Here is a 72,089-nt window from a genome sequence, read left to right on the forward strand (position 1 = left end):
TCACACCAGTCTCTGGGCCAGAGGAGCTTACACTCTAATGTCCCCTCCCCCACAGTCCCATCAGTCTCTGGACCAGAGGAGCTTACACTCTAATGTCCCCTCCCCCACAGTCACACACTATTATACATGTATATAGCTCTGACATATACCGCAGCGCTGTACAGGAAACACTGAGCCAATCACATCAGTCGAATTCTTTATTAGGGAGGACTGAAGTAATTTCCTGCCCTACTACTAGAGTCTGGGAATGGTGGTGCACTTGTCAACCAATGAGCGCATTAAGGGGGGCCTCCGCCATGGCATCACCAAAGGGCCACACATAATGCACAGTATATATCATTCCAGAGAGGGCTGTCAGAGACTGCAGGCGAACCAGAGACACGATGGTCAGAGAGTGAGGCCATATTTCAGGATTGGTTGTAGACTGGAGACCACTGGGCCACCGAAGACAGTGAAAGACTGGGGACAAGGTGTGCGATCCCCGCAGAGATCGGTGCTGGTAACCCATTACAAATCAGTGCAGCTGCTGCAGACTGCTGGGGTCCAAGACCAGCATAGCAAGCACCGAAAAGATGCACATGGTGCAGGTTGGGCCCCGGGGCTCCATACCGAACACACACTGGCACACAACTGTCACCAGCGCTCATTGGGGCTCATTTACACTTCAGCCTTCAAATCCAGCACAGGGTGAGCTCTGGGTCCATATGTGTGTACAGGACAGTCAACGGGTCCAAAAGTGTGTACGGGACAAGCGCTGGGCCCATCGGTGTGCACGGGAGCTGAACTGTGCACAGAACAAACAGGTCCAAAAAGGCGTACAGGTGTTGTAGTGTGCACATGACAAATGACGGGTCAGGAAGTGTGCACATGACAAATGACGGGTCTAGAAGTGTGCACATGACAAATGACGGGTCTAGAAGTGTGCACATGACAAATGACGGGTCAGGAAGTGTGCACATGACAAATGACGGGTCTAGAAGTGTGCACATGACAAATGTTGGGTCACGAAGTGTGCACATGACAAATGACGGGTCTAGAAGTGTGCACATGACAAATGACGGGTCCAGAAGTGTGCACATGACAAATGACGGGTCCAGAAGTGTGCACATAACAAATGTTGGGTCCAGAAGTGTGCACATGATAAATGTTAGGTCCAGAAGTGTGCACATGACAAATGACGGGTCTAAAAGTGTGCACATGACAGATGACGGGTCTAGAAGTGTGCACATGACAAATGTTGGGTCCAGAAGTGTGCACATGACAGATGACAGGTCTAGAAGTGTGCACATGACAAATGTTGGGTCTACAAGTGTGCACATGACAAATGTTGGGTCCAGAAGTGTGCACATGACAAATGTTGGGTCCAGAAGTGTGCACATGACAAATGACGGGTCTAGAAGTGTGCACATGACAAATGTTGGGTCCAGAAGTGTGCACATGACAAATGTTGGGTCCAGAAGTGTGTACATGACAAATGACGGGTCCAGAAGTGTGTACATGACAAATGACGGGTCCAAAAGTGTGTACATGACAAATGTTGGGTCCAGAAGTGTGTACATGACAAATGTTGGGTCCAGAAGTGTGTACATGACAAATGACGGGTCCAAAAGTGTGTACATGACAAATGTTGGGTCCAGAAGTGTGTACATGACAAATGACGGGTCCAAAAGTGTGTACATTGCTGACGTGTGTACAGGACAAATGCTTCATTAAGACGTGTGTCTGCTGCAGAGACGTGTGCAGGAAAAACATGGGCTCTACAAATGTGTACGCAGCTGATGTTTGTAGAGGGCAAACACAGGATCTGGAAGTGTGTTTGGAGGAAACGCCGAGACTAGAAATCATGGACATACTCAGATCCAAGGTTTGCACAGAGCAATGCCTGGGCTGGAGTTGTGTGCAAAGCACCATCTACACGTATGAACAAAGATGGATCTGAGAGAGCACACAGAGCTGAGAGAGCTCACGGATCTGAGAGAGCACACGGAACTGAGAGAACTCACGGAACTGAGAGAGCTCACGGATCTGAGAGAGCACACGGAGCTGAGAGAGCTCACGGATCTGAGAGAGCACATGGAACTGAGAGAGCTCACGGAACTGAGAGAGCACACGGAACTGAGAGAACTCACGGAACTGAGAGAGCTCACGGATCTGAGAGAGCACACGGAGCTGAGAGAGCTCACGGATCTGAGAGAGCTCACGGAACTGAGAGAGCACACGGAACTGAGAGAGCACACGGAACTGAGAGAGCACACGGAACTGAGAGAGCTCACGGAACTGAGAGAGCACACGGATCTGAGAGAGCACACGGAACTGAGAGAGCACACGGATCTGAGAGAGCACACGGAACTGAGAGAGCACACGGAACTGAGAGAGCACACGGATCTGAGAGAGCACACGGAACTGAGAGACACACGGATCTGAGAGAGCACACGGATCTGAGAGAGCACACGGAACTGAGAGAGCACACGGAGCTGAGAGAGCACACGGAACTGAGAGAGCTCACGGAACTGAGAGAGCACACGGAACTGAGAGAGCACACAGAGCTGAAGTGCATACAAATGTAAATGTACAACCACGCTTAGCGTGTGCTCCTTCCCCCGCCAAGTTCCCTCCATTCACTGGATCTATTGTATACCATGACCGCCCTATACACCCCTTATCACTGGGCGTGCTCACTGACACGCCATAGTCATTTATCAGGCCCCTCCCATTCAGTGTGCATTAACCCTTCACTATTGAACCCCCAATCACTGCATATACACTCTTTACTGTGCCCCCCCCCACCAATCAAAATGCATTAAACCTTTATTGTGCTTCACCAAGTCAATGCAGCTTAACCCTTTACTATGCCTCTCTCATTAAATACACATGAACTCTTTCTTGTGCCACCCCCAGTCACTTCACATTAACCCTCTACCATACCCCTCCTATTCAATATGCATTAACCCCTGGGTCCGGGGAGAGCGGATATAGTGAATGCGGGGTCTGGGGAGAGCGGATATAGTGAATGCGGGGTCTGGGGAGAGCGGATATAGTGAATGCGGGGTCTGGGGAGAGCGGATATAGTGAATGCGGGGTCCGGGGGGAGAGGATATAGTGAATGCGGGGTCCGGGGAGAGCGGATATAGTGAATGCGGGGTCCTGGGAGATTGGGTATAGTGAATGCGGGGTCCGGGGAGAGCGGATATAGTGAATGCGGGGTCCGGGGAGAACGGATATAGTGAATGCAGGGTCCGGGGAGAGCGGATATAGTGAGTGCGGGGTCCGGGGAGAGCGGATATAGTGAATGCGGGGTCCGGGGAGAGCGGATATAGTGAATGCGGGGTCCGGGGAGAACGGATATAGTGAATGCGGGGTCCGGGGAGAGCGGATATAGTGAGTGCGGGGTCCGGGGAGAGCGGATATAGTGAATGCGGGGTCCGGGGAGAGCGGATATAGTGAATGCGGGGTCCGGGGGGAGAGCGGATATAGTGAATGCGGGGTCCGGGGAGACCGGATATAGTGAATGCGGGGTCCGGGGAGAGCGGATATAGTGAATGCGGGGTCCGGGGAGAGCGGACATAGTGAATGCGGGGTCAGGGGAGAGCGGATATAGTGAATGCGGGGTCCGGGGAGAGCGGATATAGTGAATGCGGGGTCCGGGGAGAGCGGACATAGTGAATGCGGGGTCAGGGGAGAGCGGATATAGTGAATGCGGGGTCCGGGGAGAGCGGATATAGTGAATGCGGGGTCCGGGGAGAGCGGATATAGTGAATGCGGGGTCCGGGGGGAGAGCGGATATAGTGAGTGCGGGGTCCGGGGAGAGCGGATATAGTGAATGCGGGGTCCCGGGAGAGCGGATATAGTGAATGCCGGGTCCGGGGAGAGCGGAATCTCAAGAATATTGTATCATGTGTAGCCAGCCTTAGTTACCTGCTAAAATTGTACTCAAGTCGTGGAGAGCTTGGTGTTAGGCGACCCACCCCAGGGGGTGCTTTTCAAGTATATTGTTTTTCAATATACCCCCCCCAGGACCACGCCCTCATGGTCTCCACCCTTTTATTCCCTGTACATTATGTACTGCTATCCAATCAGGCGGGCTCTTGCACTACATAGTTGATGGTAAATCTAAAGGAAATTGGATGGAAAATTGTATAGTGTATGCCCAGCCGTAGGCTAAGAAACGATGAAACATTGATCCCATGCATGCAGCCTTTTTCCAAAAATCGGATCTTACAAAAATCTAGGGGGCCTGAAAGGACAGAAAGAGAAGCTACGCCCCCAGAGACTGACAGAAAGCAGCCACTGGGACCTGACGTTCCTCCACACCTTTGTCCAGGCTCCTGGCCGCCGCCCGTCCTCCTCAAGATCCCGAATCTTCCCAACCTCACCCAGAATGTTGTGCACCACCACCTCCACAGGAAGGACTGACACCATACATTCCACGTGTAGTAGTGGACTACCGAGCTAACTAGAAAAAGTGTCTGAAAATCAAAGTCCCGGGGAGTCTGAAAGGCTCCGTAAGACCACTCCGCGTAACTCAAGCGGGAAAGGAAAGGGATCCCCAGAGCCCCACCCACCCGCTTGTAGACTTCTATATTGAAGGGGCACTGAAGCAAGAAATGCTTATTCGTCTCCTTCACCCCACCTTAAATTGTAAGCTCCTCGGGGGCGGGGACTGATGTGAACGTATAATATATATGTAAAGCGCTGCTTTACCGCCACCTTGACAGGAAGGACTTTTTCATGAATGGAAACCTGACACCATGCATTCCACGTGTAGTAATGGACTACCGAGCTAACTAGAAAAAGTGTCTGAAAATCAAAATCCCAGGGAGTCTGAAAGGCTCCGTAAGACCACTCCGCGTAACTCAAGCGGGAAAGGAAAGGGATCCCCAGAGCCCCACCCACCCGCTTCTAGACTTCTATATTGAAGGGGCACTGAAGCAAGAAATGGTCATTCGTCTCCTCCACCCCACCTTAGATTGTACACTCCTCGGGGGCGGGGACTAATGTGAACGTATAATATATATGTAAAGTATGTCTGCGTAAATTGATGGCGCTATAAAAGTACCTGTAAAAATTTAAAAAATAAATTTCACACCTATATGAAGGGGCGTCCTAGGGTTGGTGTCACCCGGTGCAATAACACTTGGTGACACCCCCTCCGACAATCCCCGCAGGATGGATCGGATGTGCGGATTGAGCATAATAGATCGATCCATTTTCCTCCCCAATCCGCAGATTCCATCCATCCTGCAGGGATCGTTGGCTTGCTTTACAACTTACCTTTTCGTGGAGCGGGTCCGGTGTCACCCCATGAGGTAGCTGTCACCTGGTGCGGCGCGCACCCCCCGCACCTGCCTATATGTATACCTCGGTGATTTTTACATGCAGCCACAATAGGATCTCAACCCCCATCGTGATTCACAGTTGTTGCCGGACCATAGCAGCTTGTCTTCTAAATGATTCTCCTGTAATTGACATTGTAGCAAAATACATATCGACATATGGACCTGATAAAGGGCTCGTTCACACGGACGTTCCGATCGGGCTCATTTTTTAGCAGGACCCGAACGGAACCTCCATTCTCCTCTTCGGAATGGCGGGTATAACATTTAATTTTTTCTTTCCGGATAAAGGTTTTACATAATAAATAAAAAGCTGATCATTGAAAAATTAAATAAAAATAAATAAATAAATAAATAAAATAAAATAAATAAAATTTAATAAAAAATTAAATAAAAAGCTGATAAATAAATAAAAAGCTGAGCACCCCTGTCAGCGGCGACCGGTTCGTCTCAACGCTCTAACTGCTGCATTGTTTTGTTGAAAAACAAACTTGTTGACTGGATCACCAGGTGAAAATAAAGGAAAGAAAGTCTAGAAAAGAAGACTAATGCGGCCGCCGCCAATAATTATTGCTGCAATGTAATCAATGTTTGATCTCGGGTTCAGTACCGCTTTAAGTGATATTCCCCATAGTGACAGAAAGGTACGCGCCTGCAGCTTCCGTCAGATGTGTCTCAGGACAAGGCCGGCACCTCCGCAAATGCCTCTGAATATTATACGGTAATGAAACCGGATTATTCCTTGTAGGACGGGAAGTTTTAGGCGTATTAAAATGTTTGCTGTGTGTTCACTGTCACCAAAATGGAGGCCATATGTCATCCAGCAAAACATCATGAAAACCCCTAAAATAATAATAATAATAAAAGTACTACTACAAATAATAATAATTATAATAATAACCATAATTAAATATTAATAATAGTGAAGATAATGATAATATTAATAGTACTACTACTACAAATAATATTAAGCATAATTAAATATAAATAATAATAATATTAACATAATGATGATAATAATAATAGTACTACTAAAAATAATAATAAAAATAATAATAACCATAATTAAATATCAATAATAATAATAATAATCACATAATATTGATGATAATAATAGTACTGCTACCACTAAAAATAATAATAATCATAATTAAATATAAATAATAATATTAACATAATAATGATGATAATAATAATAGTACTACTAAAAATAATAATAACCATAATTAAATATCAATAATAATAATAATAATAATAATTACATAATATTGATGATAATAATAGTACTGCTACCACTACAAATAATAATAATCATAATTAAATATAATTAATAATAATAATAATAATAATAATAATATTAACATATTATTGATGATAATAATAGTACTACTACAAATAAAAATAATAATAATAAAAATAACAACCATAATTAAATATCAATAATAATAATAATATAATAATTACATAATAATGATGATAATAATAGTACTGCTACCACTACAAATAATAATAATCATAATAATCATAATTAAATATAAATATTAATAGTGATTATAATAATAGTACTACTACTACAAATAATAATAATAATACTAATAACAATAATTAAATAATAATAATAATAATAGTGATGATAATAATAATAGTACTACTACTACAAATAATAATAATCATAATAATAACCATAATTAAATAAAAAAAAAAATAATAATAATAATAGTGATGATAATAATAATAGTATTACTACTACAAATAATAATAATAAAAATCATAATAATAACCATAATTAAATTAAAATAATAATAATAAAAATAAAAGTACTACTACTACTACAAATAATAATAATAATAATAATAATAATAACCATAATTAAATATTAATAATAGTGAAGATAATGATAATAATAATAGTACTACTACTACAAATATTATTACTATTATTATACAGGATTTATATAGCACCAACAGTTTGCTCAGCGCTGTACATTACAATGGGAGACAATACACGAGACAGTACAGTAACAATACAATGTGATACACGAGGGGTTCGAGGGCCCTGCTCCTTGGAGCTTACAATCTAGGAGGGAGGGGATAGTGGTACAGGAGGAGGGAGGGGATGGTGGTACAGGAGGAGGGAGGGGATAGTGGTACAGGAGGAGGGAGGGGATAGTGGTACAGGAGGAGGGAGGGGATAGTGGTACAGGAGGAAATAGCTGGAGGGGATGGAGTGGTAGGAAAAGTGGAGAAGATCGGCAATTAGGTGAAGGCGGGGTAGGCTTCCCTGAAGAGGTGGGTTTTCAGGGTGCGCCTAAAGGTGGGGAGGGTAGGTGACATAGGGTAGGGTAGGACGGTCATAATAATAACCATAATTAAATAAAAATAATAATAATTGCATAATAATAATAAAAGTACTACTACTAAAAATAATAATAATCATAATAATAATAATAATTAAATATAAATAATAATAACATAATAATGTTGATAATAATAATAGTACTACTAAAAATAATAATAAAAATAATAATAACCATAATTAAATATAATAATAATATTAATAATATGATGATGATAATATCATAATTAAATATAAACTATGATAATAATAATAATAATAACATAATAATAATGATAATACTAGTACTACTACAAATAATAATATTAATAATAATAATCATAATCAAATATAAATAATAATAAAAGTGATGATGATAATAATAATAATAGTACTACTACTACAAAGAATAATAATCATAACCATAATTACATATAAATAATAATGATGATAATAATAATAGTAATACTACAAATAATAATAATCATACTAATACCATAATTAAATATAAATCATAATAATAATAATAACATAATGATGATAATAATACTACCACTACTACTAATAATTACCTTGACAGAAAAGATCAGGGCAGCGATCCCAAGTGGAAAGCAGCAACAGATCATGTTGCAGATGGACCATATCAGGTAGTCCTTGTACTGGGGCTGACGGGCGGCCGGTTCCGGCTGTATATTGACCATGGTGGACGCGGACTGGTAGGAGTTTTTGGTGTCGCCCTCCATTTCCAGGACCTCTTTCTCTGTCTGAGTTTCTTTGTCCTCCTCTGGCTGAGTGTCTATTCAGGATGAAGTGTTGGAGAGCTCCAGTGTAAGACAGGAGGGCGGAGTCTATGGGATTCAGGAATGTTCTGCTTGACACAGATATTCTTGCAGCTCACAGGGGCTGATTGTATGAACAGGGCGCTCTTCCCTCGCAGACCCTCTATGGACCCCTTGGGCATCGGCCAAGTACCTTTTTTTTTCCCCGGCTAAATACATTCCAGGTGCATCAAATTAAAAGGCGCACAAAGTCTTACGGTTCTACTTAGGAAGCAGTGGCAGCCTGGGCAGAAAAACCCTGCGGGGTCCGGGGAGAGCGGATATAGTGAATGCGGGGTCCGGGGAGAGCGGATATAGTGAATGCGGGGTCCGGGGAGAGCGGATATAGTGAATGCGGGGTCCGGGGAGAGCGGATATAGTGAATGCGGGGTCCGGGGAGAGCGGATATAGTGAATGCGGGGTCCGGGGAGAGCGGATATAGTGAATGCGGGGTCCGGGGAGAGCGGATATAGTGAATGCGGGGTCCGGGGAGAGCGGATATAGTGAATGCGGGGTCCGGGGAGAGCGGATATAGTGAATGCGGGGTCCGGGGAGAGCGGATATAGTGAATGCGGGGTCCGGGGAGAGCGGATATAGTGAATGCGGGGTCCGGGGAGAGCGGATATAGTGAATGCGGGGTCCGGGGAGAGCGGATATAGCGAATGCGGGGTCCGGGGAGAGCGGATATAGCGAATGCGGGGTCCGGGGAGAGCGGATATAGCGAATGCGGGGTCCGGGGAGAGCGGATATAGCGAATGCGGGGTCCTGAGAGAGCGGATATAGTGAATTCGGGGTCCGGGGAGAGCGGATATAGTGAATGCGGGGTCCGGGGAGAGCGGATATAGTGAATGCGGGGTCCTGAGAGAGCGGATATAGTGAATTCGGGGTCCGGGGAGAGCGGATATAGTGAATGCGGGGTCCGGGGAGAGCGGATATCGTGAATGCGGGGTCCGGGGAGAGCGGATATAGTAAATGCGGGGTCCGGGGAGAGCGGATATAGTGAATGCGGGGTCCGGGGAGAGCGGATATAGTGAATGCGGGGTCCGGGGAGAGCGGATATAGCGAATGCGGGGTCCGGGGAGACCGGATATAGCGAATGCGGGGTCCGGGGAGAGCGGATATAGTGAATGCGGGGTCCGGGGAGACCGGATATAGTGAATGCGGGGTTCGGGGAGACCGGATATAGTGAATGCGGGCTCCGGGGAGACCGGATATAGTGAATGTGGGGTCTGGGGTTTAGTTTGTTTTTTAGCAGAAAGTAAATAAAATTTTTTTTCAAAATTTTCAGTTTTTTGTTGTATATTTAATAAAAAAAAACCCAATGGTGATCAAATACCACCAAAAGAAAGCTGTACTTGTGTGAAAAAAATGATGTAAATTTTATTTGAGTACAGTGTTGCATGACCACACAATTACCAGTTAAAAATGGCCTGGTCATGAAGGGGTTAGGAGCTGAAGGAGCTGAAGTGGTTAAAGTGATACTTAAAGGTAAAATTTTTTGGTTTAAAATAAAAAAGAGGTAATACTGACCTGCTCTGTGCAACTCTTCTGGCAGTCCCCCGCTGGCGCTGTCAGCTTCTCCTTCCTCCGTGTGCAAGCTAACATGCGCGCTCCCAAGCCGAGCTGTGTGCATCCATAGACACACACAGCACCGGTAAACCACGCCCAGGGGCAGACTGACCATTCGAGTACTTGGGCGCTGCCCGAGGGCCCGGGGTCAGTAGGGGGCCCCATGAGATGCCCCTGGTACCTTTTTCATAGGCTTTTTTGGGTGTGTGCAAGGACACAGGGGCCCCATGATCCCCTATTGCCCGGGGGCCCCATGAGTTGTCAGTCCGCCCCTGATCACGCCCCGCTCCCTCTTCACATGAGTTACATTGAGAGCGACAAGAGCCTAAGGTGGGGATGTGCTGCCATGGGTGCTCAGAATAAGCCCCTCTTTTACACGTGTAAGGCACTAATTCGTTCAAATTTCCAGAAATGACTGAGGCTTTTCGCAACTGAAATGTTTAAATATAAATTAAAAAAATAAAAAAATCGATGTAAAATAGGAAAAATTTCCTTGAGAGCAGGAAATGATGTCTCCGCGGTGAACCGCCAGCATGGATTTGTCCTTTTAAATTTTAATGAAGACATTTTTGCATGAAAGGTGTGGATCCTTAGAGGGCAGTTTAATGCATTTCGATTGTAAGAAATGTTTGCTGCCCGTTCCTTTGTCCTGCCGGAGCGAAGTACAGATTCATTCTCAGTCCTTCTGAAATATTACAGACATCCTGCAGGGCGGGTCTCGCTGTATCAAGGAAATTGTATTAGCGTCAGAGAGAAAAAAAAAAAAATCTGGGCTCTCGTTGTTATTGTTCGCTGTAAATAATGAGCACTTTCCTGTGAAAGCCTTTTAACCTTCTACAGCTTCACCGGCATCAGAAATGACAGCATCCAGAGAGGGCAGCTGAGGTTACCCATCGGGAACATTCGGTTACCCAGCAGAGATGACATCAATGGATTAACATTATCGAAATATGAAAAATGGAAAATGTCGTTCGTGTTTGGCATCTTGTGTGTGCTACGATTTGTAAAAACTGAAAAAAAAAATATAAAAAAATTTAAATTGTGTTATTATATATATATATATGTGTGTGTATGTATGTATATGTGTGTGTGTGTATGTATGTATATGTGTGTGTGTATATATATATGTGTGTGTATGTGTGTGTGTGTATATATATATATAGATAGATAGTTGCAAGAAAAAGTATGTGGACCCCTTGGGATTCCGTGGAGTTTTGCATGAATTGGGCATAAAATGTGCTCTGAACGTCATCTAAGTCACAACAATAGAAGAACACAGTCTGCTGAACATAATACTACACAAACATTAGATGTTGCCATGGTTTAATTGCACATAACATGTAAACATTCACAGTGCTGGGAGGAAAAAGTATGTGAACCTTTGGACTTAATAACTGGTTGACCCTCCTTTGGCAGCAATAACCTCAACCAAACGTTTCCTGTAGTTGCAGATCAGACCTGCACAACGATCTGGAGTCATTTTGGACCACTCCTCTTCACAAAACTGTTTCAGTGTAGCAATATTCTTGGGATGTCTGGTGTGAATCGCCCTCTTAAGGTCATGCCACAGCATTTCAATGGGGTTGAGGTCAGGACTCTGACTGGGCCACTCCAGAAGGCGTATTCTGTGCTGTTGCAGCCATTGTTTTGTTGAATGACTTGTATGCTTTGGGTCATTGTCCTGTTGCATCACCCATCCTCTGCGGAGCTTCAGTTGGCAGACAGATGGTCGTACGTTTTCCTGCAAAATGTCTTGATAAACTCTGGAATTCATTTTCCCATCAATGACAACAATCCGTCCAGGCCCTGAGGCAGCAAAGCAGCCCCAAACCATGATGCTCCCTCCGCCATGTTTCACAGTGGGGATGAGGTTTTGATGTTGGTGTGCTGTGCCTTTTTTTCTCCACACATAGTGTTGTGTGTTCTTCCCAAACAACTCAATCTTGGTTTCATCTGTCCACAGTATATTTTGCCAGTAGTGCTGTGGAACATCCAGGTGCTGGATGCAAACTTCAAACGTGCTGCAATGTTCTTTTTGGACAGCAATGGCTTCCTCCGTGGTGTCCTCCCATGTACTCCATTCTTGTTTCATGTTTTCCTTATTGTAGATGTGTCAACAAAAATGTTAGCATGTGCCAGAGATTTCTGTAGGTCTTTAGCTGACACTCTGGGATTCTTCTTTACCTCATGCAGCATTCTGCGCTGTGCTCTTGCAGTCATTTTTACAGGACGACCACGCCTAGGGAGAGTAGCAACAGTGCGAAACTTTCTCCATTTGTAGACAGTCTGTCTTACCGTGGACACATGAACATCAAGGCTTTTGGAGATACTTTTGTAACCCTTTCCAGCTTCATGCAAGTCAACAATTCTTGATCGTAGGTCTTCTGAGAGCTCTTTTCTGCGAGGCATGGTTCACATCATTTTTCTTTATTACTTTTTTGGATGAGGAGTAATGGTCTCAACCCATTGTCTCTTCCCTCCCTCCAGGGAACAAATCCCACCTGATCCAGGTGGATCCAGTCCTACATTAGGTCTTTTAACCTGTTTGCCAGAACCTTTGCATATAATTTTGTATCTGTATTTAACAGAGAGATGGGCCTAAAACTAGCGCATTGAGTTCCATCTTTCCCTTTTTTCTGAATGATTGTAATATGGGACTGCAATGATTCCTCTCTCATTTCCATCCCCTCTCCTAAAGCGTTCATATATAGACTCAACTTAGGAACTAATTGTTCTTTAAATTTTTTTATAATACCTAACAATATAATCATCTGGCCCCGGGCTCTTACCTGGCACTGTACTCTTTAATGCCGCCTGAATTCCTCTTGTGATATCGATTTTTCCAGATCTATTAATCTCTCCTCTTCCAGTCTTGGCAATCCCACCTCTTTCAAGTGCATCTGTCTCTTTCTTATTCTAACTTCTTCCCCCTCTTTAAACTGTTTCGGTTAAACATCACACAATTTACTATAATATTTTTTAAATACATTAGCGATGTCAGTGGTTGAATAGACCAGTTCTCCATCATCTCCTCTAATCTTTCTTATTTCTCAAAGCTCTCATTAAATATTTACCAGGTCTATTCCCCCACCGAGATCTCTCTGTTGCCATCCTTTTAAATGTTCTCATTGTTTCTTCCTCCATCAAGTTACATAGTTCCTCTCTTTTGTTTATAATACTCTGCTGTACCTCTTTTGTTATTATCTTCTTACGTAACTGTTTTAATTCGTATAGTTCCCTTAAAAACATATTAATTTTCTTTTGCCGTTCCTTTTTTTTTTACTCCAACTGCTATCACAATTTCCTTGACATATGCTTTATGAGCTTCCCATACCGTGGCCATCGAAACTCTTTTATCTTGCTCTCTTCCCCATAGTAACTTCATTGTGACAGGTGCATGGTCTGATACGGCTATAACTTCTATATTTATTTTAACCACTGACTCCCAGAGTCTATGTTCAACCAATATTGTAATGGACCACCTGACAGCACCTCTATCAGTCCCCTGATAGAGCCTCCCCAGAGTGCGAAGTCTAAGTACCGGAGCACTTGTTCACCAGGGCCCCTGATGGTGGGGATGGACTTGGAGCGCTCCGGGACCAGGTCGCAGCTACCGGGTATCTCTACCAGAGGTAGAGGAGTCTGCCAGAGGCTCCTGTGGGTTAAGAGTCTGATGTGAGGGAGCCCAGGGATCCCTGAGGGATGGATGGATGAGCAAGATCAAACAGGCCGTGTCGGTAACTAGCGGGTCGGTGCGGTACAAGATGATAGGCAAAGGATAGTCGGGTCACACGCAGGGTCAATACCAGAAGATCAGATCTATAAGGGAGCATCCAGGAGCAGAGTCAGGCAAGCCAAGGGGTCAGGACAGGAGAAGGCAACAAGGTCAGACAATCCAGATCAGAGTACTCACAACACAGGCAACAGAATACGCAAAGACCATTCGGCAACAAGTGTCTGTTCAGGGCTGGTTTAAGTAGCCCGCCCTGCACCTGGCAGGGGCAGCCTAGGTCCTAGTGCCTGCCCAGTACTGTCATAGATGACGGGTGCACCTGGGTCCTAGTGCCCTGCTGCCTGCATGTCTTGACAGACACCTACGCATGTGTAGACCCATGCGTCGCGATGGTCCCTGACATATATATAGTCTAGTCTAGAATACGTCTCGTGTACCGGAGAGTAGAACGTACAGTCTCTATCCCTGGGGTGTTTCACCCTCCAAGCATCCAAAAGTTGGCATTGAAACAAGACTTTCTGCAAAGATTTCAAACATCTACCTTCCTTTCTCTGCCCAGGTGACGTCGTGTCAATCAGAGGATCCATGCAAAAATGTAAATCTCCTGTCACAATCAAGTAGCCCGTTTGGAAATCCATCAACCTTCTCAGCACATTTTTCAAATAGGTCAATGGATTTCTATTCTGACAGTAGATGTTTGCCAAAGTGCACTCTATTTCTTGCACTCTCCCCTTCAGAAATAGAAATCTTCCCTCCGGGTCAACCACCCTATCTTCTAAATTTAATCTTACATGTTTTGCTATACCAATTGCCACCCCTTTAGCCTGTTTAGTTGGAGAATCTGCATAATACCAGGTTGGGTATTATTTAGAGTAGAGTTTAATATTCGTTTCCTGTGATATATGCGTTTCTTGTAGTAGATCGTTGTTGGAGTTCTCTAAGAATCTTATGTCTTTTCCTCGGATTATTCAACCCCTTAACATTTTAGGTCATAAAACTAACTTCCTCCATTTCTGGTGTATAGATATTTTTTCGCAACATAAATATCATCCTTTCTCCACAGGAACATGGGGCTATCTCTTACATACAGTACATGGAACTATCCCTCCCGCCCTTCTCATCCCCTCCACCCCCTCCCTCCCATCCCACATCCCCCCCAAAACCCTTAGGCTCGTGACTTGCCTTTGAATGGTTTGTGGTCCTAGTTCCACCATCAACTCCAAATTAGGGTGGAGCTCTGAACACTCCCGCCCACCTTGACCACGCTCCCACTCCCTGGGTCGCGTATCTGGGTGTATATGTGACCTCCTGTTTCCCACCTCTCTTTTAAAATGGTCATACTACGGAAGGAGAAGAAAAAGGGGGGAAGGAGAGAGAGAGAGAGAGAGAGAAAAAACAAAACCAAAAAAACCCCAACATGGTGGGTCCTCTCTCGACCCACCAAGGTCTCTCTCCTTTTCCCCTCCATCTATTTTATCTCTGATGTTCCCGCCTCGTAGGAACTAACTGCCAGCTTTGGTTTTCTATTCCCCCATTCTTGTCCACCCAGGGGTGGACAGATAACTTATGGGGCCCCCGGGCAATAGAGGATCATGGGGCCCCTGTGTCCTCGCCCACACTCAAACCGCACAGAAAAAAGCCTATGAAAGGTACCAGGGGCATCTCGTAGGGCCCCCTACTGACCCCGGGCCCTTGGGCAGTGACCGAGTTTCCGAATGGTCAGTCCGCCCCTGCCTCCACCCCTACTTCCCAACCTGGAATGCCTATTTTCTGTATTCCTAGTCTCTCACAAAAGTCTGTTAGGTCTTCTGGGAACCTCAATTTTGCAGAGCAGCCATCTCTCCATTCAATTAGACATGCAGGAAATCCCCAGCTGTAGCGAACGTTTTGTTTTCTCAGAGTGGTTTCAACAATCTCCTTTTAGTCAGTATTTCCGATGTTATATTAGCAAAGATCTGAAAGCTGGTATCTTCATATTGTATTACTGGTCTCCCTCTTATCTTCTTCCATAAGTTCACTCTGACCTTATAATAATGAAATCCCACGATCATATCTCTGGGGTTTCCACTCACAGTTCCTGGAGATCTTCCTATTCTATATACTCTATTTTTTTTTAGATACTCTTTTACTGGCCTGTCCGTTATGGTATTAAACATTTTGCTAATTATCTCCAACAAGTCTTCTCCTTGCGAAGTCTCGGGCAGACCTTGTATCCCCAAGTTGCTCCTTCTGTCCCTGTTTTCTTCTAATTTTATATAGCAGTCTCCTTTGCTCCGTCCTCATCTCTTCCATCTGTTTTTCTAGGTCGGTTGTTTGTCCAAGTTTCCCTCATTTTCTTCTACCCGTGACAACACTTGTCCCAAATCTTTATGTATTACCGTTAGCTCTTGCTGTATGGACTGTTCCAATCTCAAAAGCGTTTCTGCCATCTCATTTTTAGTAAATGTTTGTCCATTTATCACTTGTTCTACAACCTTTTCCGTGGCCAGCAATCTTTCTATACCTTCAAATTCTACATTTTGGCTCATAACGTAAACTCTCAGAAGCAGCCTGGAGCAATTTCCGATACTCTTTTTCCATATCTTCTCTTTCTTTTACTCCCTGTTGTCTCACATATCACGTACCTGGTGTTAGAGGCCAATGGAGAGAGGGCTTCCCCAAGTTCCAGACTCCCCTGAGAATGGGGCAGCAGGAGTCAGGCCCAAAGTGGCACAGGTTGCCTGTAGGAGTGCTCGTTGGTCCCCCCAGGAGCACAGCTGATGCACTGAGATGTGGTCTGCAGACAGATGGTGCCTGTGCACAGTACGCAAGCCTTCCGGGAAACAGAGGATCACATGATAGCCAGTTCAAAGCCGAGGTCAGGTACCAGGTGGAGATCAGAGCAGATGTAGTCAGATGGGATAGCCGAGGTCATACACAGAGGAGCAAGAGAGAATATCCGTTAGCCAAGCTGAGGTCATACACAGAGGAGCAAGACGGAATATCCGTTAGCCAAGCTGAGGTCATACACAGAGGAGCAAGAGGGAATATCCATTGGCCAAGCTGAGGTCATACACAGAAGAGCAAGAGGGAATATCCATTGGCCAAGCCGAGGTCATACACAGAGGAACAAGAGGGAATATCCATTGGCCAAGCCGAGGTCATACACAGAAGAGCAAGAGGGAATATCCATTGGCCAAGCCGAGGTCATACACAGAGGAGCAAGAGGGAATATCCATTGGTCAAGCCGAGGTCATACACAGAGGAGCAAGAGGGAATATCCATTGGTCAAGCCGAGGTCATACACAGAGGAGCAAGAGGGAATATCCATTGGTCAAGCCGAGGTCATACACAGAGGAGCAAGAGGGAATATCCATTGGCCAAGCCGAGGTCATACACAGAGGAGCAAGAGGGAATATCCATTGGTCAAGCCGAGGTCATACACAGAGGAGCAAGAGGGAATATCCATTGGCCAAGCCGAGGTCATACACAGAGGAGCAAGAGAGAATATCCGTTAGCCAAGCCGAGGTCAGGTCAGGGCAGGAGCTGTGGAACGGACAGGCAGGCTTAGTGGCAGGGTCACGCACTGACTAACAACAACCACCACCCACAGACCGGAGTCCCTCAGGGTGCGGAGTCTAAGTCCCAGGCTGCCCTTCATCAGGGCCCCTGATGGTGGGGATGGACTTGAGGCAGCCAGGAACCAGGTCGCGGCCCCCGAGACACCCCCGCTAAGGTGATGGCCACCGCCAATGGCGTGTAGCTGGTAGGAACCAGATCAGACAATAGCGTAGTCGGGCAGGCCGGGTTGACAACGACGGGACAAACGGTACAGAACAGTAGACAAGAATAACAGGTCACAGGCCGGGTTCAGCAATGGGAGGTCAGATCAAAGGAAAATGCAGAGAATGGTCTAGTCAAAAGCCGAGTCAGATTCCAGGAGAGTCATGAGAGTATAAACAGAGCTGTTGGAACACTAACACACAAGACACGAATGCAAAGAGCACGATCACCCACACCCCTCTGGGGGATGGACCTCAGAGGCCTGAAGGCATAAAAGACTCCCACCATGCTCTGCAGAAACCCAAGATGGATGCCAGCACATGGAGCAGCACAACCTCTGGGAAAAGGTAGGACCTTGACACATACACAGAGGAGCAAGAGGGAATATCCATTGGCCAAGCCGAGGTCATACACAGAGGAGCAAGAGGGAATATCCGTTAGCCAAGCCGAGGTCATACACGGAGGAGCAAGAGGGAATATCCATTGGCCAAGCCGAGGTCATACACAGAGGAGCAAGAGGGAATATCCACTGGCCAAGCCGAGGTCATACACGGAGGAGCAAGAGGGAATATCCATTGGCCAAGCCGAGGCCAAACACAGAGGAGCAAGAGGGAATATCCGTTAGCCAAGCTGAGGTCAGATCAGGGGTTAAGCAGAGAAGACAGGTCCAAGAGCAAGCCGAGTTGGTAACAGGAAATCACAGATCACAATAGCACAGGAACAGGAACAAGGTACTGGGAAGCCAAAGATCAACCAGCACCTGAGAGTAGGGCAGGGCTTCCTTATAAAGGCCATTTGGTGCCAAATTTGAGCCGATGTGAACGTCTGTGGCCATGCAAGGTACTGGCAGGGGTGCCAGGTCTCCTAACACCTCTGCCGAGAACAGAGCCCTGACACACATGGGTTTGACCCTCCTGTGAGGGCATATATTTTTTAATTGTACTTGCTTGGGGTGTTTTAGAGCCCCTTCCTTTCACAGCTTTACCCCTCATGATATTAATGTATTTTCTCTAGACTTCCCATACAATTCCAGGACAGGAAGATTATTACTTCTCAGTATATTGGGGTTATCACTTGACTGGGCTAGAGTAAAATTCCTATATAAGCGTCCACCTGTTTCCTCCCTGGGGTCTCTTTTGTCTCTTTCCTTTTTTCCTCTCCTCCTCTCCTTCTCCTCCCTCCTCTTGGGTGTCCCCGCTTCACTTCTTCTAAATCCACCAAGTAACCCCCCCAAAAAAAATCCTTAAACAGACCTAGTCCTTATAGATTTTTGACTCACCCTTCTCAGTGCCCGACATAGATCTCCTCTGCTTCACCTTCCCCTGTCCCTGCTGTTGCTTCCTGAACACAGCTTCACTTTCTCTGACCTCCTTCCTAGGAGTGTTTCAGGGCACACACCGGTAGGCTGGTCTGGTCTGGGGTGGTCACCGTCACTGTGGTGATCACCTTCCGTGGGATTCACTAAGTTTCACTTGCTTCTGGGATGGATGAATAGGCCCCAGGTGCGGACTGACCATTCTGGCATTGCTCTAAGGGCCCGGAGTCAGTAGGGGGCCCCATGAGATGTCCCTGGTAGCTTTCTTAGGCTTTTTGGGTGTGGTTTGAGTGTGGTCGAGGACACAGGAGCCCCATGATCCCCTATTGCCCGGTGGCCCAATGAGTTGCCAGTCCGTCCCTGGTAGGCCCTTCTCCACTTACACCCAAACCGATGTTCAGACGTTCTCAGTCTCTCTCACTCCAGCTGGCAGCCTCCACTATGGGGGGACCATAAAGTGTAAGCTCCTCTGTTACAGAGATTGATGTGACTGTGGGGGAGGGGACATTAGAGTGCAGGGGCGGACTGACCATTTGGAAACTTGGGCACTGCCCAAGGGCCTGGGGTCAGTAGGGGGCCCCATGAGATGCCCCTAGTACCTTTTCCATAGGCTTTTTTTAGTTTGGGCAAGGACACAGAGGCCCCATGATCCCCTATTGCCCGGGGGCCCCATGAGTTGTCAGTCTGCCCCTGTTTGAATGTAAGCTCCTCTGGTATAGAGACTGATGTGACTGTGGGGGAAGGGACATTAGACTGTAAGCTCCTCTGGTACAGAGACTCATGTGACTGGCTCAGTGTTCTCTGTACAGCGCTATGGTATATGTCAGAGCTCTATAAATGTATATTAATAATAGTGTGTGACTATGGGGGGACTTTGCTTCTTGGCCTTTTGGCTAGGATCAAGTGTAGTATCTGTTGTTATCAGTGTCCAGGAAGGGCGCTCCGACGTCATTCTTGCCTTTTGGTGAGGATGGCTGGCTGTATAGTACCCCTGCTGGCACCCTAAGTGCGCTTTTTTGTGTCAGTGTTTTGCACTTGCATGTTTTTTGTACACTTACGGGTTTTAAGTGAACTTCGGCGGACTTAAAAAAAAAAAATATATGGTTAGTAAAACCCAGTTTGGGACCTGAAGTCTGGAGGCTTCGTAGAGACTTGGGTGGGATGAAGTCTCCAATTCTGGGTTTTCAGTAGAGACCTGACTATAGTTCTGTGCTCCTCCCCAGCAGACAGAGGAGGTCTCTGCCCAGGAGTCAGGAGGGGTCCACCTAGGGGACAGGTGGGAGCCAGAGCAGCAAGAGGGATCATTGGCAGATTTATATTTGTTTAATGTGCTGCCCACAAAGTGCAATATTTTTTCAAACTGCCACACGGATGTACGCCTGAGGATGGAGGAAGAACTTTAGGCTTGATGAACTGCTAGAAATCTCATATGTCCCCTTCACAATCACACACTATAAATATTATTTATTTATATAGCGCTGACATATGCCGCAGTGCTGTACTGACAACGCTGAGGTGGTCACATCAGTCTCTGTACCAGAGGAGCTTACACTCTAATGTCCCCTCCCCCACAGTCACACACTAATATTATTATACATTTATATAGCTCTGACATATACCGCGGCGCTGTACAGAGAACACTGAGCCAGTCACATCAGTCTCTGCATCAGAGGAGCTTGCACGCTAATGTCCCCTCCCCCGCAGTCCCATCAGTCTCTGTACCAGAGGAGCTTGCACTCTAATGTCCCCTCCCCCGCTGTCCCATCAGTCTCTGCACCAGAGGAGCTTACACTCTAATGTCCCCTCCCCCACAGTCACATCAGTCTCTGCACCAGAGGAGCTTGCACGCTAATGTCCCCTCCCCCGCGGTCCCATCAGTCTCTGCACCAGAGGAGCTTACGCTCTAATGTCCCCTCCCCTGCAGTCCCATCAGTCTCTGCACCAGAGGAGCTTACACTCTAATGTCCCCTCCCCCGCAGTCCCATCAGTCTCTGCACCAGAGGAGCTTACGCTCTAATGTCCCCTCCCCCGGAGTCACATCAGTCTCTGCACCAGAGGAGCTTACGCTCTAATGTCCCTCCACAGTCACATCAGTCTCTGCACCAGAGGAGCTTACACTCTAATGTCCCCTCCACCACAGTCACATCAGTCTCTGCACCAGAGGAGCTTACGCTCTAATGTCCCTCCACAGTCACATCAGTCTCTGCACCAGAGGAGCTTACACTCTAATGTCCCCTCCCCCGGAGTCACATCAGTCTCTGCACCAGAGGAGCTTACGCTCTAATGTCCCTCCACAGTCACATCAGTCTCTGCACCAGAGGAGCTTACACTCTAATGTCCCCTCCCCCACAGTCACATCAGTCTCTGCACCAGAGGAGCTTACACTCTAATGTCCCCTCCCCCCACAGTCACATCAGTCTCTGTACCAGAGTAGCTTACACTCTAATGTCCCCTCCCCCACAGTCACATCAGTCTCTGTACCAGAGGAGCTTACACTCTAATGTCCCCTCCCCCCACAGTCACATCAGTCTCTGCACCAGAGGAGCTTACACTCTAATGTCCCCTCCCCTGCAGTCCCATCAGTCTCTGCACCAGAGGAGCTTCCACTCTAATGTCCCCTCCCCCGCAGTCCCATCAGTCTCTGCACCAGAGGAGCTTACGCTCTAATGTCCCCTCCCCTGCAGTCACATCAGTCTCTGCACCAGAGGAGCTTACGCTCTAATGTCCCCTCCCCCGGAGTCACATCAGTCTCTGCACCAGAGGAGCTTACTCTCTAATGTCCCTCCACAGTCACATCAGTCTCTGCACCAGAGGAGCTTACACTCTAATGTCCCCTCCACCACAGTCACATCAGTCTCTGCACCAGAGGAGCTTACACTCTAATGTCCCTCCACAGTCACATCAGTCTCTGCACCAGAGGAGCTTACACTCTAATGTCCCCTCCCCCACAGTCACATCAGTCTCTGCACCAGAGGAGCTTACACTCTAATGTCCCCTCCCGCACAGTCACATCAGTCTCTGTACCAGAGGAGCTTACACTCTAATGTCCCCTCCCCCACAGTCACATCAGTCTCTGCACCAGAGGAGCTTACACTCTAATGTCCCCTCCCCCCACAGTCACATCAGTCTCTGTACCAGAGGAGCTTACACTCTAATGTCCCCTCCCCCACAGTCACATCAGTCTCTGTACCAGAGGAGATTACACTCCACATCACACACAAACTAGCAGTATTTTTCATGGAAAGAAGAGGAACAGACAAGGTTCATTTGATATTAAAGAGGAACCACATTTAACAAGTCAACAAAAATTATTTTCCTTTGCGGCTCGTAATGGACAGCTGGTGGCTGTAAATCTATTTTTCTTCCCATTCAGACACTTGGAGGCTTTTTGTCAGCATTCAAATTCTCTTAGATATCAACTGATTCGCTGGCCGTTTGAACTCTGCCACACCCTGATCTGTGGCTGCAGATTGGAAGGGCTACAGATTTGTATTGATAAATCGTCCTTGGCATTGAGGAGCACTGCATTGCAGCAGGCCTGCATCGTGGCCGTTGTGGTGGGAGTGCTCTTCAGGAGGAATAAAACTGCAATGCACCAACACACCAGTGCCAGGGCCAGGGCCAGGACAAGGGGTGGGCAGGAGAGACGGCTGCCCTGGGCACTGTGATATCATGAGAACTGCAGGGGGGCACCACAACATGATAACCACCCCAAACACACCTCCAAGACCACCACTGCCTTGCTAAAGACGCTGAGGGTAAAGGTGATGGACTGGCCAAGTCAAGTCAAGCATGGTGGTGGGAGTGTCATGGTCTGGGGCTGCATGGTGGTGGGAGTGTCATGGTCTGGGGCTGCATGGTGGTGGGAGTGTCATGGTCTGGGGCCCCATGGTGGTGGGAGTGCCATGGTCTGTCGCTGCATGGTGGTGGGAGTGTCATGGTCTGGGGCCGCATGAGTGCTGCCGGCACTGGGGGGCTACAGTTCATTGAGGGAACCATGAATGCCAACATGTACTGTGACATACTGAAGCAGAGCATGATCCCCTCCCTCAGGAGACTGGGCCGCAGGGCAGTATTCCAACATGATAACGACCCCAAACACACCTCCAAGACCACCACTGCCTTGCTAAAGACGCTGAGGGTAAAGGTGATGAACTGGCCAAGTCAAGTCAAGCATGGTGGTGGGAGTGTCATGGTCTGGGGCTGCATGGTGGTGGGAGTGTCATGGTCTGGGGCCCCATGGTGGTGGGAGTGCCATGGTCTGGGGCTGCATGGTGGTGGGAGTGTCATGGTCTGGGGCCGCATGAGTGCTGCCGGCACTGGGGGGCTACAGTTCATTGAGGGAACCATGAATGCCAACATGTACTGTGACATACTGAAGCAGAGCATGATCCCCTCCCTCAGGAGACTGGGCCGCAGGGCAGTATTCCAACATGATAACGACCCCAAACACACCTCCAAGACCACCACTGCCTTGCTAAAGAAGCTGAGGGTAAAGGTGATGGACTGCCAAGTCAAGTCAAGCATGGTGGTGGGAGTGTCATGGTCTGGGGCCCCATGGTGGTGGGAGTGTCATGGTCTGGGGCTGCATGGTGGTGGGAGTGTCATGGTCTGGGGACGCATGGTGGTGGGAGTGTCATGGTCTGGGGCTGCATGAGTGCTGCCGGCACTGGGGGGGCTACAGTTCATTGAGGGAACCATGAATGCCAACATGTACTGTGACATACTGAAGCAGAGCATGATCCCCTCCCTTCAGAGACTGGGCCGCAGGGCAGTATTCCAACATGACGACCCCAAAACACACCTCCAAGACCACCACTGCCTTGCTAAAGAAGCTGAGGGTAAAGGTGATGGACTGGCCAAGCATGTCTCCAGACCTGAACCCTATTGACCATCTGTGGGGCATCCTCAAACGGAAGGTGGAGGAGCGCAAGGTCTCTAACATCCACCAGCTCCGTGATGTCGTCATGGAGGAGTGGAAGAGGACTCCGGTGGCAACCTGTGAAGCTCTGGTGACCTCCATGCCCAAGAAGGTGAAGGCAATGCTGGGAAATAATGGCGGCCACACAAAATATTGACACTTTGGGCCCAGTTTGGACCTTGTCACTTAGGGGTGGACTCACTTTTGTTGCCAGCGGTGTAGACATTAATGGCGGTGTGTTGAGTTATTTTGAGGGGACAGCAAAGTTACATGTTATACAAGCTGTACGCTGACTACGTCACATTGTAGCAAAGTGTCATTTCTTCAGTGTTGTCACATGAAAAGAGAGAATCAAATATTGACACAAATGTGAGGGGTGGACTCACTTCTGGGAGATACTAATTATACATACAGGTGAAACTCGAAAAATGAGAATATGGTGCAAAAGTTGATTTATTTCAGTGCTGCAACTTAAAAGGTGACACTAATATATGAGATAGACTCATTACATGCAAAGCAAGATAGTTCAAGCCGTGATTTGTCATCATTGTGATGATTATGGCTTACAGCTCATGAAAACCCCAAATCCACAATCTCAGAAAATGAGAATATTGTGAAAAGGTGGAATAATCTCGGCTCAAAGTGTCCCACTCTAATCAGCTCATTCAGCCATAACACCTGCAAAGGGTTCCTGAGCCTTTAAATGGTCTCTCAGTCTGGTTCAGTAGGAATCACAATCATGGGAAAGACTGCTGACCTGACACCATCACTGACACCCTCCATAAGGAGGGAAAGACTCAAAAGGTAATTGCAGAAGAAGTTGGATGTTCCCAAAGTGCTGTATCAAAGCACATTAATAGAAAGTTATGTGGAAGGGAAAAGTGTGGAAGAAAAAGGTGCACAAGCAGCAGGGATGACCGCAGCCTGGAGAGGATTGTCAGGAAAAGGCCGGGGGAGGGGGGGACTCACTTCTGGGAGATATTATATATATATACATTGTATACAGTCCAGGGGAGGGGGGACTCACTTCCGGGAGATACTAATTATATATATATATATTGTATACAGTCCGGGGGAGGGGTGGACTCACTTCTGGGAGATATTATATATATATACAGTCCATAAATATTGGGACATCGACACAATTCTAACATTTTTGGCTCTATACACCACCACAATGGATTTGAAATGAAATGAACAAGATGTGCTTTAACTGCAGACTGTCAGCTTTAATTTGAGGGTATTTACATCCAAATCAGGTGAACGGTGTAGGAATTACAACAGTTTGCATATGTGCCTCCCACTTGTTAAGGGACCAAAAGTAATGGGACAGAATAATAATCATAAATCAAACTTTTACTTTTTAATACTTGGTTGCAAATCCTTTGCAGTCAATTACAGCCTGAAGTGTGGAACGCATAGACATCACCAGACGCTGGGTTTCATCCCTGGTGATGCTCTGCCAGGCCTTTACTGCAACTGTCTTCAGTTCCTGCTTGTTCTTGGGGCATTTTCCCTTCAGTTTTGTCTTCAGCAAGTGAAATGCTCAATCGGATTCAGGTCAGGTGATTGACTTGGCCATTGCAGAACATTCCACTTCTTTCCCTTAAAAAACTCTTTGGTGTCTTTTGCAGTCTGCTTTGGGTCATTGTCCATCTGCACTGTGAAGCGTCCAATGAGTTGTGAAGCATTTGGCTGAATATGAGCCGATAATATTCCCGAAACACTTCACAATTCATCCGGCTGCTTTTGTCAGCAGTCACATCATCAATAAATACAAGAGAAGCAGTTCCATTGGCAGCCATACATGCCCACGCCATGACACTACCACCACCATGATCACTGATGAGGTGGTATGCTTAGGATCATGAGCAGTTCCTTCTCCATACTCTTCTCTTCCCATCACTCTGGTACAAGTTGATGTCGGTCTCATCTGTCCATAGGATGTTGTTCCAGAACTGTGAAGGCTTTTTTACATGTCGTTTGGCAAACTCTAATCTGGCCTTCCTGTGTTTGAGGCTCACCAATGGTTTCCATCTTGTGGTGAACCCTCTGTATTCACTCTGGTGAAGTCTTCTCTTGATTGGTGACTTTGACACACATACACCTACCTCCTGGAGAGTGTTCTTGATCTGGCCAACTGTTGTGAAGGGTGTTTTCTTCACCAGGGAAAGAATTCTTCGGTCATCCACCACAGTTGTTTTCCGTGGTCTTCCGGATCTTTTGGTGTTGCTGAGCTCACCGGTGCGTTCCTTCTTTTTAAGAATGTTCCAAACAGTTGTTTTGGCCACGCCTAGTGTTTTTGCTATCTCTCTGATGGGTTTGTTTTGTTTTTTCAGCCTAATGATGGCTTCACTGATAGTGACAGCTCTTTGGATGTCATCTTGAGAGTTGACAGCAACAGATTCCAAATGCAAATAGCACACTTGAAATGAACTCTGGACCTTTTATCTGCTCATTGTAATTGGGATAATGAGGGAATAACACACATCTGGCCATGGAACAGCTGAGAAGCCAATTGTCCCATTACTTTTGGTCCCTTAACAAGTGGGAGGCACATATGCAAACTGCTGTAATTCCTACACCGTTCACCTGATTTGGATGTAAATACCCTCAAATTAAAGCTGACAGTCTGCAGTTAAAGTACATCTTGTTCATTTCATTTTAAATCCATTGTGGTGTATAGAGCCAAGAATGTTAGAATTGTGTTGATGTCCCAATATTTATGGACCTGACTGTATATATATATATATATATATATATATATATATATATATATATACACATTGTATACAGTCCGGGGGAGGGGTGGACTCACTTCTGGGAGATACTGTATATAGAGATTATAGACAAATCCAATGCATTTTGAAGGGCTCCATTGTAAGGGTTTAAAAAAATATACAAAAATATTGGACTAAGCAACGCGTTTCAAAGGACTCCATCATCAGGTTTAAAATCGACGGGTAATATGAAATATAACACCCATCTATGTTGAATGTGGGGTGTATCAGAAATGCACGTAGATATCTGGGTGTCCTGTGTCTGTATGTGGAGGATCCTGGAAATGTAACAATTATCATTATCAGCTAAAACAACATGTTCCAGTCTATCCGTGTCTTGAATATTGTTACAATGTAATTAGCTCCGGGTGCGGCCGCCCCCAGCAGCCCCCAGCCGCCCCCAGCAGCCCCCAGCCGCCCCCGGAGCTAATTTATATTTATGTTGGATCTATTAGATGCTTATGTCAGTTTTTTTCTCCATTGATGTCAGTTATCGATGTGTTTTTAGTGTTTCTTTCTTTGTTGTTTTTCTTTTTCTCTGTCAGTGTCCATAGTGTAAGAGTTATGTCTGATGTCTGGACTCCTCGCTGAGACATAATTGAATCTGTCTAATCCAGAACAGAGGGAACATTAACATGGTGTGCCTGTGATGTCATCCTACAATGCTTCATTTCATTCCTTCTAATGGGGGGGGAATTAAAGGAACCCGCACTGAGATACCAGGCTGCATTCACTGAGCTCTCTATGTATGCCGGGAGTGATTCTCAGTATCTGTCTGTATGTATGGACTCTGCTAGGGGAGGACTGACAACTCATGGGGCCCCCGGGCAATAGGGGATCATGGGGCCCCCGTGTCCTTGCCATAACTCCAAAAAGCCTATGAAAAAGGTACCAGGGGCATCTCATGGGGCCCCCTACTGACTCGGCAGTGCCGAGTTTCCAAATGGTCAGTCCGCCCCTGGACTCTGCACAGTCCCACTTCTCCTGTCCCGGATGCCGGGTGTCATTCTCGGTATCTCCTCTTATTCTGTATGTATGGACTCCGCACAGTCCCACTTCTCCTGTCCCGGATGCCGGGTGTCATTCTCGGTATATGTCCTTATTCTGTATGTATGGACTCTGCACAGTCCCACTTCTCCTGTCCCGGATGCCGGGTGTCATTCTCGGTATATGTCCCCATTCTGTATGTATGGACTCTGCACAGTCCCACTTCTCCTGTCCCGGATGCCGGGTGTCATTCTCATTACCTGTCCTTATTCTGTATGTATGGACTCTGCACAGTCCCACTTCTCCTGTCCCGGATGCCGGGTGTCATTCTCGGTATCTGTCCTTATTCTGTATGTATGGACTCTGCACAGTCCCACTTCTCCTGTCCCGGATGCCGGGTGTCATTCTCGGTATCTGTCCTTATTCTGTATGTATGGACTTTGCACAGTCCCACTTCTCCTGTCCCGGATGCCGGGTGTCATTCTCAGAATCTGTCCTTATTCTGTATGTATGGACTCTGCACAGTCCCGCTTCTCCTGTCCCGGATGTCGGGTGTCATTCTCAGTATCTGTCCTTATTATGTATGTATGGACTCTGCACAGTCCCACTTCTCCTGTCCTGGATGCCGGGTGTCATTCTTGGTATCTGTCCCTATTCTGTATGTATGGACTCTGCACAGTCCCACTTCTCCTGTCCTGGATGCCGGGTGTCATTCTTGGTATCTGTCCCTATTCTGTATGTATGGACTCTGCACAGTCCCACTTCTCCTGTCCCGGATGCCGGGTGGAATTCTCAGTATCTGTCCTTTTTCTGTATGTATGAAATCCTTTATGCTCAATATGTTTTTCATATTCTTTTTGGTCTCTGGTAATCAGAAGCCAAACTAGAAACCATGGCAGGGAGAACACAACATCCTCCACCCGATATTAAGGTGGACACCTCAGACATGAAATATGAACAAAGCACATCCCTCTATAGTGTGTCCTTGTATCAGTCCAGAGCACTAAATGTCATTTCTGTCTGCTGCCTCCTTCCTCTGCTATCAGCATGAGTCACTGCTGACAAGTTTTCCTGACACCAAGAGAAAAACGGTGACAGAGGAGGAAGCACCAGCAGATTGATAGCCTCAGCTCTGTTCCTGTGAGGGGTGTGTCTCTTCCCTCCAATCAGCTCTCAGAGCTCTCCTCACTGAGCTCTGCAGTGTGTAATTTCAGCTCTCCGCCCCCTTTTTTTTCTGAACTCTCAGACAAGCTTTACAAATTCTGGATTTTGTATGGATGTAGAGAAGAGAAGACTGCAGATAAACAGGTACTTCACTGGAAGGGTTTTAACCACTTTAAATATCAGTTTGGAGTGGAACTTCCTTTACTTTTGTTTATTAAATAAAGAACAACAACTGTACCTCCTGGACATATAAAGGCGGGTTTATTGGGTAATGTACATATAGTGTATACAGTGGTTCCATAATAGAGATCAGTGTGATCATTCTCCTCTCGTCTCTGGGGGAGGGGTGCTGCTATTTGCCGGACCTCGCCACGATCTGTAGAACCACCACAACGATGATCAGGATGATGCCCAGGACCAAGGCTGCGATGTTCAGATAGAATGCAGTGCGGGAGTGTTTCGTTGCCGTATCCGCATCATTCTGATTGTTGGCATCACGTGACTGAAAACAGAAAATGAGGCAAGAATTAGTACCGGATAGAAATGTACACAGAGGAGAGGCGGCTTCTGTTCATACAGAGGAGTCACAAGAGAAAAAAAAGCAGATCCAGCGCTCAAGTCTGTGAGCATCCCAGGAACACAGTAACAGTCACTCGCTGAGGTGTGGCCCTCTAAAGATCGGGGAATCTTGATATTACGGGAAGAAAGCAGAAAAAGGGGCGCACCCTCCGCGTGCATTACCGTGATAAGGAGGAATTTATTCAAAATGACAGAAGTATATATTCACAAACCGAGAGTCAAGGGAACAAACAAGGAACCAATGGGATAGTCCCAGCAAACCGCAGTCCTGCCACTGGAGTCACAATGTCACGTCCCCACCGCCTTCTGTCCAGTATTATACTTTCCTTCCTCCTTCCCCTTCCTTCTCCTTTCTTCACCATTACTTTTGCTTTTCCTTTTTTATTCCCTTTCCTTCTTCCCTCTCTTCTTTCCTTCCTCCTTCTTTCCTTCCTTCTTCTTTCCTTTGCCTTTCCCTTTTCACTTTTCTTTGCAGTTTCCTTTCCCATTCCCTTTTCCTTTTCTTTCTCCTTTCTTCACCATTACTTTTGTGTTTCCCTTTCATCCTTCTTTATTTTTCTTTTCATTTCCTCAATCATTTCTCCTTCTTTCCTTTCTCCCCCTTTTCCTTCCTTCCTTCCTTCCTTCCTTCTTTGCTTTCCTTTCCTTTCTCTTTTCTTTTTCCTTTCCTTTTCCTGGTCCTCTTCCTTTCATTTTCCTTTTCCTTTCCTTCTCCTCAGCATTACATTTGCTTTTCCGTATCATTCTTCTTTCCTTTTCTTCTCCTTTCCTCATTTCTTCTCCTTTCATTTCTCCCCTCTCACTTCCTTTCTTCCTCCTTTCCCTTTTCTTTTTCTGGTCCTCTTCCTTTCCTTTCCCGTTTCCTTCCATTTTTTCTTTCTCTTTCCCTTCCCTTTTCTTTTCCTTCTCTTTTCTTCACTATTAGTTTTGTTTTTCTGGTCCTCTTCCTTTCCTTCCCTTTTCTCTTTCCTTTCCTTTCCCTTTTCATTTCCTTCTTTCTTCACCATTAATTTTGTGTTTCCCTTTCATCCTTCTTTCCTTTTCTTCTCATTTCCTCAATCATTTCTCCTTTTTTCCTTTCTCCCCTGTCTTCCTTCCTTCATTCTTCTTTCCTTTCCCTTTTCTTTCCTTTTCTTGGTCCTCTTCCTTTCCCTTTCCTTTTCCCTTACCTTCTCCTCAGCATTACATTTGGTTTTCCGTTTCATTCTTCTTTCCTTTTCTTCTCCTTTCCTCAGTTATTTCTTCTTCTTTCATTTCTCCCCCCTCACTTCCTTCCTTCCTCCTTTCCCTTTTCTTTTCCTGGTCCTCTTCCTTTCCTTTCCCGTTTCCTTCCATTTTTTCTTTCTCTTTCCCTTCCCTTTTCTTTTCCTTCTCTTTTCTTCACTATTAGTTTTGTTTTTCCCTTTCATTCTACTTTTCTTTTCTTATCCTTTCCTTTCTCTCTTCCTTCCTTCCCCTTTTCCTTTCTTTTTCCATTTTCTTTGCCTTTCCCCTTTCCTTCTCCTTTTTTGACCATTACTTTCATCCTTCTTTCCTTTTCTTCTCATTTCCTCAATCATTCTCCCTCTTTCCTTCCTCCCTAATTATTTCCTTTCCCTTTTCTTTTTCCTTTCCCATTTCCTTCTGCTTTCCTCACCATTGCTTTTCCTTTTCATTATTCTTTCCTTTTCTTCTCCTTTCCTCAGTTAATTATTCTTCTTTCCTTTCTCCCCCTTTTTGCCTTCCTACCTTCCTCCTTTTCTTTTTCCTTTTCTTTTCCTGGTCCTCTTCCTTTCCCTTTTTTTTCCTTTCTCCTTTCTTCACCATTACTTTTTGTTTTTTCCTTTCATTCTTCTTTCCTTTTATTCTCCTTTCCTTCCTCCCTCCCTCTCTTCCTCCCTTCCTCCTTTTTTCCTTTTCCTTTTTTGTTTTCTTTTCCTCTTCCTTTCCGTTTTTCCTTTCCCTTTCCGTTGTCCCTTTCCTTCCCTTTTCCTTCTCCCCTCATCACCATTACTTCTTTTCTCTTTCATTCTTCTTCCCTTTCCTCTTGTTTTCCCTTTTCTTCACCTTTTCCCTTTCCTTCTCCTCTCCTTTTTTCTTTTCCTTTTTTTTCCTCCATCCTTTCCTTCTCCTCTCCTCCTGTTTTCTTCTCCTTTTTTTTCCTCCATCCTTTCCTTCCTCCTTCTTTCTTTCAATTCCTTTCCCCTCCATTTCTTTTCCTTCCCTTGTCTCCTGGCAGTGATGGAATAATTTAAAGAAGAACTGTACTGAGAAGGAATGGAGCCTTCCGCTACTGATCTCTCCTTTAACCCCTTCACGCCGGATCGTCCCGGTGTGAAGAGGAGTTCCTGCGCCGGGAGGTGGGCGGGGCTTAGTGTCATGTGTCCGCCGTGACGTCACGGCCGGTCACATGATCGGGAAAGGTCCCGATCGAAAGAGCGGACCGGGACCTTTTCGTGAGTACCACACGTGTGCTGGGAATGCGCAGGGCACGCTCTCAGCACAAATGTTTTTTGTTACATGAACACAAATGTGCGGCCGCTCGGCGTCTAGGCCCAGATGCCGGGAGGCCGCACATTTGCGTGCGGCCGGTATGAAGGGGTTAAAGTAAATCCTTAGAAGTCGTGCTGAACCAGCGGCTTCAATACTTTTTTAATCATTATCCTGGAAGAAGTAAATGGATTAAGGACATGCAACTGAAATTTTCAGAAGGCGTTCAGCAACGGCAGGTAAACCCTGAAGAAGGGAGTGGCCATCTTTAATGAAACGCGTCGGCCGTGTTTTATATGATAAACTTTTAATATCAATTTATATTATATATTATTTATATTTCATAGCGGCGAATGATTAGGACCCCTGTCAAGATTTTGCTGCTTGTAGAAGAAAAATGCCAGCACCCTAGGTTCCAGTTTGATTCTTTATTAAAGTTCCATAAAGACCCACATGACATTATGGGGACACCGTGGCCCCCTTTTCCCAAGCATTTTTCAGGGTGTCACCTTATTTGAAATTTGTTGGGGCAAAAATGAGGGACTGATGGTTGAAATGAGGTCAATGCTGGTAGATTCCCTCTCCCTGTTTGTCCTGGTGGCCATTTTGACCGGATGGGAAACCCAAACTTTTACAGCCGTCACCGGAATAGGCGAGGAGGGGAAATCTTCCATCAGGAACACCTGTCTGTCAATTCTCTCACTTCCTGTTGATACATTGTATCAGGATCATCATTGCAACAGGATCACCACTGTCGCTCGTGCACAAGATGGATGCTCGAGGTGCCGCTCCCTCGCTGGGGATAAATATTCTGCAGCATTTTCCTCACCGAGGGAGCGACGTCTCTCATTTGGCTGGAGAGATCTCCAATACGAACCGCACTGCCATTATCTCTAATACTTCAATGAGAGGATAATCCCGCAAAGTGCCCAAGAAATGTGTGAAAACCCATCAGCCTAAAGCCAAATGCCGAAAATGCATTAACAACACAAAGTGAAGGAAATGCGTATTTACTCCCCGGCTGATATTGAATGTTCGCCCCTCACAAAGAAACGATCGGTCTAACAATGGAATGTTCGCCCCTCACACAGAAATGATCGGTCTAACAATGGAATGTTCGGTGTAACACTGAGAGACAGAATACAACAACAAATTCAGCAGAAATGCGTCTAACAAATGATGACTGATCTGCATGTTCATGAGGGAAAGAAGGATTTGATGCCCTATCATTCAGCAGGATTTCTGGCTCCCAGGTGTCTCTCATACAGGTAACAAGCTGAGATTAAAAGCAGTCTCTTAAAGGGAGTGCTGCTAATCTCATTGTGTTACCTGTATAAAAGACACCTGTCCACAGGAGCCATCAAACCATCAGATTCCAAACTCTCCACCATGGCAAAGACCAAAGAGCTGTCCAAGGATGTCAGGGACAAGATGGTAGACCTACACAAGGCTGGACTGGGCTACCAAACTATGGCCAAGCAGCTTGGTGAGAAGGTGACAACAGTTGGTGCAATCATTCACAAATGGAAGAAACACAAAACAAGTGTCAGTCTCCCTAGGTCTGGTGCACCATGCAAGATCTCACCTCGTGGAGTGTCAATGATCATGAGAACAGTGAGGAATCATCCCAGAACTACACGTGAGGATCTTGTCAATGATCTCCAGGCAGCTGGGACCGCAGTCACCAAGAAAACAATTGGTAACACACTACGCCGACAAGGACTGAAATCCTGCAGTGCCCGCAAGGTCCCTCTGCTCAAGAAAGCCCATGTCCAGGCCCGGCTGAAGTCTGCCACTGAACATCTGAATGATGCAGAGGAGGACTGGTGGGAAGTGTTGTGGTCAGAGGAGACCAAAATCCAGCTCTTTGGCATCAACTCAACTCGCCGTGTTTGGAGGAGGAGGAATGCTGCTTATGACCCCAAGAACACCATCCCAACTGTGAAACATGGTGGTGGAAACATTCTGCTTTTGGGGGTGTTTTTCTGCTAAGGGGACAGGACAACTGCACCGCATCAAAGGGACGATGGACGGGGCAATGTACCCTCAAATCTTGGGTGAGAGCCTTCTTCCCTCAGCCAGGGCATTGAAAATGGGTGGTGGATGGGTGTTCCAGCATGACAATGACCCAAAACACACGGCCAAGGCAACAAAGGAGCGGCTCCAGAAGAAGCACATTAAGGTCCCGGAGTGGCCTAGCCAGTCTCCAGACCTTCATCCGATTGAAAATCTGTGGAGGGAGCTGAAAGTTCAAGTTTCCAAACCTCAGCCACCAAACCTGAATGATTTGGAGAGGATCTGCCAAGAGGAGTGGACCAAAATCCCTCCTGAAGTGTGCGAACCTGGGGGCCAACTCCAGGAAACGTCTGACCTCTGTGATTGCCAACAAGGGATTGGCCACCAAGTACTAAGTCATGTTTTGTGAAGGGGATCAAATCCTTCTTTCCCTCATGAACATGCAGATCCGTCATCATTTGTTAGACGCATTTCTGCTGAATTTGTTGTTGTATTCTGTCTCTCAGTGTTACACCGAACATTCCATTGTTAGACCGATCATTTCTGTGTGAGGGGCGAACATTCCATTGTTAGACCGATCATTTCTGTGTGAGGGGCGAACATTCCATTGTTAGACCGATCATTTCTGTGTGAGGGGCGAACATTCCATTGTTAGACCGATCATTTCTGTGTGAGGGGCGAACATTCAGCATCAGCCGGGGAGCAAATACGCATTTCCTTCACTGTATATATATATATGCAGACTTCATATTTCTCTTTATGACATCACAAGTTACAAAAGTTGGAGGTTACATTGTTAAATATCTGTAAAAGTAACAAAGGATACAATGTAATTGGCACACACTTTTATAACTTGTGATTTTATAAAGGGAAAAATAATGTCTGTATTTTTCTACAATTTATTTTATGAACATTTCATGAAGAGATATATAAAGTTTTTTTTTAATACAATTTATTTATTATTTAATTTTTTAACAACTCTTTGCACATTGGGGTCACAGTGGGGCAAGGCATTCTGTGAACGGAGGAAGTGCCGAGCAAGTGCCCTCTTTTGATCCGTGTACTACAGACAGAAATATACCTCCTCCATTCATAAAAAGCTTTGCATTCTTTCAATGCATGCAAGATGTTTTGTGATTGAGGGAGGCACAGATGAACATCACAGTCTCCCTTTCTCCAATCACAGAACACCTTACAATCAGTAAAAAGAATGCCAGGCTTTTTTATGCATGGGGAGGGTGTAGTTCTGGCTGCAGTACATTGATCACAAGAGGACAGCTGCTCTGCACCTCCTCCATTCAGCAAAAGCCTTGCATTCCCTTCACCAAATGACAGGCAATCTGTGATCGTCGGAGGTGCAGATAAACATCTCTATCTCCCCTCCTCCAGTCTCAGAACACCTTAAACTCTCTTCACTGAATACAAGGCATTCTGTGGTCAGAGAAGGGGTGTTTGTGACATTTACTTGCACCTCCTCCAATCACAGAACACCTTGCAGTCATTAAAAGGAGGAGGTACAGATAAACATCTCAAATCTCCCCTACTTCAGTCTCAGAACACCTTAAACTCTCGTCATAGAATACAAGGTGTCCTGTGGTTGAAAGAGGGGAGACTATAATGTTCACCTACACCTCCTCCAATTATAAAGCACCCTGGATTCTGGAGGTGTACTTTCATAGGAATACTCTGATCCAAGAAAGTTACTCATTGTAAACCTCTTCGAATCATAGAAATCCTTGGCCGCAGTAGACCGATCAGTAGAAGATGAATGAAGTCGGCACCTCCTCCATTCAGAAAAAGCCTTCCCTTCTTTTCAATGAAATGCAAGGAATTCTGTGGTCAGAGAAGGGGTGTTTGTGACATTTACTTGCACCTCCTCCAATCACAGAACACATTGCAGTCATTAAAAGGAGGAGGTACGGATAAACATTTCAAATCTTGTCACTGAATACAAGGGGTCCTGTGGTTGAAAGAGGGGAGATTATAATGTTCACCTACACCTCCAATTATAGAGCACCCTGGATTCTGGAGGTGTAATTTTAAAGGAATACTCTGATCCAAGAAAGTTACTCATTGTAAACCTCTTCAAATCATAAAAATCCTTGGCCGCAGTAGACCGATCACAAGAATATGAATGAAGTCACCACCTCCTCCATTCAGACAAAGCCTTCCCTTCTTTTCAATGAAATGCAAGGCATTCTGTGGTCAGAGAAGGGGTGTTTGTGACATTTACTTGCACCTCCTCCAGTCACAGAACACCTTGCAGTCATTAAAAGGAGGAGGTATGGATAAACATCTGAAATCTCCCCTCCTCCAGTCTCAGAACACCTTAAACTCTCGTCATTGAATACAAGGTGTCCTGTGGTTGAAAGAGGGGAGACTATAATGTTCATCTACACCTCCTCCAATTATAAAGCACCCTGGATTCTGGAGGTGTACTTTCATAGGAATACTCTGATCCAAGGAAGTCACTCATTGTAAACCTCTTCAAATCATAAAAATCCTTGGCCACAGTAGACCGATCGCAAGAAGATGAGTGAAGTCGGCACCTCCTCCATTCAGAAAAAGCCTTCCCTTCTTTTCAATGAAATGCAAGGAATTCTGTGGTCAGAGAAGGGGTGTTTGTGACATTTACTTACACCTCCTCCAATCACAGAACACCTTGCAGTCATTAAAAGGAGGAGGTACGGATAAACATCTCAAATCTCCCCTCCTCCAGTCTCAGAACACCTTACATTCATCGAAAGGGTGCAAGGCTTTTTAAGAATGGAGGAGGTGCCAAGCCTCCTGTTATATCGGTACCAGGGGCGGACTGACCATTTGGAAACTTGGGCACTGCCTGAGGGCCCGGGGTCAGTAGGAGGCCCCATGAGATGCCCCTGGTACCTTTTTCATAGGCTTTTTTGAGTTTGGGCAAGGACACAGGGGCCCCATGATCCCCTGTTGCCCGGGGGCCCCATGATCCCCTATTGCCCTGGGGCCCCATGAGTTGTCAGTCCGCCCCTGATTACATGCCAGCAGTGGACTGACCATTCAAGCACTCGGGCACTGCCCGATGGCCCAGGGTCAGTAGGGGGCCCCATGAAATGCCCCTGGTACCTTTTTATAGTCTTTTTTGGGTGTGCTTTGAGTTTGGGCAAGGACACAGGGGCCCCATGATCCCATATTGCCCAGGGGCCCCATGAGTTGTCAGTCTGCCCCTGATCCAATCACAGAGATTTATTTTTTTAATTAACCTCCAAAAAAATGGTTAATTCCCCGACTCCCAAAAAAATGTACTTCAGCCAAAAAAGGGTTCCATGGAAGGCAGCGCTGATTGCTGATGGCGGCGGTGGAGCTGGGCGCAGCCGTTTCCCGGTGCCAAGTTCGGAGTGCCGTGGGGGAGGGATGAGTCACCGGGACTGTTCAGCAGAGCAGCGGATGGCACGTAAACGCGCATCCTGTTTTCGTTATACTGGATGGAAACATTTGGGAAACGAACGCCATTTTTTTTATTTTCAGCTCTTCTTGTGATTTTTATGAAACGCAGACTTTCAGAATTGTAAATCTTTGCACATGTTTATCCTGCCGTTGTCATTGGTGTGCGAGAGGAAAAAAGATAAAGAGACCCTGTCACCGGAACGTTCACCCCAACAACATTCGATTGTATGGGTATGAAACGGGGGTGGACTGACAACTCATGGGGCCCCCAGGCAATAGGGGATCATGGGGCCCCTGTGTCCTGGCCCGTACTCAAAGCACACCAAAAAAAGCCTATAAAAAGGTACCAGGGGCATTTCATGGGACCCCCTACTGACCCTTGGCCATCAGGCAGTGCCCAAGTGCTCGAATGGTCAGTCCACTGCTGGCATGTAATCAGGGGCAAACTGACAACTCATGGGGCCCCCGGGCAATAGGGGATCATGGGGCCCCCGTGTCCTTGCCCAAACTCAAAAAAGCCTATGAAAAAGGTACCAGGGGCATTTCATGGGGCCCCCTACTGACCCTGGGTTCTCGGGCAGTGCCCGAGTGCTCGAATGGTCAGTCCACCGCTGGCATGTAATCAGGGGCGGACTGACAACTCATGGGGCCCCCGGGCAATAGGGGATCATGGGGCCCCCGTGTCCTTGCCCAAACTCAAAAAAGCCTATGAAAAAGGTACCAGGGGCATTTCATGGGGCCCCCTACTGACCCTGGGTTCTCGGGCAGTGCCCGAGTGCTCGAATGGTCAGTCCACCGCTGGCATGTAATCAGGGGCGGACTGACAACTCATGGGGCCCCTGGGCAATAGGGGATCATGGGGCCCCTGTGTCCTTGCCCAAACTCAAAAAAGCCTATGAAAAAGGTACCAGGGGCATTTCATGGGGCCCCCTATTGACCCTGGGCTCTCAGGCAGTGCCCGAGTGCTGGAATGGTCAGTCCGCCCCTGGCATGGAATGTATTTTATGCGTGATAGAAGCCTCCCTTGCGTAGATGTCCATAATATAGTCCATAAGCACTAAGGCTGGTTCTAGGTGCCGCCATCTTGGATGTCATGTAGACTCAGAGCTGTCACTCAGGTGACTCTCTATAGCAGACTTCCCCAACAGAGGAACCCTTGACAATAACTTTCTGGTTTCTGGGAACCTCTAGCAACCTCTGGAGGAATCCTGATTGAGGAACCCTGTTCTATAGCAACCTCTCTAAACCTTTTTACTTCAGAGGAACCTTTGAAATATTTCAAGGTCTCAGGGCACCCCAGATAAAAACAATTTATTGGTGGTCAGTGAGAAGAATGTCCCTTACATTGGGGGTCAGTGGGAAGAATGCCCCTTACATTGGGGGTCAGTGGGAAGAATGCCCCTTACATTGGTGATCAGTGGGAAGAATGTCCCTTACATTGGTGGTCAGTGGGAAGAATGTCCCTTACATTGGGGGTCAGTGGGAAGAATGCCCCTTACATTGGTGATCAGTGGGAAGAATGTCCCTTACATTGGGGGTCAGTGGGAAGAATGTCCCTTACATTGGTGGTCAGTGGGAAGAATGCTCCTTACATTGGTGGTCAGTGGGAAGAATGTCCCTTACATTGGAGGTCAGTGGGAAGAATGCTCCTTACATTGGTGGTCAGTGGGAAGAATGTCCCTTACATTGGGGGTCAGTGGGAAGAATGTTCCTTACATTGGTGGTCAGTGGGAAGAATGTCCCTTACATTGGTGATCAGTGGGAAGAATGTCCCTTACATTGGTGGTCAGTGGGAAGAATGTCCCTTACATTGGGGGTCAGTGGGGAGAATGTCCCTTACATTGGTGATCAGTGGGGAGAATGTCCCTTACATTGTTGATCAGTGGGAAGAATGTCCCTTACATTGGGGGTCAGTGGGAAGAATGTCCCTTACATTGGGGGTCAGTGGGAAGAATATCCCTTACATTGGGGGTCAGTGGGAAGAATGTCCCTTACATTGGTGATCAGTGGGAAGAATGTCCCTTACATTGGGGGTCAGTGGGAAGAATGTCCCGTACATTGGTGGTCAGTGGGAAGAATGTCCCTTACATTGGGGGTCAGTGGGAAGAATGTCCCTTACATTGGGGGTCAGTAGGAAGAATGTCCCTTACATTGGTGATCAGTGGGGAGAATGTCCCTTACATTGGGGGTCAGTAGGAAGAATGTCCCTTACATTGGTGGTCAGTGGGAAGAATGTCCCTTACATTGGTGGTCAGTGGGAAGAATGTCCCTTACATTGGTGATCAGTGGGAAGAATGTCCCTTACATTGGTGGTCAGTGGGAAGAATGTCCCTTACATTGGTGGTCAGTGGGAAGAATGTTCCTTACATTGGGGGTCAGTGGGAAGAATGTCCCTTACATTGGGGGTCAGTGGGAAGAATGTCCCTTACATTGGTGGTCAGTGGGAAGAATGTCCCTTACATTGGTGGTCAGTGGGAAGAATGTCCCCTACATTGGTGGTCAGTGGGAAGAATGTCCCTTACATTGGTGGTCAGTGGGAAGAATGTCCCTTACATTGGGGGTCAGTGGGAAGAATGTCCCTTACATTGGTGGTCAGTGGGAAGAATGTCCCTTACATTGAAGATCGGTGGGAAGAATGTCCCTTACATTGGTGGTCAGTGGGAAGAATGTCCCTTACATTGGTGGTCAGTGGGAAGAATGTCCCTTACATTGGGGGTCAGTGGGAAGAATGTCCCTTACATTGGGGGTCAGTGGGAAGACTGTCCCTTACATTGGTGGTCAGTGGGAGGAATGCTAAAAAGTTTAGAGTCTCACAGCAGCTAATAAGCAGAACATTATTCCTAATCCCAGCTCAGCTAATTAAAATGTGTCCTTCAGCCGTAGCAGACAACAGACCAATAAGTGTCCTGTATACCCGTGGACATGGTTGAGGATTTCCAGCTGTTACATTCCATAAGAGAGGCTGGAATTCATCCAGCTTGCAAAATCTCAAGATTCAATAACAATTCAAAGCAGTAACGTTGCAGTCCACCGTCTACAAAAAAGTGGATGTTTACATCCACATTGATTAAAAAAAAAAGAAAAAAAGTGGAACTTCACTTTCTCAATCACCACGGACTATTTGTTTTCTTTATGCTGCTAGCAGTAGTACATAGGAAAGTATATCCTAGATTGTAAGCTCCTGGGATCAGGCCCTCCTATCCCTCTTGTATTGAACTGTATTGTTGCTGTATTGTCTCCCGTTATATTGTAAAGTGCTGAGCAAACTGTTGGCGCCATATAAATCCTGTATAATAATAATATATAAATCCTGTATAATAATAATATATAAATCCTGTATAATAATAATATATAAATCCTGTATAATAATAATAATAATAATAATATAAAAATCCTGTATAATAATATATAAATCCTGTATAATAATAATAATAATATAAAAATCCTGTATAATAATAATAATAATAATATATAAATCCTGTATAATAATAATAATATATAAATCCTTTATAATAATAATATTTAAATCCTGTATAATAATAATAATAATATATAAATCTTGTATAATAATAATATATAAATCCTGTATAATAATAATAATAATATATAAATCTTGTATAATAATAATATATAAATCCTGTATAATAATAATAATAATAATATATAAATCCTGTATAATAATAATATATAAATCCTGTATTATAATAATAATAATATTATATAAATCCTGTATAATAATAATAATATAAAAATTGTGTATAATAATAATAATAATATATAAATCCTGTATAATAATAATATATAAATCCTGTATAATAATATATAAATCCTGTATAATAATAATAATAATAATATATAAATCGTGTATAATAATAATAATAATAATATATAAATCCTGTATAATAATAATATAAAAATCGTGTATAATAATAATAATAATATATAAATCCTGTATAATAATAATATATAAATCCTGTATAATAATAATAAGTATATCATATTTACTTGTTTTAGACTATTTTTTTGGTATTTCTTCAGTTACTTCCTGGTTTCCATGCCTAGGCAAATGATGTCATACATCCCAGGAGTCTTCAGGAGGGAAGTGTTCTCAGCTCAGCCTATGCCTGAGCTAAGGGCAGGTGGATTGCAGGTAATAAATGCTACGTGAACCATCTGCCCTTACTCAAAATGGCCACTGCCAGGGGGAGTTTTTCCAAAATGATTTCTCAGCAAAATAAATTGCGGAGGCAGGGACGCTTGGAGGAGGTTTGCTTTGAATATTAAAAATTATATAGCATTTTTGGTTTGTCGCACTCAGATGCAGCGCAGTTCCACCTTACGATCGTAGTTGCGAAGCTTTAAAGCCTCCAAAAAAAAATTTAAATTTAAATAATTTAGTAGGATTAATCAAATCCTATTAAATTATTTTAATTTTTTTTTTGAGCCTTCGAGGCTTCGCAACTACGCTCGTTGGATCGCGGTGGAATGATCTTTTATTCTAGGCGCTAGTTCTCAACAAGAAAAAAAATGAAACATCCAGTGCATTGGTGAAACGTTGTCATCAGGACAGGAAGTGAGGGGGAATCTCTCTAAAGGTGTCCCAGATGGCAGTATTATCCAATGGGAGGGGGAGGGGGGGTGCAAATCTTTCCCCACTCCATCCAAATCTCATAAAACAAAAGATTGGTAAAAAAAAAAAACAATATTGCTACGTTGTCATGGATACCTTTGGTTTGCTGGAAAGTGCCAGGCACACCAAAGAGTCCAGAATCAGGAGCCGGGGGCGGAAATCATGCCGGAGCTGGTTGTCTGACAACATTTACAAGGAAGGGTGTGGATGGTAATTGCCTTATTATGGGGTGATTGTATCCTTGGCCATCCAGCTAAATCAGGATTCCTGCAGATATGAGATTATCCCGGAGATAACAGCTCAGCAGACAGTCATGTTCTAGATCAGTGGTCCTCAAACTGCGGCCCAGGGGAAGGATGTGGCACCTTGCTTGCTTTTATCCGGCCCTTGAGGCACTATTCCCCCCACTGACATCAACAACAGGGTGTAATCCCTGTCACTGACACCAATGATGGGGCACTATTCCTCCCACTGACACCAATGATGGGGCACTATTCCTCCCACTGACACCAATAATGGGGCACTATTCCTCCCACTGACACCAATAATGGGGCACTATTCCTCCCACTGACACCAATAATGGGGCACTATTCCTCCCACTGACACCAATAATGGGGCACTATTCCTCCCACTGACACCAATGATGGGGCACTATTCCTCCCACTGATACCAATGATGGGGCACTATTCCTCCCACTGACACCAATGATGGGACACTATTCCTCCCACTGACACCAATAATGGGGCACTATTCCTCCCACTGACACCAATAATGGGGCACTATTCCTCCCACTGACACCAATGATGGGGCACTATTCCTCCCACTGATACCAATGATGGGGCATTATTCCTCCTACTGACAGCAATGATGGGGAACTATTCCTCACACTGACACCAATGATGGGGCACTATTCCTCCCACTGACACCAATGATGGGGCACTATTCCTCCCACTGACACCAATGATGGGGCGCTATTCCTCCTACTGACACCAATGATGGGGCACTATACCTCCCACTGACACCAATGATGGGGCACTATTCCTCCCACTGATACCAATGATGGGACACTATTCCTCCCACTGATACCAATGATGGGGCACTATTCCTCCCACTGACACCAATGATGGGACACTATTCCTCCCACTGATACCAATGATGGGGCACTATTCCTCCCACTGACACCAATGATGGGACACTATTCCTCCCACTGACACCAATGATGGGGCACTATTCCTACCATTGACACCAATGATGGGGCACTATTCCTCCCACTGATACCAATGATGGGACACTATTAAGCATGCAACATGTTATTGAGGAGAGTAAAGTATTCGGGTTGTAGGGTAAGAGTTACAGGACAGAGTTGTGTGTCAGGGTTGGGTTGGGGGTGGGGTGTTAAGTGTTGGGAGTTGGGGATGGGTGGTGAGTTAAGGGTCAAAAGTTGGGGATAGTAGTTATGGAACGAGGTTAGGTGTTAGAGTTTGATTGGAAGGGTTTTAGTGTTAGGTTTTGGAGGTAGAATAGGAAATATCAAAATGTTGGTGTTGGGTGAAATAGTTATGGGAGCAGGTTAAGGTTGGGGGTGAGAGTTATGGACAGGGCCAAAGGTTGGGTGGTAAACCTTATGGGATAGGGTTCGGGTTTGGGGGGGTGAGAGTTATGGACAGGGTTAAGGTTGGGGGTGAGAGTTATGGACGGGGTTAAAGTTGGGGGTGAGAGTTATGGACAGGGCCAAAGGTTGGGTGGTAAAAGTTATGGGATAGGGTTCGGGTTTGGGGGGGTGAGAGTTATGGACAGGGTCAAAGGTTGGGTGGTAAAAGTTATGGGATAGGGTTCGGGTTTGGGGGGGGTGAGAGTTATGGACAGGGTCAAAGGTTGGGTGGTAAAGTTATGGGACATGGTTAAGGTTTGGGGGTGAGAGTTATGGACAGGGTCAAAGGTTGGGTGGTAAAAGTTATGGGATAGGGTTCGGGTTTGGGGGGGGTGAGAGTTATGGACAGGGTCAAAGGTTGGGTGGTAAAAGTTATGGGATAGGGTTCGGGTTTGGGGGGGGGGGTGAGAGTTATGGACAGGGTCAAAGGTTGGGTGGTAAAAGTTATGGGATAGGGTTCGGGTTTGGGGGGGGTGAGAGTTATGGACAGGGTCAAAGGTTGGGTGGCACGAGTAATGGGACATGGTTACGGGTTAGGGAAGTTACGTTTTAGGGTTCATTGTGGGGGTGGGTCGTGTTTAGGAAGGGGAGGGCTTTGGAATGGGCGACATCTTGCTCACCATCTCTCTCCTCCGGGTGCCTTTTGCCATAAACTGCCAGGAGCTGAGAAGCAATGTACCTCCCGAAGCCCCCCGGTGTAGCCAAGGTAGAATGTCCACACCAAGAGCTATTGTCCTCCTTGTGGTCAGGAGTTTCTGTAGCACGAGTCCCATTCCCCCTCCATTCACATAACCACTCGTTTCAGCTCGGGTGAACGTATCTCTTTGTGTTCTTCTCCCATTTCTCCTACATGTATGTCTCCTGCCGTCCTAGGAATGAGGACAACCTATCCCAGGGGTAGGCAACCTGCGGCTCTCCAGCTGTTGTGGAACTACATTTCCCATGAGGCATTGCGAAGATTACAAACTGACAGTTACAGCTGTGACTTGCAGAGGCATGATGGAACTTGTAGTCCTGCGGCTCTCAGGGTGCCTTCCCCTGGCCTAGCCTTTCACTAGATGTGCCGGGCGCCATTTGCAAGCCTGAATTTGTTATAAATCCTGAATAATAATAATAATTTCTCTTCACTTAGGAAAAAAAAAACCCAGAAGAAGCGATTTATTTGCTTCCTTCATCCTCCTAACCCCACAGATTGGCAGATCTAAAGGGCCAAGAAAATTGTCCTCATAACAATCGCTGGGTCAGAGGAAGGTCACTCCTTACGCAACGAATTTCCCGGCACTGTGGAAATATGTGACCCACCATGGCATGGGATGCAGCCGAACTCCCTCTTTGCTATTGGCGCCTGGACACTTTATTAATCAGTTGCTTGTCTTGTAAACATCTCAACTCCACCCTTAGGCAATCATTTATTTAAAAAAAAAAAAAAAAAAAAAAAAAAAAATATATATATATATATATATATATATACCGGTATATATATATATATATATATATATATATATATATAATTTATTTATTTTTCAGGGTTTTTTTTTCTGTTTTGTGTGTATTTGAAAAATTTTCAATAAAACCCTCATGGAAAAAAAAAATGTCACCGCTGGTCCAGCAAATACAACTTACAGGTCTACCTACGTTATGGATAACTTTCTATTTCTTTAGGTCCTAAGTTGCCCGTTTGAAAAAAAAAAAAATTTTAATATTGTAAAGCGCTGAGCAAACTGTTGGCGCTATATAAATCCTGTATAATAATAATAATAATAATAAAAAATCCTGTATAATAATAATAATAATAAAAAAAAATCCTGTATAATAATAATAATAATAATAAAAAAAAATCCTGTATAATAATAATAATAATAATAATAATAAAAAATCCTATATAATAATAATAATAATAATATATAAATCCTGTATAATAATAATAATAATATAAATCCTGTATAATAATAATAATATATAAATCCTGTATAATAATAATAATATAAATCCTGTATAATAATAATAATATATAAATCTTGTATAATAATAATAATAATATAAATCCTGTATAATAATAATATATAAATCTTGTATAATAATAATAATATAAATCCTGTATAATAATAATATAAATCCTGTATAGTAATAATAATATATAAATCCTGTATAATAATAATAATAATAATAATAATAAATCCTGTATAATAATAATAATATAAATCCTGTATAATAATAATAATAATATATAAATCTTGTATAATAATAATAATATAAATCCTGTATAATAATAATATAAATCCTGTATAGTAATAATAATATATAAATCCTGTATAATAATAATAATATATAAATCCTGTATAATAATAATATATAAATCTTGTATAATAATAATAATATAAATCCTGTATAATAATAATAATATAAATCCTGTATAATAATAATATTAAAATATTGTATAATAATAATAATATAAATCCTGTATAATAATAATAATATAAATCCTGTATAATAATAATATAAAAATCTTGTATAATAATAATATAAATCCTGTATAATAATAATAATATTAATAATATATAAATCCTGTATAATAATAATAATATTAATAATATATAAATCCTGTAGAATAATAATAATAATAATAATAAAAAAAATCTTGTATAATCTTGTATAATAATAATATATAAATCCTGTATAATAATAATAATAATTTTAATTCAGTAAAAAAAAATCACTGATGTCATCAAATTGCTTTGTAAATTGACTGTGATGCATAAATACCTGCGATATGTAAATTAATAAATAAATAAATAAGCACGGTAGCGCGCCAATGTTTTACCTGGTGTCATGTGATTGGTTGCTGTTTCCTGTTGTCTTGGGGATAAAATAAAAATTCACATAGTGGTTCCTAAGCAGGGGCGGACTGACAAATCATAGGGCCCCCGGGCAATAGGGGATCATGGGGCCCCTGTGTCCTCGCCCACACTCAAACCACACCCAGAAAAGCCTATGAAAGGTACTAGGGGCATCTCATGGGGGCCCCCTACTGACCCCGGGCCCTCGGGTAGTGCCCGAGTGCCCAAATGGTTAGTCCACCCCTGTTCCTAAGTAATCTAAACAATCACGTGTTCCAATTATTTTTCTTAGAAATGACCAATAACAGGTAATATTCTTCCAAGAAGCTATGAATTCATTTTCAAAACCAGCATCTTTCGTAAAAAAAAAAAAATCAACTATTATCGATTTTTTTTTTACCGATATTGTAAGGATTGGCCGCTGAACCATCGTCAAACTTGTCTTTTTGTGATTAACAAAATAATTTTTTTTAATGCAGATATAGGTTATAAAATAACAAATTTGATTGCAATTCTGATTTAAAAAAAAAAAAAGTGTATAAAAAGTCAGAAAAAAAAAAGTCAACTATTATCTATTTTTTTTTAGCGATATTGTAAGGATTGGCCGCTGAACCATCGTCAGATGGGGCAAAAACTTGTCTTTTTGTGATTAACAAAAGGGTTTTTTTTTAATTGTGAAAATAGTTTATAAAATAACAACAAATTTGATTGCAATTCTGATTTAAAAAAAAGAAAAGTATATAAAAATTCAGGTCCAAAAAAAAAAAAGCTAAAAAAAAAAAAAATACAAGGAAAATGACCTTTGATGGTCATTTTCCTTGTATTTTTTTTTTTTTTAGCTTTTTTTTTTTTTTTTTTTTTTGGACCTAGCTGAAGAATAATCTTCCAACCCTCTATAAGGTCATATACACCAACATTTTTCATAAAAAAATACATAAATAAGCGTAGAATAAAAAAGCCTTTAACCCTAACATGCGACTTCGGACACATAAAGGTTCCAGCAGGGGCGGACTGACCATTTGGAAACTCAGGCACTGCCCGAGGGCCCGGGGTCAGTAAGGGGCCCCATGAGATGCCCCTGGTACCTTTTTCATAGGCTTATTTGAGTTTGGGCAAGGACACAGGGGCCCCATGATCCCCTATTGCCCGGGGGCCCCATGAGTTGTCAGTCCACCCCTGGCAAGGACACAGGGGCCCCATGATCCCCTATTGCCCGGGGGCCCCATGAGTTGTCAGTCCACCCCTGGCAAGGACACAGGAGCCCCATGATCCCCTATTGCTCGGGGGCCCCATGAGTTGTCAGTCCACCCCTGGCAAGGACACAGGGGCCCCATGATCCCCTATTGCCCGGGGGCCCCATGAGTTATCAGTCCACCCCTGGGTTCCAGCATTACTTTGATGCTACTTTAGTGCCAGAGAGTGTAGTCATGTCAAAGTCGCATCAAAGTCACATGAACAGGAGTTAAAAAAAGCGTAAAACGCATAAAAAACGCAGCACGTGCGTTTTTTGGGGCGGGTCCGTCTAAGTCTATCACACACAAAACTTACTCTGCTGCGGGGAAAAAAAAGTTCCAATCCCTGACCCCAAAAAAACGCACAGGCTGAAAACGCACAGATGCGAACTCGATCCATAGGAAACCATGTTAAAAAGGACTTTGGCGCGTTTCTGCAAAATGCAAAACGCTCTGAAAACCACATAACTGTGACCCCAGGGCGAATAAATAGGAAAATGGCAATCAAAGGGGAATATTCTGTCAATAAACTTTTTTTTTTTTTTTTTTTTTTACAATTTACCATTTTTTTTTTAAATTATGTATGGATTTGAAAATTAAGCATTGCCCAATGAGGCAAAAAAAAAAAAAAAATTCCTTTGTTATCGATGTAAGCTTTTTTTCTTGTGAAAACAATTTCTAAAATAATCAGACATTTAAATGCAATTCAGATTTAAAAAAAAAATTATAAAAATTCTGATAAAAAAAATTAAAAAAATTCTGTTAAAAAAAACAATTATAAAAATCCTGATTAAAAAAAAATTATAAATAAAAAAATGCTCCAAAATACAAGAAAAATTCAAGCCTGCTTTGAAAAAAAAAAAAAAAACCCACAACGCCTTCATAACTGATGGGTTTGTGGCGCGGGAGGTAGAGAATCAACGGCACAGTCAACTTTTTTTGTAAACTAGTAGTAAACTCCTTGTTTTTCGGGAAAAAAAAAAAAGGAAACTTCAGAAAGAGATTAAATTTGTTTCAAATATCATCCGTTTACCTTTATTGAGAAGATCAGAGCAGCCAATCCGAGAGGACAGAAGCAGCAGATGAGGCTAAAAATGGACCAAATCAGGTAATCCTTGTTCCTGGTCACCGCCATCCTCACAACAGGGAGCCCAATCAGGAAAACTTTATTTATTTTCTGGTTCTCGGTCCCTATGCTTCCCTGCAGTGTAATGACGGTTCTGTATTTTTACTAAAGTTTTATCACAGCTCCATAGGTGGAGTTTACTATAGAAAGGGTGGAGTTATCCCCCCCCCCTTTTCATTCCTGCCTCCCCTTCCAAAAAGCCAGTTCTCTTCTTCTAGATGGAATTTTTCAGATTTCTGTCCTCAACTGACTCTCACAGGGAGCTGCAATTACACCCCTCCTTAGCTTCCAGAAAAAAATAAAATAAAAATAAACATATATATAAACAAAAAATATATAGTATCCATTATAATATATATATATAGTGTGTGTGTGTATTTCTATATGTATATAATATAATACAAATATATATAATTTTTTTTTCAATAAATATATTTCTATTTGTAATAAACGTATATGTAATGAAATAAAAAAAATATATTTAATTTTTTATTTTTTTCATTTTATATATTCCTATTTGTATTTTATATATATATATATATATATATATATATATATATATATATATATATATATATATATATATATAATTTATTTATTTTTTTCATTACACATATTTTTAACTGTAATAAAAATATGTGTAATGAAAAAAAAAAACCATTATATAAATATGTATATAAATTTATTAATTATATATTAGTTTATTTATTTTTTCATTACACATATTTTTATTACAGATAAAAATATGTGTAATGAAATAAAAAAAATATATTTATTTTTTTATTTTTTTCATTTTATATATTCCTATTTGTATTTTATATAAATATATATATATATATATATATATATATATATATATATATATATATATATATATAAATATATATATATATATATATATATATATATATATATATATAATTTATTTATTTTTTTCATTACACATATTTTTAACTGTAATAAAAAGATGTGTAATGAAAAAAAAAAAACCATTATATAAATATGTATATAAATTTATTAATTATATATTAGTTTATTTATTTTTTCATTACACATATTTTTATTACAGATAAAAATATGTGTAATGAAATAAAAAAAATATATTTATTTTTTTATTTTTTTCATTTTATATATTCCTATTTGTATTTTATATAAATATATATATATATATATATATATATAATTTATTTATTTTTTTCATTACACATATTTTTAACTGTAATAAAAATATGTGTAATGAAAAAAAAAAACCATTATATAAATATGTATATAAATTTATTAATTATATATTAGTTTATTTATTTTTTCATTACACATATTTTTATTACAGATAAAAATATGTGTAATGAAATAAAAAAAAATATTTATTTTTTTATTTTTTTCATTTTATATATTCCTATTTGTATTTTATATAAATATATATATATATTAAAAAAAAAAAAATAATATATATATATATATATATATATATATATATATATATATATATATAATTTATTTATTTTTTTCATTACACATATTTTTAACTGTAATAAAAAGATGTGTAATGAAAAAAAAAAAACATTATATAAATATGTATATAAATTTATTAATTATATATTAGTTTATTTATTTTTTCATTACACATCATTTTATTACAGTTAAAAATATGTGTAATGAAAAAAATAAATAAATTATATATATATATATATATAAAATACAAAAATAAATATATATAATTAAAAATAAAAAAAAAATAAATATAATATATTTTTTTTTATTTCATTACACCTACTTTTATTACAAATATATATATAGAATTTATTTCTTTATTTTTTTCATTATACATATTCCTATTTGTATTATATATATATATATATATATATAAAATTATATATACATTTTTATACATTTTGCTTTTTTTCTGGGGGGCTAATAGCAAAGTATGACAGTCCTGTTCACGTAGTATGACTGTAATAAACGCCGATGGACCCGCCCCCAAAACACAAGTGCTGCGTTTTTTTATGCGTTTTGCTTTTTTTGGGGGGGCTAATAGCAAAGTATGACAGTCCTGTTCATGTATTCTGACTGTAATAGACATCAGGGAACCCGCCCCAAAAATGCAAGTGCTGCGTATTTTATGCGATTGCTGGTTTTTTTTTGGGGGGGGGGGGCTAATAGAAAACGCATAAAAAACGCAGCACTTGCGTTTTTGGGGCGGGTCCTCTGATATCCATTACAGTCAGAATACATGAACAGGACTGTCATACTTTGCTTTTTTTTGGGGGGGGGGGGGCTAATAGCAAAGTATGACAGTCTTGTTCATGTAGTGTGACTGTAATAAACGCCGATGGACCCGCCCCCAAAACGCAAGTGCTGCATTTTTTATGCGTTTTGCTTTTTTTTTGGGGGGGGGGGTTAATAGAAAAGTATGACAGGACCCTCCCCAAAAACGTGGCATTTTGCGTTGTACTTTCCCATTAGCAGGAAAAAAAAAAAAGGAAGACAGTTCTGATCGTTTAGTGCGACTTTGATGCGACTTCACGCGCTCCGGCGGCATCAGAGTTGCACTGCAGGAGCAGAACTGTCATACTTTTCTATGAGCTAAAAATGGAAAACACGGCAAAAACGCATGTAAAACAAAAAGAAAAAACCGCAAAATGCGTCATAAAAACGCGTCAACCGCAACCGGCATAGTGTGACTGTAATAGAAGTCGATGGACCCGCCCCAAAAACGCAAGTGCTGCGTTTTTTATGCGTTTTTTTTTTTTTTTGTGGGTGGGGGGGTTAATAGCAAAGTATGACAGGACCCGCCCCAAAAACTTGGCGTTTTTTTTCCCTGCTAATGGGAAAGTATGACAGTTCTGATCGTTTAGTGCGACTTTGATGCGACTTCACGCGCTCCGGCGGCATCAAAGTTGCACTACAGGAACAGAACTGTCACACTTTTCTATGAGCTAAAAATGGAAAACATGAATAAAAAAAAAACGCAAAATGCGTCGGCAAAACGCGTCAACCGCAACTGGCGTAGTGTGACTGTAAGACGTCGATGGACCCGCCCCAAAAACGCAAGTGCTGCGTTTTTTATGCGGTTTGCTTTTTTTTGGGGCTAATAGCGAAGTATGACAGTCCTGTTCATGTAGTGTGACTGTAATAGACGTTGATGGACCCGCCCCCAAAAACGCGGCGTTTTGCGTCTTATTTTTTCTGCTAATGGGAAAGTATGACGGTTCTGACCGTTTAGTGCGACTTTGATGTGACTTCACACGCTCCGGCGGCATCAAAGTTGCACTACATGAGCAGAACGGTCACACTTTTCTATGAGCTAAAAATGGAAAACACGGCAAAAACGCATGTTAAAAAAAAAAACGAAAAACGCAAAATGCGTCGGAAAAACGCATCAACCGCAATCGGCGTAGATATGAACCCGGCTTTGTATGCATCTTCATATTACTGAGCGCTCGCCCTCCGCCGAGGATGAAATGACACAAAACAAACGTTTTGGAATTCCTTTGGAAGGAGAGGAAATCGGCGCTCTGGAGGAAATCCGCCGCCGAATCGCCATCTGTCAGCAGAATACGGCCCCGCCAGGATCGCCCCTTCCTGCCGCTAATTGCTTCTTCTTCCTGCGACTCTCTATCTGTGTCCCATCCGGGTCGGCCGTCACGGAACGATTAAAACTGACCTCCAGGAAAGCAGCTACATAAACAGATAAAACACGAAGGCGAGAGATACTCTGCGTGCCGAAAGCATTTCTGTCCATCCAGTTCTGCGATTTACACGGCTCTGCCACACAGCACAGCCCTGCCTGGCAGAGCCGGAGACTTGATTTTTTTTTTTTCAGTAAAGCTGGCCATAGATGGATCGAATCTTGAGATTCGAGGTTCGATCTATCTGTGGGCAGGCTGGTGGTGCTGAAGTCGATCCATCAATCGATTTCGGTACAAGCAGCCTGCTGTATTTTTTGCATGCGTTTTTGCATCCGTCTGTGGGCAGGCTGGTTGCGCTGAAGTCGATCCATCGATTGACTTCAGTACAAGCAGCCTGTATTTTTTGCATGCGTTTTTGCATCCGTCTGTGGGCAGGCTGGTGGTGTCAAAGTCGATCCATCGATCGACTTCAGTACAAGCAGCCTGCTGTATTTTTTGCATGCATTTTGCATCCGTCTGTGGGCAGGCTGGTGGTGTCAAAGTCGATCCATCGATCGACTTCAGTACAAGCAGCTTGCTGTATATTTTGCATGCGTTTTTTACATCCGTCTGTGGGCAGGCTGGTTGCGCCGAAGTCGATCCATCGATCGACTTCAGTACAAGCAGCCTGTATTTTTTGCATGCGTTTTTGCATCCGTCTGTGGGCAGGCTGGAGGTGCCGAAGTCGATCTATCGATCGACTTCAGTACAAGCAGCTTGCTGCATTTTTTGCATGCGTTTTTGCATCCGTCTGTGGGCAGGCTGGTTGTGCCGCTACATAAGCAGCTACATAAACAGATAAAACACGAAGGCGAGAGATACTCTGCGTGCCGAAAGCATTTCTGTCCATCCAGTTCTGAGATTTACACGGCTCTGCCACACAGCACAGCCCTGCCTGGCAGAGCCGGAGACTTGATTTTTTTTTTCAGTAAAGCTGGCCATAGATGGATCGAATCTTGAGATTCGAGGTTCGATCTATCTGTGGGCAGGCTGGTGGTACTGAAGTCGATCCATCGATCGACTTCAGTACAAGCAGCTTGCTGTATTTTTTGCATGCGTTTTTTACATCCGTGTGTGGGCAGGCTGGTTGCGCTGAAGTCGATCCATCAATCGACTTCGGTACAAGCAGCCTGTATTTTTTGCATGCGTTTTTGCATCCGTCTGTGGGCAGGCTGGTTGCGCCAAAGTCGATCCATCGATCGACTTCGGTACAAGCAGCCTGCTGTATTTTTTGCATGCGTTTTTGCATCCGTCTGTGGGCAGGCTGGTTGCTCTGAAGTTGTTCCATCAATCGACTTCAGTACAAGCAGCCTGTATTTTTTGCATGCGTTTTTGCATCCGTCTGTGGGCAGACCGGTTGTGCCGAAGTCGATCCATCGATCGACTTCAGTACAAGCAGCTTGCTGTATATTTTGCATGCGTTTTTTGCATTCGTCTGTGGGCAGGCTGGTTGCGCTGAAGTCGATCCATCGATCGACTTCAGTACAAGCAGCCTGTATTTTTTGAATGCTTTTTTGCATCCGTCTGTGGGCAGGCTGGTTGCGCCAAAGTCGATCCATCGATCGACTTCGGTACAAGCAGCCTACTGTATTTTTTGCATGCGTTTTTGCATCCGTCTGTGGGCAGGCTGGTTGCGCTGAAGTCGATCCATCGATCGACTTCAGTATAAGCAGCCTGTATTTTTTGCATGCATTTTTGCATCCGTCTGTGGGCAGGCTGGTGGTGCCAAAGTCGATCCATCGATCGACTTCAGTACAAGCAGCTTGCTGTATTTTTTGCATGCGTTTTTTGCATCCGTCTGTGGGCAGGCTGGTTGCGCTGACGTCGATCCATCGATCGACGTCAGTACAAGCAGCCTTCTGCATTTTTTGCATGCGATTGCAGTGATCGTTGTGTTCTTCCAGCAGGGAAGGCTCACAATGGCGCACAGTCCATGTGGATGGGAGAATCGAGCGATTTTTCTATCCGGCAACCACGGGAAAATTGCATGATTGCTTGCTAAACCACTTACAGGTCTTGTCCCTTTCTCAGGCCTGTGATTGGACAGTGAAAGGAGAAGCAGGAGGCTGCTGAGATCATCTCTCTGTCACTCTGCTCTCTCCCCCCGTCAGCACGTTCCTTTCACTTCAGCACAACTGATTGGTTTCTTGTGCTGCTTTCTACTCCACCATTCTAGACTGGGGATCGCGAGAGGCTGCTACCATGTCCAGCCAGGGCTGCTGTTAGAAACCACGGGGCCCCACAAAGCCAACCTTACATCCATTAATGTCCGTATCTGTTAACATCTGTGTTTTTGAAAGGTAGAAAACCCTATTTTTCTTCTGTTAAACGGAACAGAACGGATGAAAAACGGATAAAAACTGAGAAATTGGATGTAAACAGATGAAAAACTGATGTAAATAGATATAAAACGGATGTAAACAGATGAAAAAGGGATGTGAACTGACAAAAATGGACAAAATGGATGTAAACGGGCAAAAAAACGGATGTAAACAGATGAAAAAGAGATGTGAACGGACAAAAATGGACAAAATGGATGAAAAGGGGCAAAAAAACGGATTTAAACAGATGAAAAACAGATGTGAACGGACAAAACAGATATAAACAGATGAAAAAAGGATGTGAATGAATAAAAGCTGAGAAAATGGATGTAAATGGATGAAAAACGGAGGTGAACGCACAAAAATGGACAAAACGGATGAAAAGGGGCAGATGAAAAAAGGATTAGAACAGATAAAAACTGAGAAAATGGATGAAAATGGACAAAACGGATGTAAACGGGCAAAAAACAGATGTAAACAGATGAAAAAACGGATGTGAATGGACAGAAAAAGAAGTAAACGGACAAAAAAAGGGATGTAAACAGATGAAAAAAGGATGTGAACAGATAAAAGCTGTGAAAATGGATGAAAAATGGATGTGAACGGACAAAAATGGACAAAACGGATGAAAAGGGGCAAAAAAACAGATGTAAACAGATGAAAAACAGATGTGAACGGACAAAAATGGACAAAACGGATGAAAAGGGGCAAAAAAATTGATGTAAACAGATGAAAAACAGATGTGAACGGACAAAACAGATATAAACAGATGAAAAAAGGATGTGAACGGATAAAAGCTGAGAAAATGGATGTAAATGGATGAAAAACGGATGTGAACGTACAAAAATGGACAAAACGGATGAAAAGGGGCAAGAAAACGGATGTAAACAGATGAAAAAAGGATTTGAACAGATAAAAACTGAGAAAATGGATGAAAATGGACAAAATGGATGTAAACGGGCAAAAAAGGATGTAAACAGATGAAAAAAAGGATGTGAATGGACAGAAACAGAAGTAAACGGACAAAAAAAGGGATGTTTACATACCTTTTTTTGTCCAAAAAAAGGATGTGAACGGATAAAAGCTGAGAAAATGGATGAAAAACGGATGTGAACGGACAAAAATGGACAAAACGGATGAAAAGGGGCAAAAAAACGGATGTGAACGGACAAAAATGGACAAAACGGATGAAAAGGGGCAAAAAAACAGATGTAAACAGATGAAAAACAGATGTGAACGGACAAAACAGATATAAACAGATGAAAAAAGGATGTGAACAGATATAAACTGAGAAAACGGATGAAAATGGACAAAATGGATGTAAACGGGCAAAAAACTGATGTAAACCGATGAAAATGGACAGAAACAGAAGTAAACGGACAAAAAAAGGGATGAAAAAAGGATGTGAACGGATAAAAGCTGAGAAAATGGATGTAAATGGATGAAAAATGGATGTGAACGGAAAAAATGGACAAAACGGATGAAAAGGGATGTAAATGGACAAAAAACTGCTGAAAAACGGATGTGAATGGCCAAAAACGAATGTAAACGGACAAAAAAGGGATGCAAACAGAATAAAAATGGATGTGATCGGACAAAAATGGATGTAAACGGACAAAAAAGGGATGCAAACAGAATAAAAATGGATGTGATCGGACAAAAATGGATGTAAACGGACAAAAAAGGGATGCAAACAGAATAAAAATGGATGTGATCGGACAAAAAACGGATGTAAACGGACAAAATGGATGTAAACAGATGAAAAATGGATGTAAACGGACAAAGACAGATGAAAAACGGATGTAAACTGATGAAACTTTTATGTAAACTGATGAAAAACGGATGTAAACGAATGTGACAAAAATGTATTTAAACGAACAAAAAAAAGGATATAAACAGATGAAAAACAAGGGTCCTGCGTGTTTTTGATGCGATTCGAACCATACAAAATGTACGTCTCCGATTGCGCCGCGCACAAATCGCATGCGATTGGCAGAGGACTGTGGCGCGGTTCCTGCGCGAAGCACACATGATGCACCGCAACGCATGTATGTGTACCCAGGCTGTGGGGGCGGGGCCTGATGGGAACGTACAATATATATGTACGGCGCTGCGCACATTGACGGCGATATCAGTTCCTGGAATAAATAATAATATTACCATCTTTTTAGCTTTTTGGGGTTTTTTTTGCTCTTTTCACTCAGTTTTCTGTTTCCTGACGGCTGCCGTTCAGCCGCAACTGTTCCTGCGTTTCCTCCAACCGCCCCAAAGGGCAGGATTTCCTCCTCGGACGCGTTATCGCGGGGAAACGGGCCTGCGATCTGTTTTGTGCTGCCGCTGGTGACAGACCTTCTCCTCCCATCAGTGAAAAAACAACAAAAAAACAACAAAAAGTTGAAACAAGCGACTGTGTGAAATCGCAGCGCGGTAATGCGGGTGGATTGTCCTCTCTATGGGGGGGATGGGGGGGTCCCGGTCAGCAGAAACAAGAAGCGGCCCGTTCACTAGATACATTGTTACCATCACGGGTCAAATCATGAGATCGGAGGGAAAAGGTTACATTCACACCGATCCGCGCAAACACACGGCGTTTATTACCGCACTTTTACCGGGTTTTTTAAAAGACGCGGGACTTAAAAACGGCTCCAAAAACGCTTCTCAGAGGCGTTTTTGGGGCGCTATTCATGCATTAATTAGGTGTTTTTCAGGCGTTTTGGGGGCATTTTTTTTGCCCCAAAGATGCTGCAGATGGGAGTTTTTGCACCGCAAACACAACGCCTCCGTGTGAACACGGACATAGATATACATTCACATACACAGGGAAGCGTTTTTCTTGAGCTTTTCAGACGCTTTTTTGAACGCAAAAAAACTTTTTTGAAGCGTTTATTGTGTTGTTGCGCTTAGACATGCGTGCGACAAAACGCGTGCGAACGGTGCGAAAAAGTGATGAGAGAGGCGGGCTTTCCAAACCGCTTTGATCTCTTCGTCGGGCATTTTGAAAGCTTGCTTCTTCAGGCTTACATTGGCCAATAAAGAAACTCCCAACTTCCTGCGCTGAGCGATGTCTGACACCATGCGATGGCTGACACCGTGCGATGACTGACACCGTGCGATGACTGACACCGTGCGATGACTGACACCATGCGATGACTGACACCATGCGATGACTGACACCATGCAGTGACTGACACCATGTGATGACTGACACCATGCAGTGACTGACACCATGCGATGACTGACACCATGCAATGACTGACACCATGCAGTGACTGACACCATGCGATGACTGACACCATGCAGTGACTGACACCATGTGATGACTGACACCATGCAGTGACTGACACCATGCAGTGACTGACACCATGCAGTGACTGACACCATGCGATGACTGACACCATGCAGTGACTGACACCATGTGATGACTGACACCATGCAGTGACTGACACCATGCAGTGACTGACACCATGCGATGACTGACACCATGCAGTGACTGACACCATGTGATGACTGACACCATGCAGCGACTGACACCATGCAGTGACTGACACCATGCAATGACTGACACCATGCAGCGACTGACACCATGCGATGACTGACACAATGCGATGACTGACACAATGCGATGGCTGACACCGTGCAATGACTGACACCGTGCGATGGATGACACCGTGCGATGACTGACACCATGCGATGACTGACACCATGCGATGGCTGACACCATGCGGAGACTGACACCATGCGATGACTGACACCATGCGATGACTGACACCATGCGATGGCTGACACCATGCGATGGCTGACACCATGCGATGATTGACACCATGCGATGGCTGACACCATGCGATGGCTGACACCATGCGATGGCTGACACCATGCGATGATTGACACCATGTGATGGCTGACACCATGCGATGGCTGACACCATGCGATGATTGACACCATGCGATGACTGACACCATGCGATGACTGACACCATGCAATGACTGACACCATGTGATGGCTGCAGGGGTGGACTGACAAATCATGGGGCCCCCGGGCAATAGGGGATCATGGGGCCCCTGTGTCCTTGCCCAAACTCAAAAAAGCCTATGAAAAAGGTACCAGGGACATCTCATGGGGCCCCCTACTGACCCCGGGCCCTCGGGCAGTGCCCGAGTTGCCAAATGGTCCGTCTGCCCCTGGATGGCTGACACCATGCGATGACTGACACCATGCGATGACTGACACCATGCGATGACTGACACCGTGCGATGGCTGACACCATGCAACACCCTGAAAAAGGAAACATTGTAAAAAGTATTATTTTTGTATCTTTTGTATACAAATATTAAAGCAAAGGACGATTGCACAACACCCCTCCCCCCCCCTCAGGTTCCAGCTATTCGCATCGAACTTCCTTTGTGATCTCATCCCCCCCCCCCGATCGCCCGCTTCTCATTACGAGTCGCTTGTAAAACTTGAATGAAATCTTTTTGGCCGACGACTGCAAAGAAACAACGCAGCCAAACTTTGTGCGACTTTCCCTCCCTCGCCGCCCCGAGCGCAGCAACCCGAATCCAGAATCCAGAAACCTGGATCTGCGGGCCGCGTCCTGCCACCAGACGGGTCCTGAGGGCTGCACTGATTGGAGGAATGAACACAGGATGTGCGCCACTCCGTGCCAACCTCCCACCCTGGGGGCCCCTCCGTGCCAAGCTCTAACCCCGGGGACCCCTCCCTCCAAACTCCCACCTTGGGGGCCCCTCCGTGCCAAGCTCTAACCCCGGGGACCCCTCCCTCCAAACTCCCACCCTGGGGGCCCCTTGGCATCTGCCGACTTGGAGGAGAACTTTCATCCTGGAATCCATTTTCTTTTTCATGTTTAAACGTGAATGAGACGGAACTCGACATCGACTTTTGTTTGTAATAAAACTTCGAGCTGCCAGAGATCATTATAGATTTTATTACGTGTCGCGTCTGTTTGATATTACGGTTCACATTTTATATTTTCTTACTTTATGTACTTTTATAGCCCAACTCCAGGCATAAGAAAAAACCCCGGGAACTCAGCACAGGGATGGTGGGAACCCCTCATAACGGGCACAGCGGGTGTACAGACCCGGGAACTCAGCACAGGGATGGTGGGAACCCTTCATAACGGGCACAGCGGGTGTACAGACCCGGGAACTCAGCACAGGGATGGTGGGAACCCCTCATAATGGGCACAGCGGGTGTACAGACCCGGGAACTCAGCACAGGGATGGTGGGAACCCCTCATAATGGGCACAGCGGATGTACAGACCTGGGAATTCAGCACAGGGATGATGGGAACCACTCATAATGGGCACAGCAGGTGTAAAAATCCGGGAAGTCAGCACAGGGATGGTGGGAACCCCTCGTAATGGGCACAGCGGGTGTACAGACCTGGGAACTCAGCACAGGGATGGTGGGAACCCCTCATAATGGGCACAGCGGGTGTACAGACCCAGGAACTCAGCACAGGCATGGTGGGACTCCCTCATAACGGGCACAGCAGGTGTACAGACCCGGGAACTCAGCACAGGAATGGTGGGACTCCCTCATAATGGGCACAGCGGGTGTACAGACCCGGGACTCAGCACAGGGATGGTGGGAACCCCTCATAATGGGCACAGCGGGTGTACAGACCCAGGAACTCAGCACAGGGATGGTGGGAACCCCTCATAATAAGCACAGAGGGTGTACAGACCCGGGAACTCAGCACAGGGATGGTGGGAACCCCTCATAATGGGCACAGAAGGTGTGCAGACCTCGGGACTCAGCACAGGGATGGTGGGAACCCCTCATAATGGGCACAGCGGGTGTACAGTGCAGGGTTGGTGGGAACCCCTCATAATGGGCACAGCGGGTGTACAGACCCAGAAACTCAGCACAGGGATGGTGGGAACCCCTCATAATGCAAATGTAGCCTTCCTAGAAAAGCTTGCTCCTCCGGACTGACAATCGCTCATCAAGACATTTTCCTACCATAACTCCTCCCAAGAGACAGCCCACTTCAGGTCTGAGGGCTCTTGAGAGAAGTACTGAGGCAGGGGGCTGTAATGTTTTCAGAAACCTATCTACAGCCCCCTCCCACCAGCCATGATCTGTCTGCATTGCCTAGAGAAGCACAGAGACCCAGTATGTGACATCACTGGGTCTAAAATAAGACATAGGGGGGGGGGTAACCCAATAATAACTGAGCTCTTATTACATTACAATTCATGAGGGATGCGAACCGAAACCGGGGTCCAGATTTATTCTACGTGGGGTTAAAAAAACAAACATTTATTTTGAAGACAAATATGTTTTGTTTTTTGTATTGGAGGAGATTGAACTACAGAAAGAATGTCTGTCCAGCAGCTGTGCAGAATTAAAACTTTATTGCCTCGTTGAAATAAAAAAAGGTTCCATTACCCCCCCCCCCCCCCCCCACATAGTATCTTGGAGTTCCACCAGCAGCCTTTCCCAGTCACGGGCCCCTGAGGCCACAGAGGAGGAGCTTCAAGGACTTGGACGCCCTAACCGCTGCAGAGGAGACGAATATTCGGGGCCGGGAGCTCGGCAAGGTCTCTGACCTGTCATACTGGCAGACTGTAGATAGGGGGCGCCCCGCACTGGAAGAGTTATTTTCAGTGTCATTACTGCAACATTGTAACATTTACCCGGTCTTTGTTTTGTTTTTCAGAAAATGTTCGGCTTATAATTTTGCTCGCTGGTACTTATCTTGGTTGACCTAGAACTGATTGCACGATTATTCATGCCGACACGCTTGCGGGCAGCCTGTGCATAATTGACTAAGCCGCAGGTCTAGAATAGTTTCATTTAGATTCTGCTCGCTATTACTCATTCTGATACAGAGAAATAGACGTGCTCTCCTTAGCGGCCATCTATATACAAGGATTTATCACTGAAAAACCTAAAATAGATTATTCTGGGGGTGTTTTTGCCTGCATGCTGGTTGTCAGCCTGTGTTTACCTGACTAAGCCGCAGGTCTGTATACATATATACAAAGAAATATGATTGACAAACATCCTGTTACATCTACACAAGTTAATTTGACTGACACATCTTATTGGCTTAGAATAGAGTGCATTATTTTTAATGCCTGCATGCTTGCAGGCAGCCTGTGTGTAACTGACTCAGCCGCAGGTCTGTATACATATATACAAAGAAATATGATTGACAAACATCCTGTTACATCTACACAAGTTAATTTGACTGACACATCTTATTGGCTTAGAATAGAGTGCATTATTTTTAATGCCTGCATGCTTGCGGGCAGCCTGTGTGTAACTGACTCAGCCGCAGGTCTAAAATAGTTTCACATTTAGATGCTGCTCGCTGTTACTCATTCTGGATACTGCATTTGATACAGAGAAATAGACATTCTCTCTTTAGCGGCCATCTATATACAAGGTTTTATCACAGAAAAACGTCCTGTTGACTAAAATAGATTATTCTGGGTTTTTTTTGCCAGCATGCTGGTTGTCAGCCTGTGTGTAACTGACTAAGCCGCAGGTCTGTATACATATATACAAAGAAATATAATTCACAAACATCCTGTTACATCAACACAAGGTAACTTGACTGACACATCTTATTGTCTTAGAATAGAGTGCATTATTTTTAATGCCTGCATGCTTGCGGGCAGCCTGTGTGTAACTGACTCAGCCGCAGATTAAAATAGTGTCACATTTAGATTCTGCTCGCTGTTACCCATTCTGATACAGAGAAATAGATATGCTCTCTTTAGCGGCCATCTATATACAAGGTTTTATCACAAAAACGTCCTGTGGACCTAAAATAGATTATTCTGGGGTTTTTTTTTGCCTGCATGCTGGTTGTCAGCCTGTGTGTAACTGCCTAAGCCGCAGGTCTGTATACATATATACAAAGAAATATGATTGACAAACATCCTGTTACATCAACACAAGTTAATTTGACTGACACATCTTATTGGCTTAGAATAGATTGCATTATTTTTAATGCCTGCATGCTTGCAGGCAGCCTGTGTGTAACTGACTCAGCCGCAGATTAAAATAGCGTCACATTTAGATTCTGCTCGCTGTTACCCATTCTGGATACAGAGAAATAGATATGCTCTCCTTAGCGGCCATCTATATACAAGGTTTTATCACAGAAAGACGTCCTGTGGACCTAAAATATAATATTATGGGTTTTTTTTTTTTGCCTGCATGCTGGTTGTCAGCCTGTGTGTAACTGACTAAGCCGCAGGTCTGTATACATACTGTATGTAAAAAGAAATATGATTGACAAACATCCTGTTACATCTACACAAGGTAATTTGACTGACACCCATCTTATTGGCCTACAATAGATTGCATTATTTTTAATGCCTGCGTGCTTGCGGGCAGCCTGTGTGTAACTGACTAAGCCACAGGTCTCTATACATATGTATGAAGAAATATGATTGACAAACATCCTGTTACATCTACACAAGGTAATTTGACTGATACCCATCTTATTGGCTTAGAATTGATTGGACGATTATTCATGCCAACACGCTTGCGGGCAGCCTGTGCATAATTGACTAAGCCGCAGGTCTAGAATAGATTCACATTTAGATTCCTATTACTCATTCTGGATACAGAGAAATAGACGTGCTCTCCTTAGCGGCCATCTATATACAAGGTTTTATCACAGAAAGACTAAAATAGATTATTCTGGGGGGTTTTTTTGCCTGCATGCTGGTTGTCAGCCTGTGTGTAACTGACAAAGCCGCACGTCTCTATACATATGTACAAAGAAATATGACTGACAAACATCCTGTTACATCTACACAAGGTAACTTGAGTGGCACACATCTTATCATTCTTTTTCTTGCCTGCATGCTGGTTGGCAGCCTGTGTGCTACTTTGTGAGATAAAAAAAAAAACAAATTATATATATTTTTAATTACAATAATAAGTAAAAAAAAAAAAAAAAAAAGGTCCTAGTGGTGCATTATTTTTCATGCCTGCATGCTTGTCGGCAGCCTGTGTATACCTGAATAGAATACAGGCCTACTTTGTTGTGAGATTAAAAATACAAGAAACAAAAACTATATATATATATATAATTTAAAAAAATGACAATAATAAGTAAAAAAAAATTAAAAATATATATATATCTATAATAATAATTTAGAATTTTTTTTTTAAGACAATAAATAAATAAATATATATATATATATATATATTTTTTATTTTTTATTTTTTTTTTTACTTATTATTGTAATTTTTTTTAAATTATATATATATATTTTTTTTTACTTATTATTGTAATTTTTTAAATTTTTATTTATATGTATATATATATATATATATATATATATAATTTTAAAAAAATTACAATAATAAGTAAAAAAAAAAAATATATATATATATATATTTTTTTTATTTTTTATTTTTTTTTTTACTTATTATTGTAATTTTTTTAAAATTATATATATATATATATATATATATTTTTTTTTTTACTTATTGTAATTTTTAAAATTTTTATTTATATATATATATATATATATATATATATATATATATATATATATAATTTTAAAAAAATTACAATAATAAGTAAAAAAAAAATATAAAATAAAAAAAAAAAAAAATATATATATATAATATACATTTTTTTTTTACTTATTGTAATTTTTTAAATTTATATATATATATATATATATATATATATATAAATAAAAATTTAAAAAATTACAATAATAAGTAAAAAAAAAAAAATATATATATATATAAAATTAAAAAAAAATTACAATAAGTAAAAAAAAAATGTATGTGTGTGTATATATCTATAATAATAATTTAGAAAACAAATTTTAAGACAAAAAAAAAAATATATATATAAAAAATAATCATTAAAAAAGTACAATAATAAGTAAAAATTTATATATATAATAATAAATAAAAAAAGTGTATATATATATATATATATATATATATATATATATATAAAATAATAATACAAAAAAATTATAATAAGAATTTAAAAAACAAAATAGAAAATTAAAAAAAATTAAAAAGTGTATGTATGTATGTGTGTGTGTGTATATATATATATATATATATATATATATAATATACACACACTTTTTACAGTCAGGACAGGAAGTGGGGAAAATCTATTGAACTGGGGCACTATATAATAAAGGGGGAAGGGTGTCACTGGGACAGGATGTGAGGAAAAATCTTCACAGTGAGGACACAAACAGCTTTAAAAACTTCAGATTCTAACCCTTCCGCACTCCAAAATTAAAAAAAAAAAAAAAAATGTTTAAATGTTATGTCAGCTGCCTTTGTTTTATGACGCTGTTAGTCTTTTCTTTTATTGCCCTTTAAAGGTAATCTTTTGCTTTTGGTCCTGGATTCCGGCCCTCTGGCGTTTGTCCATTCTGTCCAAGGAAAACAAATGGTTCCGCGGTGCCTACAACAGGAGTACGTCAGCGGCCGGCGCTAAGAAACCAAAACAACTTTTTTTTTTTAATACGTGGGAACCTTCGCCCCCCGCGCGTCCAAATAATATTTCGCCAAATTAACAGCCGTATTTCCGTTTGTCCCGGATTTATACAAAGAACGTTTATTTACAGTCTATTGATATAGAAAAGATCTGTGAAGACAAAAAAAATCCCCAGATTCATAGTGGGAATTAAAAAAAAAAAAAAAAAAGCTGAAAAAAAAAATGCTACTTTTGGATGCTGACCTGGGCCTTGTGGGCCCTAAAATTCTAAATCGAACGCTGGTCAGGCTCCTCCTTCACTATCCAGTCACAGGTTGGGGGCGGGGAGCTGACCAAGCTTTACTGACGGACAGCCAGGAGCCAATCAGGTATCACGCAGAGCACATGTGTCAACAACGAGGATCAGGAGGAGAGAGATGGGTTCAGTCTGCTGCTTCTCCTTCACTATCCAATCACAGGTTGGGGGCGGGGAGAGTGACTAATTCAGTGCGCTGCTTCTCCTTCACTATCCAATCACAGGTTGGGGGCGGGGAGAGTGACGAATTCAGTGCGCTGCTTCTCCTTCACTATCCAATCACAGGTTGGGGGCGGGGAGAGTAACGATTTCAGTGCGCTGCTTCTCCTTCACTATCCAATCACAGGTTGGGGGCGGGGAGAGTGACGATTTCAGTGCGCTGCTTCTCCTTCACTATCCAATCACAGGTTGGGGGCGGGGAGAGTGACGATTTCAGTGCGCTGCTTCTCCTTCACTATCCAATCACAGGTTGGGGCGGGGAGAGTGACGATTTCAGTGCGCTGCTTCTCCTTCACTATCCAATCACAGGTTGGGGGCGGGGAGAGTGACGATTTCAGTGCGCTGCTTCTCCTTCACTATCCAATCACAGGTTGTGGGCGGGGAGAGTGATGATTTCAGTGTGCTGCTTCTCCTTCTTCGTCCAATCACAGGTTGGGGGCGGGGAGAGTGACGATTTCAGTGTGCTGCTTCTCCTTCTTCGTCCAATCACAGGTTAGGGTCGGGGAGGTGAGCAAGCTTTACCAATGGGCAGCTAGGAGCCAATCAGGTATCACATAGAGCACATGCGTCAACCACAAGGATGAGGAGGAGAGACATGGGTTCAGTGCGCTGCTTCTCCTTTTTAGTCCAATCACAGGTTGGGGGCGGGAAGAGTGATGATTTCAGTGCTCTGCTTCTCCTTCACTATCCAATCACAGATTGGGGGTGGGGAGGTGACTAAGATTTATTGATGGGCAGCCAGAAGCCAATCAGGAGCTTCGAGGGAGGAACAAATGTGCCAACAACAAGGATGAGGAGGAGAGAGATGGGTTCAGGCCGCTGCTTCTCCATCTCTGTCCAATCACAGGTTGTGGGCGGGGGGGGGGGTGACCAAGCTTTACTGATGGGCAGCTAAGAGCCAATCAGATATCCCGAAGAACACGTGTCAGCAAGAAGGAAGAGGAGAAGAGTTATGAGTTCAGTCTGCTGCTTCTCCTTCTCTGTCCTATCAAATGTTAGGGGGAGGTGACCAAGCTTTACTGATGGGCGAATCGTGGCAGGTGGGAGGGGCCAGCAGGGGGCTGTACATAGCTTTCTGAAAACATCCCAGCAGTGGGAGGAGTTATGCAAATATCAGAATACCTTGATGGATGGATGTCAGCCTGCAGAGGTGGGCGTTCCTAGACGCCCGCAGGTGATGCTGAGCCTCCATGTTTGAAAGAATTGAAGAATGAAAGGGGCGGGGCCAGGGTCAGGCTGGGGAGGAAAGAGCTAGATGACACCCAAAACTCCCAGGTAGGAGAAAGTCAGAAATGATGGCGGGGAGATGTCAGTGTTGTAATTTCCAGCGGGGAAGGGGGGGGGAGTAGACTTGGATCAGTGACCCCACTTCTATCCGAATGATCACTTCTGGGTGGAGTGATCCTTTAGAAGGAATGTGATCGCTCACTTCATAATCCTCCATAGAAATCGGGAGGCGTGAGAATGGACGGGCGGGGCTCTCCCAGCATGCTCTGGGCTTTACTGTACAAAATCCCGGACAATACTCCGCAGAATTACAGTCATTTATGAGCCTTGGCAGCCGGCGGGGCCTTGGCCGGGACTTCTGGTCCGGAACGTCGTCCTCATGTCACCTCGGCAGAGATATAGAAGGGCGATCGTCCCTAGAACCCGGAACTTCCATCCTATACAGAGAGAACCGGGACACTGATCACCCCTCCCCACAGTTATCACCCCCCAACTGCCCCCACTTATCACCCCTCCCCACAGTTATCACCCCCCAACTGCCCCCACTTATCACCCCCCACCTGCCCCCATTTATCACCCCTCCCCCCACCTACCCCCATTTATCACCCCTCCCCCCAACTGCCCCCACTTATCACCCCTCCCCCCACAGTTATCTCCCCCCCCACCTGCCCCCACTTATCACCCCCCACCTGCCCCCACTTATCACCCCTCCCCCCAACTGCCCCCACTTATCACCCCTCCCCCCACAGTTATCACCCCCCCACCTGCCCCCACTTATCACCCCCCACCTGCCCCCACTTATCACCCCTCCCCCCACCTGCCCCCACTTATTACCCCTCTCCCCACCTGCCCCCACTTATCACCCCTCTCCCCACAGTTATCACCCCCCCCACCTGCCCCAACTTATCACCCCTCCCCCCCACCTGCCCCCACTTATTACCCCTCCCCCCACCTGCCCCCACTTATCAACCCCCCACCTGCCCCCACATATCACCCCTCCCCCCACTTATCACCCCCCACCTGCCCCCACTTATCACCTCCTCACCTGCCCCCACTTATCTCCCCACAGTTATCACCCCCCCACCTGCTCACATTTATCACCCCCCACCTGCCCCCACTTATCACCTCCCCACCTGCCCCCACTTATCTCCCCACAGTTATCACCCCCCCACCTGCTCACATTTATCACCCCCCCAACTGCCCCCACTTATCACCCCTCCCCCCACTTATTACCCCCACCTGCCCCCACTTATCACCCCCCACCTGCTCCCACTTATCACCTCTCCCCACACCTTCAGCCAAGTTATCAGCCCTCCACTATCCCCCACTTATCACCCCTCCCCCCACCTTCCTCCACTTATCACCCCCCCACCTTCCCTCACTTATGCCACCATCCCTGGGTTTGTACACCCGCTGTGCCCATTATGAGGGGTTCCCACCATCCCTGTGCTGAGTTCCCGGGTCTGTACACCCGCTGTGCCCATTATGAGGGGTTCCCACCATCCTTGTGCTGAGTTCCCGGGTCTGTAACAGGAGGAGCAGGGACAACCAATACTCCCAGGTGAACAGGAACAGAATTGGGGGCTTCTGGCAGGAAGTCCTCCCTGTTGGGGTATCTATAACATATAAGACTCCAGACTCCTCCCACTCCATCCATCGCTGAGATATCACTCTCGGGTTGGCTGACTGATGCCTTTGTACCACCTCCAGGCTGTGTTATGGTGAAGTCTGGGGCGCGTAGACGCGATGGTGCAGATTTCATTCGCTCGGCGTGTGCTCCGATTGATTCAGCGCAGGAGCAGAGCGCGGCCAGCGGGTCAGAGAGGTGACAACGTGTTTATGAGCTGCTCAGCCATCTCTGGAGTCGCTCCTACCGCTACTCCTCACTGCCAAACCAAGCAAAGGCGCCCCGTGGTGGACTGTCAGCTCATTTATTGTCCATTATAAACTTGCACCCTGCGCTCGGCGACAACGAATACGCCTCCGTCCAACGCTGCACCGCATTTACTATTCTTAGTGTACAAAACTCTGGAAGTGACTCCATGTCATGTATTACGGAGGCGTTAACTGTCGCCACGCGAGATCGATTGCCACAAGGACACTCTGTATGCAACGCATTTGCTGCAAGTAATATGCCAGTAACTGGGACACTGTTGTTCCCTATGGGAAGCCATGGGTTCCATGCACTACACTGATGACAGCCAGCAAGCCCGAAACAGTTTTCTGCAGTTTTGCAGCCCCATCAGTGCCCATCAGTGTAGCCCCATCAGTACAGCATATCAGTTATGCCCAGGGGCAAACTGACAACTCATGGGGCCCCCGGGCAATAGGGGATCATGGGGCCCCTGTGTCCTTGCCCAAACTCAAAAAAGCCTATGAAAAAGGTACCAGGGGCATCTCATGGGGCCCCCTACTGACCCCGGGCCCTCGGGCAGTGCCGTGTTTCCAAATGGTCAGTCCTCCCCTGGTGTAGCCCTATCAGTGCCCATCAGTACAGCATATCAATGTAGCCCCATCAGTGCTCATCAGTGCAGCATATCAGTGCCCATCAGTGCAGCCCCATCAGTGTAGCATATCAGTACCCATCAATGCAGCCCCATTAGTGCAGCCTCATCAGTGCTCATTGGTGCAGCCCCATCAGTGTAGCATATCAGTGTCCGTCAATGCAGCCCCATCAGTGCAGCATATCAGTGCTCATATCAGTGCCCATCAGTGCAGCCTCATCAGTGCTCATTGGTGCAGCCCCATCACTGTAGCATATCAGTGTCCAGCATAACAGTGCCCATCAGTGTAGCCCATCAGTGCAGTCTCATCAGTGCTCATCGGTGCAGCTTATCAGTGCCCATCAGTGCAGTCTCATCAGTGCAGCCTATCAGTGTCCATCAGTGTAGCCCCATCAGTGCCCATTAGTGAAGCATATCAGTGCCCATCAGTGCAGCCCCATCAATGTAGGAAATCATTGTCCATCAATGCAGCCCCATCAGTGCAGCCTATCAGTGCCCATCAGTGTAGCCCCATCAGTGCAGTCTCATCAGTGCAGCTTATCAGTGCCCATCAGTGTAGCCCCATCAGTGCAGTCTCATCAGTGCAGCTTATCAGTGCCCATCAGTGCTGCCTCAACAGTGCCCATCAGTAAAGAAGAAAAATGACCTTTATTTGCAAACTTTTATAACAGAAATTAAGACAATTTTTTTTTTTTAATTTTCTGTCGTATTTCATTTGTTTAGCAAAAAATACCCCCCCCCCCAGTGGTGATTAAATACCCCCAAAAGAGAGCTTTGTCTGTGTAAAAAGAAATGATAAAAATTTAGTTTGGATACAGTATTGCATGACCGCACAATTGTCATTCAAAGTGCGACAGCGCTGATAGCTGAAAAGTGTATGTACACCCCCACCTGCTGCCTTCGCAGCTTCAGATCCTCTCCTCACCTCCTACTAAATGGCTCTTTAAATCGATCTAAACGCAGATCACTTTTCAGAGGTGCAGGGCTGAGATCTGCCTGCCAACAATAAAAACATTGGAATACCAGGAAAGCCAAGCCCATGGAAGGGGGATTATTGGAGCTCTCATGAAGTGACACCTAGTGGTCATTTTCTAGTATTACACCATGAGGTTGATTTACTAAAACTGCAGGGTGCACACTCCGGAGCAGCTCTGCATACAAACCAATCAGCTTCCAGGTTTTATTGTGAACGCTTCACCGAACAAGCCGAAGCTACAATCTGATTGGCTGCCTGCTGCTCCAGAATTTTGCTCTTTCCAGGTTTAGTAAATCAACCCCCACGTGTCGCCTTTTTCTTGCGAAAGGCAAATATCCATCTATGGAAAGGTAGAATGCGCTTAGCGGTCATTTTAATAAAAAAAAATACTCCAAACCTTGTATGTGAGAATTTTGTAGGCCTGGTAATGGCGAGAGAGGATCCTATCATCACCAGTATGGATCTGATGCTCCGGACTCCTCCTCCCGCGCTGCCCATTGGTTTCTTCCTCACTTTACATCATCTCCACTCCTCCCCCGCCACTCTCCTCATTACCATTTCATCGAAAGCAGCCTATAGACAGCTCCACCTACTTGCCAAAATTTTGGTAAGGCCTCACTCGCAGCACCATTACGTTTATATTACTTTTTTATTTATTTTATGTCTTTTTTTTAATTTTATTGCTGCGGACAGGTATTCTTTATGGAGACATTGGGGTCTATTAGCCCCCCCAGTGTCTCCCCCTGCCCTCCAAGAAGCAGCTATAAGCTTGACTTAACCGCTTGTCTACCATGAAGTTTATGTCTAAGTTTATATTACTTTTTTATTTATTTTATGTCATCCTTTATTTTTTTTTTATTTTTTTTTATTTTGTTGCTATCACTAGGGGGCCAAAAGCCCCCTTTTTGATAGCATGGGCAGGGGACAGGTACTCTTTTATGGAGACATTGTGGTCTATAATCCCCCCCAGTGTCTCCCCCTGATCTCCAAGCAGGAGCTGTGAGCTTGATTTAACCGCTTGTGTACCATGATGTTTTTTCTTTTTTTTTATACACTTTTTTCATTTTTTTTTAAACTTTACTGCTATCACGGGGGGCCAACAAACTCCCTTTATGATAGCATGGGCAGGGGACAGGTACTCTTTATGGAGACATTGGGGTCTATTAGCCCCCCCAGTGTCTCCCCCTGCCCTCCAAGAAGCAGCTATGAGCTTGAATTAACCATTTATCTACCATGATGTTTAAGTTTATGTTACTTTTTTATTTATTTTATGTAATCCTTTTTTTTTCTTTTTTAAACTTTTTTGCTATCATGGAGGGTTAACAAGCTCCCTTTATGGTAGCATGGGCAGGGGACAGGTGACCTTTATGGAGACATTGGGGTCTATTAGCCCCCCCAGTGTCTCCCCCTGCCCTCCAAGCAGGAGCTGTGAGCTTGATTTAACCACTTGTCTACGTGATGTTTTTTCTTTTTGTTTACACTTTTTTTTAAATATTTTTTTTAATATATTGCTATCACGGGGGGCCAACAAGCTCCCTTTATGATAGCATGGGCAGGGGACAGGTACTCTTTTATGGAGACATTGGGGTCTATTAGCCCCCTCAGTGTCTCCCCCTGACCTCCAAGCAGGAGCTGTGAGCTTGATTTAACTGCTTGTGTACCATGATGTTTTTTCTTTTTTTTTTTTATACACTTTTTTATTTTTTTATTTTAAACTTTATTGCTATCATGG

General features: G+C 44.0%; 1 long non-coding RNA gene and 1 pseudogene across 1 annotated transcript; one reads left to right on the plus strand and one right to left on the minus strand.

Annotated features, from left to right (window-relative positions):
- The first annotated feature begins 19,737 nt into the window (after window positions 1-19,737).
- On the plus strand, window positions 19,738-19,870 carry LOC149430595 (U2 spliceosomal RNA; annotated as a pseudogene).
- A 9,090-nt stretch (window positions 19,871-28,960) lies between these two features.
- On the minus strand, window positions 28,961-48,854 carry LOC149430596 (uncharacterized). Its single transcript, XR_016309488.1, has 2 exons — window positions 48,584-48,854; window positions 28,961-29,218 (listed from the first exon to the last, which is right to left on the minus strand). It is a non-coding gene; the product is annotated as an uncharacterized LOC149430596 (long non-coding RNA).
- Between the last annotated feature and the right edge of the window lie 23,235 nt (window positions 48,855-72,089).

The sequence above is a fragment of the Staurois parvus genome, unplaced genomic scaffold (genome assembly GCF_062004578.1).
Source record: "Staurois parvus isolate SC_StPar_1 unplaced genomic scaffold, SC_StPar_1.0 ptg002610l, whole genome shotgun sequence".
Classification (NCBI taxonomy): domain Eukaryota; kingdom Metazoa; phylum Chordata; class Amphibia; order Anura; family Ranidae; genus Staurois; species Staurois parvus.